Consider the following 69,459-nt stretch of genomic DNA (forward strand, 5'->3'; position numbering starts at 1 on the left):
CCTCCCAAGTCGCTGGGATTATGGGCATGTGACACAGCACCTAGCTTGGGACATATCTTGATTCTGATCTTTCTCTATTACTCTCTATCCATTCACAAGACCTAAACTTATAGTCAAAATACCCATCAAAATGATGTGTCTGGGATTCTCTTCCCAACAATACAGAAGGAAAGATATAGATGGTAGTATCATCAAAAGAAGATTATCCATAGGTTGATAATTGTTAAAGCTAATCAATGGTACATGGAGGTTCATTATATTATTGCAATTTTTTCTCTGTTTAAATCACCCTACTCTGCCTACCTTCACTGCTACCACTCTGATCCAAGCCACCATACGTCCTGCCTGGACTGGCACAGTAGCTTTTTGACTAAACCCCTGATTCCTCTCTCACCCCTGCTTTTAATCTAAAATTTTCCCTTTTCAGCTAGTGTGATGACTCCTGTTGAAATGAAAATCAGACCATGTCTTCCCTCTGTTTAAAACTCTCCAATGGCTCCCCATTTCATTCAGAAGAAAACGGAAGTCTTAATAATAACTTCAAGATCCAATACCATACCGGGCGTGGTGGCACCTACCTGTAATCTCCAGTGACTCTGGAGACTGAGGCAGGAGGATCACAAGTTTGAGGCCAGTCTCAGCAACTGAGCAAGGTCCTCAGTAACTTAGCAAGACCCTGTCTCAAAATTAAAAATAAAAAAGGCCAGGGATGTGGCTCAGTGGTTAAGCACACCTGGTTTCAATCCCGGTACCAAAAAAAAAAAAAAATCCAAAACCATTTGCCTCCCTGCCCTTTACTACTTAACCCTAATCCTCTTTCATCTCCTGCCTTGGCCGATCCATTTCACACACAATGATGTTCTTCAAACCCACCAAGCACATTACCACCACAGGATCTTTGCACTTGCTATTCATTCTGCCATGGAGGATCCTCTTCCCTCCTTTATGTACATGATTTACTCTTCACCTTCTCCATGTCTTTGTTCAACGTTTCCTTTCCAATAAGCCTTCCCTGACCACTTTATGTAGGATGGAACACCTGTTATGGTTCAGATGTGAGGGGTCCCCCAAAAGCTCAAGTGAGACAATGCAAAAAGGTTCGGAGGAGAAACGACTGGGTTTTGAGAGCCTTCACCCAATCAGTGAATCACTCCCTGCTGGAATAACTGAGTGGTAACTGGAGGCATGTGGGGCGTGGCTGGAGGAGCAGGGGTCACTGGGGATGTGCGTTTGAGGGTGTATATTTGTATCTGGAGAGTGGAGTCTCTCTGCTTCCTGATCACCATGTGAGCTGCTTCCCTCCACCACACTCTTCCGCCATGATGTCCTGCCTCACCTGGAGCCCTGAGGAACAGAGCTGGCTGTCTATGGACTGAGACCTCTGAAACCGTGAGCCCCCAAATAAAACTTGCCTTAAAATTGTTCTTGTGGAGCCTTTTAAGTCACAGCAGTGAAAAAGCTGACAGAGACACAGAAAGAGGTGGAGGGCCCATGGACCCCTTTCCCTGCTTTCTTTTCCTGCTCACCATCCGACCCTTTTTAGTTACTGTCATTTTACCCACTCATCCTCTGTCTCCACCACCAGAGCACAAGCCCCCTGCGGGCAGGGACTTCTGTTCCTTCACTACTGCATCCCCAGCACCTGCCTGGCACATAGCAGGTGTTGGAAAATTACCTGTTGAATGAGCAACTGAGCGAGCGGCGCTCCAGGACAGTTCTGACCTCCACACGGAGGCCTCTCTCCCGGCCTCAATCCCACGTCAAGGCACATTTAGTACCTAAGCCCCCAACACATCCAGCTTCTTCACGCTGCTCAACCTTTCCCCACACCGTGGTCTCTGGACCAGATTCTTAGTCTCCAGGAATCATGTCAAACAGGTGTCCGCCAATACCACCTGTGACCCAAAAAGAAATTCTGCCTGCCTGGGTCCCTGCCAGGTTTTCATGCCCCTTTTGTGACTGAGCATACATCCCACTGGACTCTGGAAGTCCCCCCCAACTGCTATGGGAGCCCTTTGGGGCAGGAACTTCAGAGTCTTCTTAGCATAACATCTGGTATCCAACAGTCACTCCATAAATGTTTGGTGAATTAATTAAAATTGTTGCATCAGTTGAGAATCAAGTGTTTCCTTGCTCAGTGTTCTCATGCTTCGTTAGCACAACCTTATGAAGTAGGTATTATTGTTGTTTTGGTTTGGTTTGGTTTGGTTTTGCTACTGGGGATTGAACCCAGGGGTCCTCAACCACTGAGCCACATGCCCAACCCTTTTTATTTTTTATTTTGAGACAGGATCTCACTGAGTTGCTTAGGGCCTCACTAAGTTGTTGAGGCTGGCCTCCAACTTGTGATCCTCCTGCCTCAACCTCCCGAGTTGCTGGGATGATAGGCATGCCCCACTGCAACCAGCAAGGTAGGTATTATTATTAAACCTACCTTAAGTGAGGATCAGAGAGGTTAAGAGTCTGGAAAAGGGCACACTGGAATTCAAAGTCTTCACTTTGATTCCTGAGGTCTCGATTCTTACCCAACCACGAGCAAGACCCTTCTCCTTCCAAGTTTCAGTTTCCTTTTAACAAGTTGGGGCAGTTGGACTGATGATCCCATCCAACCCTAACCTACCAGGAAGGTCAAACTCAAGCCAATTTCAGTTTCTCAACGTCATAAAAGGGAAACTCTAGAAACTGAGAATCGAAACCAACAGCAGGAAAGTTGGCAGGATGCCAGCCTCGTTAAGGTGGCCCCAGACCTGCCAGCCCCAGTCCGGTGTCCCTCAGCACACTGCACCTTCTGCAGCAAGGGGGCTTCCAATAAGAGGAGCCCCCGTCAGCCCATTCGCCCCTGGATTCCTCTCTGCTCTGGTCCTTTATCCTTCAGGTGTCAGAGTCAGCTGAGAAGGAACCCCCTTAAAAAAGGGGTGTGTGTTCTGGAGCTGGGTGGACTTGTGGCTATATATCTGTCCAGCGGTGGTACTCTGGGCAGAGATGGCTCTGGCCCAGGAGCTGTACGGTGTCCCAGCCTCCAGGCTGGACTCCTTCGTGGCCCAGTGGCTGCAGCCCAACCGGGGATGGAAGGAAGAGGTGCTGGAGGCCGTGCGCACTGTGGAGCAGTTCCTGAGGCGGGAGAACCTGCAGGGGCAGCGAGGCCTGGACCAGGAGGTGCGGGTGCTGAAGGTGGTCAAGGTGAGCTGGGCCCCTCCGTCCTCTGGCCAAGGCCAGGAAAGCCCAGCATGAGAGCCCACATTCCTGAGGATACCGGGGACGCCCAGCCTCCTTATTCCTGGCCCACACTGCTGACATGGCAGGACACCCCAGCTAGCTGCCTGTACCCCCCCTGCACCGCTGCCTGAGGAATGAGCCAGTGCACGGGGCTGGGGTTATGGCTCAGGGGTGGAGCGCTTGCCCAGCGCAGGTGAGGCCCTGGGTTCCATCCTCAGCACTACATAGAAATAAATAAACTAAATAAAGGTACTGTGAGAACAAACAAAGAATGAGCGAACACAGGAGGATCACAAGTTCAAAGCCAGCCTCAGCAACTTAGCGAGACCCTGTCTCTAAATTTAAAAAATATTTTAAAAGGGGCTGGGGCTGTGTCTCGGTGGTTAAGAGCCCCCAGGTTCAATCCCTAGTACCAAAAAAAAAAAAAAAAAAAAAAAAATATATATATATATATATATATATATTTGGAGTTACGATGGCCCAATCCCTTAATATTGTGTCATCTCTAATTCTTGCATCCTGTGAAGTAGAGATGATTCTTTTCCCATTTTACAGATGAGCACAATGAAGCCTCAGAGTCTTAAGATGCATAACAACCAGATGCAAGGTCTTTGGATCCTGCTGTGAACAATCTGTAAAATACAGTTTGGGGACCATGGGGGAAATTTTAACATGGCCTGGATTTTAGATAACATGAGGAATCCGTGTTGTGTTGATCTTGTTAGGTGTAATAGTAGTTTTGGGTTATGGGGGAGAGTGTTTTTTTTTTTTTTTTTTTTTTTTTTTTCGGACACAATGCTAAAGTATTTAGGGACCAAGTTTCTTGCTGTCCGTGATTTACTTTAAGATGGTTTAGGTGAAGCAGATGTGGCAAAGGAGTTTGGGTGTGTGGAATTGACCTGGTTGGATAGAACTTGTTTAATTATTTATTTACTTTTTTAGTTGTATTTGGACATAATACCTTTATTTATTTTTGTGTGGTGCTGAGGAATGAACCCAGCGCCTCACACATGCTAGGCAAGCACTCTACCACTGAGCCACAACCCCAGCCACTGGTTGGATAGATCTTTTTGTTTTCTTTCTATTTTCCTACAAGTTTTAATTTTTTAAAAAAAATTTTTTTAGTTGTCAATGGACCTTTAATTTATTTATTTATATGTGGTGCTGAGAATTGAACCCAGTGCCCCTCACATGCCAGGCTCTGCCACTGAGCCATAACCCCAGTCCAAGTTTTAATTTTTGATAATAAAAAGATTTTACAATGGAGATTCAGAGAAGTGAGGTAACTTGCCCAAAGTCACACAGCTAGTGTTGGAGCTGGGATATGAATTTTGACTCCACAGCCAGGGATTCGGTCTCCAAGTCCATCTTCCAGCTCACTCATGCCACCTCCAATACCAGCTGGAATCAAAACCTAAAAGGGCCAGAGCTGTAAATGCTCTGAAGAATCAGTCCCAGCCAAGCTTTCCTTAAAACCCAGAGAGGTTAAAAGATGTCCCGAGGTCACACAGCAAGTCTGTGGCAAAAGCAAGACTAGAATTAGGCCCACTGACTCCTAGTCCAGGACTGCGGTTCTCCCTCTGGAGGCAGCCCAGCCTCCCCCTGGAGGCAGCCCAGCCTTTGCCGGCCCATCCCCAGTTTACAGGGATTTAGAAGTGCAAAACCACGAATTCTGACATCGCATTGTCTTGGGTTTGACCTTTGGCTCTCTTTCCTGACAGCTGCATGAACTTGACTCTCCCTTCTGCTCTCAGACCCTCGTCTTTCTCATGTCTGTTTGGAGCACATTATTATCATTGCCTCTCCTTCACCAAGCTCACGGGACAAGCCAGGCTAGATGATCAGAGCAGGCAGGCTGCTAAAACACAGAAGCGTCTTTGTAACTCTGGCCCAGGCCTTCCGGCCCGGCCCAGGGAGCTCAGGCAGACCCCACCCCCTCCAAATGCTCCGTCCCTGACAACCCTGAGAAAGAAGGGACGGGTTGAGGGAGGTCTGGGGTGAGGAGGGTACTACAAGCAGAATGAGGGTTCTTTTTTTAATATTTTTTTTTAGTTGTCAATGAACCTTTATTTACACGTGGTGCTGAGAATTGAACCCAGATGCCTCACACATGCCAGGCAAGCGCTGTACCACTGAGCCACAACCCCAGCCCGCAGAATGAGTTTTGATGGCAGGAAATGGTATTTACACATGCCTTGATTTTTTTCTTACAGACCATCAGATTTTTCTTATAGACCACACTCCTCCCCTTGAAACCACGAGAAGGTAGAGATACCCAAAGAGCAATGACTAATGAGAAAGAATAGAATTTATTTAGACTCCAAACGTTCCCTTCGTCCCTCTCACTTTTGGAAAATCTGGTGATCTGAGCCTTCGGCATGAGTCAGTGTTTGTCTTTGAATGAATTGGGCTTAAATGACTCCAAAGGAAGCAGGTCATGAAGCCTGTTCTGGATTGTTCTTCCCTCTCTGCCTGGATCTTACCACTGGGACAGACAGAAAGGGCACCTAGCCATGGTCTTCAGGGGCACTGCCCTTCACCACACACAGGATCCACTTCATCCCTCTCACGTGGAGTAGAAATGCCGAGTCTGAAATCCAGTAAAGTGGGGGAAAGATGGCAGGTGTCTCCTCCTCACAGGAGGAGGGTGTGGCTCACAGACTTGGGTCACACAAGAGCCACTGGCTACTTGTGTTCTGACTCATCAGATTTCCTGGCTGACTGGGAGAGACCTAGCAAGTTGATTAACACCCCCCACTACCTCAGTATTCTCATCTGTACATTGGGGAATTATCTTAGTACCCAGCTTCATCTGTGAGTATGAGAATTAAAAAGAATACTATACATAAATTGCTCGCAGACACAAGGCCTGTTCAACTCATAACTGCTGGATTATAATCCACATGCAGTGACTCCATCCAAAGGGAAAGGTAGCCCCCCTGGGGTCTGGGCCTTCACCACCCATTCTTCCTCATGAAGTGAGAAAGAGAGGAGCCAGAGGGGAATGGGGCTTAGTCTATCATCCAGCAGGGCCTGGAGAGCAAGTCTAGAAACTCAGAACATCCAAAAGGCCCCTTCGGAATCATCCCGTCAGAGACTGGGTGCAGTGACACACGCTTGTAATCCCGGGAGACTGAGGCAGGAGGATTGTGAGTTCGAAGCCAGCCCTGGCAACTTAGCGAGGGCCTAAATAACTCGGCAAGACCCTGTCTCTAAACAAAATGTAAAAAAAAAAAAAAAAAAAAAAAAAGGAGGGGGAATAGGGGATGTGGCTCAGTGATTTAAGTGCCCCTGGTTCAATCCCCTGTACCAAAAAATATTTTTTTAAAAAATCATCCAGTCTCCTTCCATTACAGACAGGAAACCAATGTCCAGAGAACAGAAGGAATTAGCTAACTCAACTACACAAACAGGAAGAGAGATACATTGCTGACTTCCTGCAGTGCACCAAGCCCTTGGCACACAGTATTTTATCTAAGCCCCCCAGTTATCCACTGACTCACAGTCCATAATTGCTGAGAGTCCTGAATGATCACACAGCTGAGGCAGGGGCAAGAGTCAAGGTCAAAGTTACTCCATTCCACAGCCAATGGCTCTAATTCAATAGTCAAAACTACTCCCTGCTTTTAAATGCCATGAGTCTATTCAGATACACATTCTCAGTCCTCAAATGCTACAGAATAGACATAGTTCAGGTTGAGAATCCCTTACTAAAAATACTTGGGACCAGAAGTGTTCCAGAGTCCTGAGTATTCTGATTCTGGGATATTTATATGTACAACATGAGATATCTTGCAAGTGGGGCCATGTCTATACATGAAATTCACTTCTATTTCATAAATACCTTACTTACATAGCCCAAATATAATTTTTGGGGGGGTACCGTGAATTGACTCGGGGACACTCAACCACTGAGTCACATCCCCAGCCCTGTTTTGTATTTTTATGTAAAGACAAGGTCTCACTGAGTTGCTTAGCGCCTCACCTTTGCTGAGGCTGGCTTGGAACTAATGATCCTCCTGTCTCAGCCTCCCAAGCTACTGGGATTACAGGCATGCACCACTGTGCCCAGCATAATTTTATACCATATTTTTAGTGCACAAATGTTTTGATTGTGACCTGTCACATGAGGCCAGGTGTGGAATGTCCACTTGTGATGTTATGTCAGCTCTCAGAACGTCTCAGGTTTTGGAGCATTGTGGATTTCTGACTTGGGGACTTGCCATGTTCACCCTGTATTCCTTTGGAGGAGGCATTCCTCTGCAGGGGACAAGACTGAGTCTCAGAAGTAGTACAGTGCAGAGTAGATAAACAGCCTCGGCTCTGAAGTCAGGCTGCAAACTGAGTGACCCCGGGTGAGTGACCCCTCCTCTGGACATCTCAGCTTTCCCGCCTATGAAGTGGGATGTCTGGGCTACCCACTCATCCGTCAGGGTGGTCATGCACTAACTGGGATAATGCGCCGCCTGGCACGCGGCAGGGAGCAGAGGACCTCTGGGTGACAGGGCTCTGTCTTCCGCAGGTGGGCTCCTTTGGGAACGGCACGGTGCTCAGGAGCGAGGCAGACGTGGAGCTGGTGGTGTTCCTGAGCTGTTTCCGCAGCTTCCGGGAAGAGGCCAAGTACCACCAGGCTGTCCTGAGACTGATCTGGGAAAAAGTGTGGCAATGCCAGGACCTGCTGGACCTTGGGCTCAGTGACCTGTGTATGACCCAAGGATCCCCCAATGCTCTCACCTTCACCATCCAGACCAGGGGGACTGCAGTACCCATCAATGTCACCATCGTGCCGGCCTACAGAGCCCTGGGTAAGGCGAGCAGAAGCCTGTGTCTCCCACAGTGGTCCTCTCCCGGGGCCTCCCAACTTCCTCACCTGTCACTCCTGATCCCGTGAAGACCCCTGCAATCCTTCATTCATTAGCCCAGCCCTGTGCTGGGGACTGAGCTGCTGCCCTGAGTCCTACATTAATACTCTGGCTGTCAAGATGCTCAACTTGGGAAACAGAAGCTTAACAAAGAATCACACAGATAAACAGATGATAAATGGTGGTCAGTGCCCAGAGGAGAAGAATGGGGTGCCCTGGGTAACCAGAGAAAGGATGCCCAGCAAGGGTCTTTCTGTAGAAAGGATATTCTGGAAGATCAGAGACCCAATTAGGTAAAGGATCTAAAATAATAACTTTTAGTAAGTAGCACTTACTATGGGTACAGAGGTGTGTCATTTGTTAGGATTGTCCCAGCAGCAGATCCAGCAGCAAGGGCCTAAGGAAGATGATCCAACACAGGGAAGGAAGCAGGGGATTGTGTCAGGGAAGGGAACCGGGCACAGTGGTACATGCCTGTAATTCCAGTGGCTCCGGAAGCTGAGGCAGGAGGATCACAGGTTCAAGGCCAGCCTCAGTCATTTAGCAAGGCCCTAAGCAACTTAGCAAGACCCTATCTCAAAATAAAAAATTTTTAAAAGGCTGGGGATGTGGCTCAGTGGTTAAGCACCCTTGAGTTCAAGCCCAGTACAAAACAAAACAAAACAAAACAAAAAAGACAGGGAAGGGGAGAAATCAACCCGAGGTACGTTACTGAGTAAGTCATCACTCTGAGCTATTGGGTTTTGTGCCTCTGCAGGACTCCAATTAATAATATAAAGCACATCTCGACATTATCCCAACTGGGCTGCCAGGGTGTTGATCTGCAAACTTCTTAGAAGGTATTAGCTGAAGGTTGCTTCCTGGAGCATTAGGTCGATGTCATTTGCTGTTCGTCCTCAGGCAGCGAGAGTCCTAGGTGCTTGGAGTTAAATATGCCAGCTGTGAGCCCAGCTGATGCAAGTTCTCTGTCACTCAGTGACAAAATACCTGAGATAAGCAACCCAAAAGAAGAAAAGGTTTATTTTGGCTCATGGTTTCAGAGGTTCCAGTTTGTGGTCACTTGGCCCTATTGCTTTGAACCTGGGAGGCACAGTACAGCATGGTGGCAGCATGAGGTGGGGGAGGCCTTTCCACAGGTGGTGGCAAGGAAACCTAGCCAGCATCTCTATAGCCCTCCAAGGGCACGCCCCCAACGACCTAACTCCCTCCCATGAGGCCCCACCTCTTAAAGGGCTCACACCTCCCAACAGCCTCAGGCTGGCACCCAAACCTTTGAGCCCATGGGCCTCTGAGAGACATTCAAGATCCAAACCATAGCAGGTTTCATATCATGTGCTGGCTCCTATGAATTGTCATTTGTTAGGACATTTGTTGCCTGGAGATGTTCTTTGAAGATGTCAGAGACACGGATCTGACCTTATCAAGAAAGGAGGTGCCAGGGCTCTGGTTCTCCTCTTTGACTATTGAGAGATTCCAATGAATCACCAGAAAGAGATCTAAAACAGGCGTTCAGGAAAACTGGGAGCATTGGGGACTTCCAAGGAGGACAACAGTCCTGGAGTGGGCTGAGGCACAGATAGCCTGACATTGGCTCTCCAGAGCAGGAATCTCACAAGAAGGATAATCAAACCCTAAACCTTTTGCTGGTGTCTAAGGACATGAGGTCTCAAGTCTCCCTGGAGAGGTGACCCAAATGAATGAGCAGGCTCTCCTCCAGTGACTATTTATCCCTCAGGGGCTTCTTAAGTGAACCTAGCTTTCTCTCCACTCAGGACCTTCTGTTCTCAACTCTCAGCCACCCCCTGAGGTCTACGTGAGTCTGATCAAGGCCTGTGGGTACCCTGGAAGTTTCTCCCCATCCTTCAGTGAGCTGCAGAGATACTTCGTGAAACATCGGCCAACTAAAGTGAAGAGTCTCCTGCGGCTGCTCAAACACTGGTACCAGCAGGTAAGGGGGCTGCCGGGATGGGGTCAGGAGGGAAAGACAGAGAAGGGAGGGAAGGGAAGATCCAGGCTAGATACCACCCCGAAAATGCATCAAGGGGGAAAGGGGAGCAAATGCTGGTCTTTTGAACTGTAAAATGGAGCATAACTTGAGAAGATGGAAAAGGAGGCCAGGAGGAGGAAGAGACAGAAAGAGAAAAATGGGTAGCATGTAGCATTTCAGTAATGAAGTGCTGGTAATGCTCCACTTACTGTCTGGTATTGGCTAATGTCAACTTCATTGTGTCCTTTGGACATTAATCACAGCAAGGTAAGGACTAACAAGAGGAAATACTCCTTTAATTCCACCCAGATCCATCCCCCTCCAATGATCCAGTTCCTGAGTGTCATGGTCATTACTGAGTTGAATCTCACTGTGCACAAGTACAGCCGTGCATTATATTCTTGAAAAGAGAACATTAGCCTTGTCATTATTAGTTCTTGCTTTATTCATCTTTCATTAAGCAGTCTGTTTTTAGGAAGTCATCTGCTTTTGGAATAAGTCTGGTAAAATTCTGACTCAGTCCCTTTGGGTGTCAATATCCATCTTTACCCATGAATTTATTTCCAATTATACCCCATAAGCTTCCCAGAGTGGAGTGGGGAGAAAGACAGTGCCCAAAGATACATTATACTGTAAATGAGTCTACTCTCATTGAAAAGTGGTGTAAATGCTTTTTTCACTTATAAAGACCAAATGAACCAGCAACTTTGGTTTCACAACTTAAATTATGAGTCAAAAGTAAAAACAGCAGAGAATACACCCATTGGCCAGCTCCTAATCTTATAGGACTGTTTTCCAGGAGTTGTATTTACATACACACACACACACACACACTTTTTGAATGGTTCAAATTCATAATAGTATGCAAGACAACAGGTGTGAGGTTCCAAGGAGATATCCGAATTCTCAAGACAGACGAAAGAGAAAGAAAGAAAAGCATAAAATACAATCAAATTCCCATTGACTACTATACCCTAGGGAATAAATTCCTTTCATTTACCTCCAAATAGAGACCACCAAGTGGTCAAAAACTAATATCAGATTCACAGATTATTGTCACCATCAGGGGTAGAGTGGCCCTAACCAAATAGAAACAAGAATCAGAAATAACAACACGGCCAGAGTGGCGGCATGCACCTGCAGTTCCAGCTGTTGGGGAGACTGAGGCAGGAGGATTGCTCGAGCCCATTAATCTGAGACCAGCCTGGGCAACATAGCAAGACCCTGTCCCAAAGAAATTTTCAAAAGAAAAGAAAAAAAAAAAAAAAAACTCAGACAAAAATCATTTATTAAGTAAAAGCTTGCAGCGAACTTACAAGGGAACCAGATTACAGAAAGAAAGGCTTAACCCAATGAAATATATGACGAGATTACCAAGCTTACTAGGTCTCCAGTCAGTCACTATTCGCAATGGAAAAATCATTTTCTCACATGCTTGTCATTGTCTAGAAAGGCTATAAAAGTTAGAGATACCCAAAACATGAAGAAGTTAGCACATCTGCAACAGTTGGACCTTAAGTGTCCCCAGGGTGTGTTATAGGCTTGGTCCCCAGTTTAGTGCGAATAGGAGGAGGAACCTTTAAGAGGTGGGGCCTGGTGGGAGGTCCTCAGGTCATTGGGGGTGTGACCTTGAAGGCAGGAAGGACCCCATCCCCTTCCTCTTCCTCTCATGAGGTGAGTAGATTTGCTTCCACCAAAATGTGCCACCTTACAACAGGCTCCAAGTCAATGGGGCCCATCAGCCATGGACTGGAACCTCCAAGACAGTGAACCAAAGTGAACTTTCCTCTTTATAAATTAGCTATCTCAACTTTCTCTCTTTACAAGTTGATTAGAAAGTTGTTACGAGACAGAAGATGGACTAACCCAGCATACCTGCACATCAGCCCTAGAGAACATAGGTCTTTTCTTTTGGGTAATTTTCCCCCTTTGATAGTCTTCCAAAAACTCTAAAAGACAATGAAGGAGTTTTTTATTGTTGTTGTTGTTGTTGTTTCATTTGTTTTGTTTTTTGTGAGACAGGGTGTTCCATGTTGCCCAGACTGGTCTTGAACTATGCGTTCAAGTGATGCTTCTGCCTCAACCTCCACAGTAGCTGTAAATTATAAGGTTTGCGCTACCATACCTGATGAATGAGGTTCATTTTTCCTAAAGCTTACATCTGAGTGATTACACGCTTTCTGTATTTCGTGAATCATCTAGGTTTTAAGAACATAAAATTTTACTGCTATTGGAGAAAACAAATCTTTTAGAAGAAAATTAATTGTATTGCCATGAGCTTAAATTCCAAAAAAAAAATTATAATTGATTGATCAGGATTTACAACATCGAGCATTAAGTGTGAATTCATGAAAAGTTATAACAAGTTCACTAACTTACAAATAATTTTGAATTTTATTAAAAACAATTTTAGGTCAGGGATAAAGTTGTTTTTTGTTAAGGAGTCAATGACTTATAGGAAGGTTCAAGGTTCCACTTATTTAGGAAACCAGAATGAGACAAAATGACCCTGTGGCTTTTGTATGTTTGTTTGTTTGTTTTGAGGTCAAAGTCTTGTGTTTGTTTACGTTGTTGTTGTTGCTGCCACAGCCGTTTGTGGGACAGGATATGCTATTCATTTATAACGGTCACAAGAAAGATGTCGATTTTGTTTCCACAAATCAACAGCTGAATAGTTGACAAAAATTTTCACTTTCTAGATGAGAGTTTGAAAGCCTTTTTTTTAAGATGGGATCTCACTATGTTACCCAGGTTGACCTCAAACCCATGCTTCTCCCACTTCAGCCTCCCGGGGAACTAAGATTAGCACGACTGAATATTAGAGAGGTTTCTCAGAAGTGGTCAGTGTCAGTTAAAATGTTTTGCAGGTTTTCGTTTTTGTTTTTATTTTTGTTTTTGTCGAGTTACAGAAAAATACAAAACCGAAATTCTAATTTCTGCCACCTACTGGTTGTATGACTGACCAAGTCACCTTCCCTCCCTGGGCCTTGGTCTTCCTTGTGGTGGCAAAATGGCCACCATTGCTCCTGCCTTCATATCCACACCCAAGAAAGGACTTCTTTTGTTTCAATTACTTAATAAAAGAACAATGCTCTAATTGTATCATCCTAGATTACATACCTTTCTCTTGAACCAATCACTTGGCAAGAAGGAAAAGTTGATGTTGATGGGTTTGTGCCAACTTGGGAATTAAGAATGGCATCAACCCCATCCAAACAGTATGGCTACTATACAATGGTATAGGAAATAGCGTCTCCTAAAGAGTCTATCCCAAGGTTCACTACAGGACATTACCTCTCCCAACGCCTGCAGTTAGCTAAGAAGCCCTTTCTTTAAAGGAACCCTTCCCAAAAGCTTAGCACATTGAAACGGATTCAAATGTCGCTCCTGAGTCTGGGATGATGATATCAGGTCCCAGCCAGCTCACTCCTTAGGCCACCCCTTCATGACTCCATGCCAGGAGTTGACGTTTGTTAAGAACAACTGAAGCCCACTGGACTAACCCAGTCCCCTGATTCTAAAATGAGAAAACCAAGGCCCAGGGAGAGAAAGTGACTTGGCGACAGTCACACAGTCAATAAGCAGAAGAACAAGACCTAGAATTTGGGATTTTCCAGCTTCTGGTCCAATGCCATGGTCACACATAATCCCGGGGTGTGTGTGTGTGTTTCTCTCTCTCTCCTCTCTCTCTCCTCCCATCTCTTTAAACAGTATGTGAAAGCCAAGAGCCCCAGAGCCAATCTGCCCCCTCTCTATGCCCTTGAACTACTGGCCATCTACGCCTGGGAAATGGGTACTCAGGAGAATGACAATTTCCGACTGGATGAGGGTCTCACCACTGTGATGGAGCTGCTCCGGGGATATGAGTTCCTCTGTATCTACTGGACCAAGTACTACACACTCCAGAACCCAACCATCCAGGACTTTGTCAGAAAACAGTTCAAAAAAGAGAGGTAGGGGCCCTGCTTGCCCACTAAGTCTCACAGGCGGAGGTGGGGGAGGAAGGGAGGGAGGAAGAAAGAAAGAGAGAAAGAGAGAGAATTGAGGGAAACGTGGTATAGAAGTATAGGCACTGACTTGATTACATACGTAGCAAAACTGCCACAGAAATTGACCCTGAGATTCTAAATGGTACAGTGAGTGTCTCACGTCTGCAGACAATCGGGATCACCGTTAGGGATCATGAACTTTTTCCTTGTTCCCCTTAGTCCTCTGGTCCTCAGAAGACCATTTCAGTGCTTTTTAGAGATGCATTAGAAAACGAGAAGACTCGTGGCGCCTCGCGTTTAAATCTCAGCTGTATCCTTTTCTCATTGCTACGCATCTTAAGTTCCCATGCAGGACTCCCACGGGGGCCACAGAAGATCAGTGTAAAGGGTCCACGGCATACAGGGTATGGGAGATGCTGCAAAAACACTCGTGGCCTTGACCGCTCCCCTAAAAGCTGGCTCAGCTTCCAACTACCAGCACCTGCATCCCTCTGCCTGGGGAAGGGGGGAGGGGGAGGGGGTCCCTCCCCCCAAACCCACTCTGGAAGCCGCCCTCAATTAATGACTGTTGGGAGTCGCTGGGAATTCTGGGTCCCGTCCTCCACAGGGCTCCCTCGTAGGACAAGCCTCTAGCTGCTACAGTGATAATGACCTTGATATCACCCTCCCCCCTCCTGGACTGCCTTCCTTTTCTTGTCTCACTCCCTTGCTTGCTCCTTCATTAATGCTTCCCCAGATCTCCTTCCAAATAAAGCAAATCCTTATCCAGAGATCTGCTTCTGGGGGATCAGGGGATCAGGGGGTTTATGCAAGAATAAAAAAGGGGGTCTCCTTATGGAGAGAGGATTATCTAGAAAATTGCCATTGGAAAATAACTTCAGGACCTTAGGGAGACTAGAGACTATCTCTCTTTCTTTCCTCCTTCTCCCCTGTCACCTCTCCCTCTCTCTCTCTCTCTCTCTCTCTCTCTCCCTCCCTCCCTCCCTCCCTGTCTAGCTTCCCTTCTCCCCTGCTGGCCACTGCTCTTTTTGGCGGTGCTGGGGATCCACCCCAGGGCTTCCTGCATGCTAGGCAAGCTCTCTACCACCGAGTCACCTCTCTGTTCCTCTCCCTATCCTGCTCTGCTCTTCCTCCCAGTTCATGGAGGGCCTTTATCATCCCTGGTCCAAACCCAAGAGGAAACCAGTCCAATCCCTGGATGCAAGCCCTGTGATCACCTGCCACCCTACACTGGGTGTCCCAACCCCATGGGACGGCCTGCACTGCTCCCCTGGGCGTTGAGACAGGACCACTCCAGGGAGCAGGGCAGCAGAGGTGGGTGTTGGGCACAGCAAGCAGGAAGCCCAGAGTGTCCCGTTCACCCAGCGGCCTGCTCTCACGTTCTCTCACACAAAGTCAGGACTTCCAGGACAAAAGCTGGAGTGAGGCTGGGTCTGACTCGTGGGCTTGGCATCCACCGCTCACCATCACCCCAAACAGCCCACTCAGGCCGTCAGACTCCATCCGAGCCGACAGTAGTTGAAATATTCATTCAACATTTATATAAAGGAGAAGCCTGGCAGCAGCTCAGCCTCTCTGTCAAGGCAGTAGAATTAGAATGAGGAAGAACCCTAACTACTAATCGGGAGAACAGGGAGGTGCGTGCCTCAGTTTTCTTGCCTGTAAAATGGGCGTAATAACAGAGTAATAATAGTCCCTACTTGTAGAATTGTTGTACGGATTGAAATAGGTCCAAATACAGAGCGTTTGGCCCTGTGCTTCAATAAAAGTTAATTGTGGGAGGTGGCACTGTTACTATTACCCAAAGTTATTCAGTAGTGGGTGCTAGCCTCAAATTGCTGCAGCCTGCTCTGCCCTTGAAAGGCCCACCTGCCTGAGTGGGCATCTGTCATTGCTCCAGTATGACAGTAAGGCCTCACCCTCTCCATCCCCAAAATTTCTTGCAATTACCCAGAGAACTATCCTGATATGAATTTTTGGAAATCTGATGGTCTCTATTCTCTTGCTCTGCAGTGATTTTTCTAGGCCCTCCTGTGCTGACAGCCCTGGGTTCTGTGCCTACAGAAGCTCGGTGCTTTGAATAGACGGTAGCTAGGAGGCTACTTTCTGACTTGCAGTCTCCAGGCCAGAAGGAGCCTGGGCACCCTGTCCCTGTGTTGCAGGCCTATCATCCTGGATCCGGCAGACCCCACCCACAATGTGGCAGAAGGGTACAGATGGGACATAGTCGCTCAGAAGGCCAGTCAGTGCCTGAAACAGGACTGTTGCTATGACAACAGGGAGACCCCAGTCTCCAGCTGGACCGTGAAGGTAATGGTTCCCCTTGAGACCACCACAGGCCGGAAGCCCAGAAGGGGATGTTGATCCATCCACTTTTGTGCAAATGAAAAACAGCACTTTTGAGGAAGAGGGTGTGAAGCCCACTGATTCTGTAAACCTAGGAAAATTCTTTGAATGTTGGATTTCCTGTCTTTAAATTCTCCTCCTTTTCTTTCTTTCCCCCACAACCTACTGAAAAAATCAGTTCCATGTTCCTGATCATTCTTTACATGAGTTGAGCTTGCCAAGTCAACTCAATCAGCTCCAGCACTGGAGTTGGGAATGTGGGGGAGGAGCAGCATGGGAGGGATACAGATTAAGACATGGTCCCTACCCTCAAAGAACTCACCCTATGCTGTTAGGAAGCAAGTCCATTTAACAAATAGCACAAAACTGCTAGAACATTTACCACAGGAAACCAGATACTCAGAAAAAAGAAAATACTAAGTAATACTGCAATATCAAACCTGCGGTACAGGCAGAGATCATCATAATCTATTTAATTCACACATTATATTTTATAATTTGCAAAGTGCTTATCCAGGGATTGTCTCAGACGATCCTCGTGGGCAATTTTAAAAAATAGGAAGACCAAATGTTATCATTATCATCATTATTAGTATTAATATTATTGCCACTTAACAGATAAGGAAACCGAGGCTGAGAGAGGTTAAGTCAATTAATCAGGGCCACACTGCTAAGAGGTAGCCAAGTCAGGATTCACAGCCAGGACTTTGTGGAGCTCTGGAAACAGAAAATAAATTATTTAAGGTCACCAGAAAAGATTCCTTGAAGGAGCTAGGGCTTAAGGTGAACCCAAAAGACCTCACCTTGTGTCCTTAGATGCTCAGAACAGAGGACACTCCACGAGGAGGGCTGAGATGGGGATGAAGGATGAAGGATGGGATGTTGGAATGAGCAAGGTTATGTGCAGGAACAAGAGATTGACCCGGGAGAGCAGAAGGCAGAAGCAGAATCAGAGGCTGTATAATAAGGTACAGAGAGTAAACCAGGGGTTCACCAACCACACGAGGCGTACAGACAGGCTGAAAATCATATGCCTGAATATAGAAGACATGGTGCACAGATTTTTATCCGGAAAAAATGAGAAGACTTTGTAGTGCTGGACCAAGATTCCTTCACAGAACTGCCGGGCTCCTCTCGCCCTCTGGGACTGATACCCAGTGAATCCTTAGCTCTGCTCAGCCACAATTGTTTCATCTGTGAAACGGGGAGAACCGACCTCATAGGGCTGCTATCAGAAGAAAACGCCTTCTGACTAGGGGAGGCGACCCGCACCGAGCCTGGGAAGTGGCCGGAACTCTAAACGCTGACGACTGCTACTGCTGGTTTCGTTGCTTTTGCAAAGAGAAAGGGAAGGGTTTTTTTTTTTTTTTTTTTTTTTTTTTTGCATGTGGGGAAGTGTGAATGTAACCCCTCTTCCTCTCCCTCTCCTTGCAGAGCGCAAGGGATATCCAGCTGACGGTGGAGCAGTGGGGTCGCTCGGACCTGATGCTCTGGGTGAACCCTTATGAGCCCATAAAGAAGGTTAAAGAGAAGATCCGGCAGAGCCGGGGCTCCTCGGGCCTCCAGCGCCTGTCCTTCCAGGAGCCCGGCGGCGAGCGGCAGCTCCTGCGCAGTCACTGCTCCTGGGCGTATTACGGCATCTTCTCCGACACGCGCGTCTGCCTGCTGGACACCGTCTCCCCCGAGATCCAGGTCTTCGTGAAGAACCCGGATGGCGGGAGCCACGCCTACGCCGCCCACCCCTCCCACTTCGTCCGCAGCCTGAAGGAGCAGATCGAGGACCGGCAGGGGCTGCACCGAGAGCAGCAGCGGCTGGAGTTCCGGGGCCACGTCCTGCAGGACTGGTTTGATCTGGGGTACTACGGCATCCAAGACAGCGACACCCTCGTTCTGTCCGAGAAGAGGGCAGGGGAGCCCCTGTTTCCGCCCTGCTAACTTCACTCTGGGAAGCTTTTCTGCATTTCTGTCATCGAATCCTGACGTCGGTCTACCCACCATTCCTTCCGGGAGGTCCCACATCTTCACCAACTCTGTGAACCGCTCACTAGGGGAAGGGGAGGGGGGCGAGAGACTAAATATACACATGGACAATGGCCAGATCCCATGTGACAATAGAATTCTGACCCACAGCCTCCACAGCAACCAACCCAGAACCCAAGTCAAGACGTAAGTCAATCGCTACCAGTTTCTCTAATTTCCCACCCCACCCAGAACCCACTTCCAATTTAGGACCAACCAGAGAAAACCAAATGAGCTCCCCGAACCAATCACAAAGGTAACCCTGCTTCCAATTGGCACCTACAGCTTATCCACACCGACAAGCTTGATCGTGCCGTGCCTGAAGCCTTCCCCATTTGTCGGGTTCGCTGCAAAGCTTTCCCATTCTGCCTGGCCTGGGTCTCTGTGGAATGCCTGCAATTTGGGAATAAACATCCTTGGTTCTCATTTGGGTGGTCGTTCATTTCCACAGGTGCTGATGCTGTTCTAATGGGTACCGTTTAATCATTCAAATCTCTCAAATTTGAGTCCTCAGGATTGTAGACTGTAGGGAAACTGAGGCAAAAAAGAGGCCAAGTCTGGGAGATTGGAGATAAAGCAGTCCAAAAAAAAAAAATCCCCTCGGGCTGAGGTTGTAGCTCAGTGGCACAGCACTTGCCTAGCACGTGTGAGGCGCTGGGTTCAATCCTCAGCACCATATAAAAATAAATAAAATATATTGTGTCATCTACAACTAAAAGTATTTTTTTAAATCCCCTCAACTCCCGAAACCCACATATAAACAGTCCACAATAATCCAGAGACTTTTTTTTTTTAATCAGCATCTTTATTAAGAAAGGATACCATGTGATCAAGTTTTTGCTAATCAAGCCCTAAAAAGCTTCCTTGTGGCCTCCAGTGGTGACTCTTCAATTACCACAGCATATTAAACCACTTCACCACTGGTTCTCAACCTACTCTGGGCAATTTAGCAATAGTAATCTGTGTATTTTCCCAGTCTGTTTTACCTTTAGGGACAGAAGAGTGTCTTCTTTCAAAGAAGTAACAGGCTAGTCCAGCCCACATCTTTGTATCTTTTTTAAAGCACTGTTACAGCCCCGATTGTACGTGATGGGAAAATTCTTGCCTAAACGAATAAATGAATAGCGCCTGCCTGTAGTCTCAGCCACTTGGGAGGCTAAGGCAGGAGGATCAAGAGTTCAAAGCCAGCCTCAACATTTAGCAAAACCCTAAGTAACTCAGTGAGACCCTGTCTCTAAATAAAATATTTTAAAAAGGACTGGGGATATGGCTCAGTGTTTGAGTACCCTGGGGTTCAATCCCCAGTACCAAAAATAAATAAATAATTAATTGAATAAGTCGGTCTTAGTCCATTCAGGCCACTGTAAGAATATATAATAAACTCAATGGTTTATAAATAACAAACACTTATTTCTCATAGTCCTGAAGGCTGGGAAGTCCAACATCAAGGTGCTGAGAGATTTGTTATCTGGTAAACACCTCTTCCTAGTTCTTAAATGGCAGCTTCTCACTGTGTCTTCACATGGTGGAAGAGGTGTAAAAATAAATTAGAAAAACAATTATTTAATTAATTTTAAATACATAGTGGAAGAGGTGACCAGGAGGTCTCTTTCACGAAGGCTACTTTCTGCCCCCACCCCCCACCATGACCTACTCACCTTCCACAGGCCCCACCTCCTAATACCATTCCCTTGGGGATCAGAATTTTAATACAGGAATTTGGGGAAGAAACAAATATTCCAATTCTAGCAGTCATTTTTTTTTTCTTTCTTAATAGAAAAGCCAAGGCCCTGGAATTTATTTGAATGATGTTTTGACACACTCATCTTCAAAGATCAACAAAGCATTCCAAAAAGACAAAAGTTGTTTTATCTTTTGCCCCGAGTATCTTAGTCTTGGGTTAGTCCTGGGAATGAGCTTTTTTTTTTTTTAAATACTGATTTAAGAATTCCTGTGCTAGAAAACTAGAGATTCCCATCTGTACATCTCACATTTTGCATACAAACCACGGGAAGAGCTGCTCAGAATGCAGACTCTGATCCGTAGGTTTGTGGTGGAGCCCAACTTTTTCTGCATTTCTAACAAGCTGCCAGGTGTTAGGGTGCTGTTGGGCCAGGAACTACTTTCACCAGTAAGGCCCCAGGGTATTAAAAGAAACACCAGACTCGGGTCCCAAATCTTGTAAGAGATTCTGATCAGTTAGTTTTTTGTGAGGACCCCACACACACACCAAAACTCCACAGTTTAACAAGTCCCTAAGGCGTTTCTGATCCCCACGTGACCTTAGAAATTACTGGAATAAATGAATAATGTCTCAATTACACAGGATCAAAACCTGAACATGGTTGGGACATGGTGTGACCCCAGGCAATTCCCTTCCCCCTCCTAGGTCTCGTTTTTCTCGGCAAGAAAAAAAAAAATCCAAGTTCATCCCTTGGATTCTTCATGCGCTCTTTTTTGGAGGACGGCCTCCACCTTCTAGCGTAGTTCATGGCCCTTAGCGTGCCTGAATCTGAGAACTACAATCCCCATAATGCCCTGCGCTTCTCCGCCCCCACGTGGGCCTTGTGGGAGGATCCGCAAGAGAGGCGTTCCCGCAATCCTTTGCGGTAGCCCAAGATGGCCGCGCCCGGTGGCGCCGTGAGCGACTCAGAGAGCAGTAGCAGCAGCGATGCTGAGGAGCTGGCGCGGTGCCGTGAGGCGGCAATGCCGGCCTGGGGCTTGGAGCAGCGTCCGCGGGGAGCAGAGAAACCACGAGCCGGTAGGGGGCTGTGTTCCGGGAGGCTGGCCATGGAGCGTGAGTTCTTCCCTTGGGGCTAGAGAGCGTGGATGGTGAGCAGGGAGTCCCCGGGACTTGACTTCTTCCCGGAGAGCGTGGAGATTCAAGGTGCAGTAGGGAGGGTGGTTCCATTGTCCCAGAGGAAGAAAATGAGACAGTTAAATGTCTGCTGACTGCACTTTCTGCGGCCCATCCTTACTGCTGCACAGCCTCCTCTCTCAGATGACTGGCAGCCCCTCTGCCTTTATTTTCGCGTCCAGTCCAACCTTTCCTCACCTCCAGTACATTCTCCCACCCCTGGTTGCCCACGAGCTCTGTCCAACACGTCTCTCAGACTTTGACGGGCTCTCTAGGGGCCTGGGAATAAATCTAAAATCCCTCAGCATAATCGTGATTAGAATCCAGCGGGTCCTTGTATTTGAAATGGAAAAAATATTGCATCTTTGTTTTCATTTACCGTAACCTGAAATTTAGCAAGTCTCTCCATCATGCATATAAAGCAACAAGTCACAGTTGTTTTGATAATACCTGTTGTTTTGTTACAACATAAATCACCAGATTTTCGTATTGCGTTACAGTCTTTGTCGCTATGTCAAAATATTTTTCTTACATTGGGAAGAGATCATTTAGACTCAACTTTGCTTAAAGTTACAGTGAATTTTAGACCCATTACTAGATCTTATTTAATAAAGAAGATCTGTATTAATAAAGAAGGACATACACTAATATGTTTGGTTGTTTATTATTATGATAGCTAAATTTCAGCAATTGTTGAGGTTTTTCATAATTCTGCATGTTTGCATTTTATGCATCTGACACATTCTGAAAAGGGATCCAGGCTTCACTGTGCTGTTAAAGAAGGCCAAGGTACAAGAAGGTTAAGATCCATACATTTGTTTAAAGACTTATATAAGCCTTTTGGTGACTCATTCCCTGCCTGCTTCTCCCTGGTGTTCCAGCTACAGTCCACTTCCCACAAGTACACACCAGACCACACTCTACCCTCATCTCTGAACATAGAGGACTGTAATTTTCTCTGCAGGTTCCATTTTCAAATCTACTTCTCTGTCTCCCTGTTCATCACTTGCCAGCAGTAAGAACTTGGGCACGGTATTTACATCCTGCTGTACCTGAATTTCCTCTTCTGTACATTGTAGCACCTACCTCATAAGGTCGGGAAGTTACTGAGGTGATGCATCTGTAGTGTTTGGCACATATCAGAGGCCCAATAAATGGCAGCAATGTGTGGTTGATTTATGTACATGAACTGCTTGCCTTTCTTCTAGGTCTAACTCTTGCTCATCCGTTAAGATACTGAGACAAAACCACTTGGGGGAAGCTTTCTCAGTCTTTCAAGTCTCTTACCTGCCTTGTGTGTGCCCCCTTCATTCTTTGTGTGATTCCCTTTGTAAATAGCGCTTTCCTTTCTTCCTGCAACTTACCTCTTTGTCTTTTTTGCCTTTAATTCTGTATCCCTAGCCAGTACGTGCTGCACGAATGCTTATTGAGAGGTTATGTGACATGAACTTCATGAAGGCTGGAACCTGGCCTGTTCTCTCACCACGGTACTCCCAGGACCTTCGCACAGTGCTTGAATGAATGAACTTGCACAAAGGGTACCTCACTGATGAGTGTAGGGGGCCAGGATTACAGCAGACTCCCAGTCTGGTTTCTTCTGTTGCGAACAATGGGTTCCTGTTGGTGGTGTTAAGAGAGAAACACCTGAGGGGCTAGGGCTGGGGCTCAGTGGTAGAGCACTTGTCTAGCATGCGTGAGGCACTGGGTTCGATCCCCAGCACCACATAAAAAAACTAAATAAATAAAATAAAGGTAGTGTGTCCATCTATAACTAAAAATATTTTTAAAAGAGAGAGATAAACACCTGAGAAGTGGTATCCAAGGTATCAGCTTTACAATTCATTGTTTTTGTGACATTATAAATCCCCTGCTAGCCTGGGTGTTGTGGTTCACACCTGTTCCCAGCTACATTAGAGGCTAAGTCAGGAGGATCACAAGTTTGAAGATAGTCTGGCTCAGGGGGAAAAAGAAAGCAGGGTTGGGCTGGCTCTGGAGTAGAGCACCTGACTAGCAAGGCCCTGGTTCTAATTCACAATACAAGGAGGGGGAAAATTCTCTATGAGAGTAAATGTAGCTGCTAATAATAAGTACTTTTCTTGATTGAGCACCTACTGTGTGCCAGGCAAGATGCTGGACATTTAGACAGTTATGGGTGGCATAATAATGCCACCATGATGTGTGCTCTTATCCTACACACCTTGTGTTATCTGGTTTAATCTTTCCAGCAGTTCCACAAACAGGGTATTATTAGCCCCATTTTATTTGGCCAAGGTCATTCACCTTGTAAAAGCGCAGTACCAGTTGTGAATCTAGACCTATGAGACTCTTAAGTCCATGTTCTGAATTGCTTTTATGTCACCCCACCTGACAAGTGTTTTTTGTTCTCACCCTTTGGTCCATGACCATGTGGAAACGTAAGTCACTGTTTTATGAATGCAATCTTCTACAGCTTTTAAGTGCAGTGATGAGGAACTGGTCACCAGACCTCCAAACCACTTAAACTTGGGGGTAACATATACTTTGATTAATTTGTATGACATTTATTTCAAACCAAGGCACAGTCCTAGGAGATAGGATTAGAAAGAAAAAAAATAACAAATGCTGTGGCTTTCAGATGCAAGAAGAAGAGCACGTAAAGTGTCCATAACACTAACTCTAGAAGATGTGTAATCTTATCCCCACAGTAGATGAGGAGAACACGGGCTCAGGGATATAAAGTGTCTTGCCCAGAGTCACACAACTTGTTGGTGGCAGAGCCAGGACTCAACCGAGCTGTCTCCCCCTGGAGGTGGATACCTGCCGTGTCTGTGGCAGGACCTGATTGTTCCTCTACAGTCCATGGCAGGAGACAAGTCTTCCTCATGACTGTGAAGATGTCCAGCTGGGCATCCGTATACCCACCTCTAGGAGCATCAGGCCCTTCTTGCAACTTCACTGTACTCCAGGGCACATCTGCATAGATCACGCTGTGCCAGGACACAGGACATGTGACTCTACCCTGGCATAGGCATAGCAGGGCCCCTGGAGTTGTTCAGTACACTGCGCCTCTACACTGGGCCTGGAGTATCACAGATCCATTCTGTTCAGTTGGCTCCTCAAAGACACAAGCCTATTTTGTCCCGTTATTCGAGCCAGAAACCTCAAAGCTATCTTCCTCTCATCTCTGACACCTGCATCCAGTCCATGGACTCCATCTTCAAACTGAATGTATCAGGAATCCTCAGTCATTGCAGGGGACTCCCTGCATCTGCCCTTGTCCCACTCTGATCTCATTCCACATAGAGGCAACAGAATAGAATTTCTGTATAATTATAAAAATATAAGTCAATTTATGTCCCTCTTCTTGCCAGAATCCTCTAGTGGCTCTTCTTCAAAGCCCACGTCCTCACATTTGCCCACATGGGGTCCTCTGTGATGCTGTCCCCAGGAGTTCTTCATCTCTCCTGTGCCCGTGCTGGTTGGACGGGCCCTTGCCATACTGGCCTCCTTGCTGGTTCTCGTGTGCCGACAGGTTTTTGCCTCAGGGCCTTTCCAGATGCTCTTCCCTCTGCCTGGGAAGCTCTCTTCCAGATATCCACTTAGTTCACTCCCTCACCTCTCTCATATATGTTCCACTATTATCTTAGCAGTGAAGTCTCCCTGCCCACCTTTATACAGTGACTGCCCCCCAGCACAGCCCTCCTCTCTCCTCTGCATTGTTTTGTTTTTTTAATTTACTGACCATTATCCAATTTTATAATTAGTCTTTACATGTAAAGACTAATAACAGACATCTGTCTAGAATATAAGCCACACGAGGATAGTAATAACCTTAAGTTGTTCTACAACTAAAAATGCCTAGTTATTAATAGGCAGTAAGTATTTGGTTGAGTGGATGACGACCAGGTCAGACATTCCCAGTGTTTTGGCTTCAAAAATGTGATCAGTTCAAAGAGCCACCTTCTTCTGTCTTCTCCCACAGCACTTGGCACACAGCAAGGCACATAGTAGGCACTCAACAAATAGTACAAATGCAGCATGGTGGTCGATAGGCTCTCTGGAGCCAGGTGGCCCGGGTCCTCCTCCCAGCTCTGTTGAATTGGCTATTAGATGCTGCCCAAGTTAACTTTGCATTTGCTTGCAGCTCCCCCTTCTGCATGTGGGGATAACAGTAATCTATCTAATGGGGCTTGTAAATCACTTTAAAAAGTACCTGGCACATGCAGATGTTTTTATGTTGCCTCTAATTCCTCAATCTTCATTTTTCCACAGATGCTGCCAATAACAAGTTGCCAGCCTCTCAACTGAGCCTCAGGTACTGTGCATTGAGAAGTTTCCTTTGCTCATCAACAGATACTGTATGTGTGTGCCAGCTGCTAGGTTAGATGCCAGTCCAGCTGTCGGAGTGAAATAGACACGTGTCGTCTGCCTTTGTTGGGGGTCTTCTGGGCCAGCCGGAGGCGAAGTTCTTTTGTGTGTGTTGCAGGCATAAAGTGGATGAGCATGAACAAGATGGCAACGAGCTTCAGACCACCCCCGAGTTCCGAGCCCACGTAGCCAAGAAGCTGGGAGCCCTGCTGGACAGGTGAGCCACCGTGCACGCTGACACCAGCCGCTGTGACACAGGCTGGCCGGAAGCTCATGGTGTCTGAGCAGGTACACGGCATTGCCCCTCCGTGCGTTCAGCAGCAGCACGTCGCGTAGGTTGGGCTGAGGTTCTTATTCCCAGGCGAGGAAACAGCTTTCAGCAAGGACATGTGTTTGCTGGAAGTAATAGGGAGTAAAGGACAGAGACGGGCCTCAGACCATCTGTGTCCGACTCCAAGGTTGAAGTGTTCTTTACCCCTGCCTTACCCTGCCCTCGTGAGAATAAGAGAGGAACCCTGAGAAGCAGGAGCTCATTCTTACCACAAGAGGACAAGGAAGGACACAATCATATTTCTTGGGTGTTCTCTGTGTGCCAGGCACTGAGCCAGTTCTCTGTCTTACATTCCCATTCCTAGTACGCTTCCTGATATGCTGGTGCAAGGACACTTGGACAATTGGGACTGAAGGATTCAAGCAGAGAATCCTGCGTTCCATTTCCCATACTGTCTCTTGTGTGTTCTAACACCACTCTTTCTTTATGGTAATCAAGCAGGAGCAAGATTTTTTTTTTTTTTTTTTTTTCCTATCAGGAATTGCACCCAGGGCCCCTTAAGCATTGAGCCACTCCCAGCCCTTCTGTCCTTTTTTCATGTTTTATTTAGAGACAGGACCTTGCTGAGTTGCTTAGGTCTTGCTAAGTTGCTAAGGCTGGCTTTGAACTTGCAATCTTCCCGCCTCAGCATCCTACCCTGCTGGGATTAAATGTGTGCACCAGGAACAAGATTCTTAACATCTGCGTCAAGCATTTTCCTCAATTCAGAACACCATTATCTACTGCAGTTTAGACTCTTAATATACTCCCTAAATCTATTGTTTATTAAATGAATGATATTCCTTACATCCAACATTTTAGCCTGAGCTTTTAAAATGGAGTACTTTGAAAAAGGTCAAAGGGTACATTGGAAGGTATAGAGAACCTCAATATCTCAAAATATTATTCTGCCAGATATATTTTAGTATGGAAAAATCAACCATTCAACTTCATTTTATTCAAATAAACATACTTGTTTAGAAAGGGGGAAAAAAGGAAAAGAAAAGATAGTCTTTAAAGAATCAGGTTGGCATTCTCAAAGCGAGTGCCACAAGTGCTGCCGTTTTAGTCCTCCCTGGCTACTATAACAAAATACCACAAACAGGGTGGCTTATAGACAGAAATGTCTTCCTCACGTTTTGGATACTGGGAAGTCCAAGATCCAGGTACTGGCAGACTCAGTGTCCAGCAAGGCCCTCTTCTTAGTTCACAGATGGCCCCTTCTCATCCTCTCACATGGTGGAAGGGACAAGTGTTCTCCCTCTCAAGCCTCTTTTACAAAGGCATGAATCCCATTCGTGAGTGCCCCAGCCCAATGGCCGAAGCACCTCCTGAGTGCCATCACCTTGGAGATCAGGATTTCAACATAGGAATTGATTTTAGGGGCACACCAAAATTCAGACGTTAGGCCTGGCCCACAGTACAGCTCTAGAGACAGGGATCCAGCAGCAGGGAAATTTGAGGTGCGCTGCCGTCTGTACGCGTCCACGTGCCCTTGGAGAACAGGTGCGCTAGTGTGTTCAAGGCGCTGGGAGCTCCTGTGGCGGGCAGGCCTGTGCCAGCTGCTGAGCCCAGTGTTTCCAAACTCATTGGCCACAGTGCCTTGGCTTCGTAGTAGATCCGTGCACACGCAGTGGAACGCATGGCAGGACAGGCTGCTCTCTATCCATCTGATTGACAGCCCTGGCGGATTTTGAAAGGGAGAGGAGCGTTTGGGGCCATTGTCCTTCAATTTGAAGTAAATATGAAAAGTGACAGATGGGCCTTCCCAAAGTGTCGAACAACTATTCCTGTGAGGCTGAACATCTGGCCAGAGCCCGCAGCCTGAGCCCCCACGACATTAGTGCCAGGCCCCCCTCCAGGGTGTGGTGAGGGGCTTTAGGAAGGCTGGGTACATCTCACCCTGAAGGCGCAGTTTGTCTTCATAACCGGTTGGCTCCTGGGTGACCAAGGCCTGCTTGGCTTTGCATTGAGCCAACACAGATGCTTCCCCAGGTGGAAATCAGCAGAATGCTGGTCACCATGGCCAGGTATTCCCTGTGCTGCTTTCTGGTTCTTTCCAAAGGGACTTAAATGATAACCGGGTAGGTCACTTGACATTTTCTACAGGATCGCTCTTTGTTGTAGGGGCTGCTCTTCATGTCACAGGATGTCTAACAGCATCCCTGGCCGAGGAGGTGCTAATGACACCTGCCCCACAGCCATGACAACCAGCTGTGTTTCCAGGCATTGCCAATGCACCCGGCGACCTGTCTGAGCCACTCTCAGGCAGGGACCAGGGCCTGGTCGGCATCATCTCCACTCCCTCTCCCAAAACTCTTCCTGGCAGGGCTCTGGGGGTGCCTGTGACATGCAGAGGGGAGTCGGGCAACGCTGAGTGCTGCGGGCCTGCCTCGGGGTGAGAGCGTGGCTCCTGCAGGGCAGTGATTCTCCAGCCGTCAGCAGGGACCCACCTCCTGCCTCTAGAGAGTGGCGATGATTTCCGAGAGGTCCTAGGAAGCCCTTGCTTATCCTCATGACAGTCTTCACCACCACGCTACCCTGTCCTGAGCACCTGTGGTCGCCAGACTGCGCCAAGGGCTCGATGTCCATTTTCTCATCCAGTCCTTTTCCTAACAGGCAGGGACTGTTGTCATCCCAGTTCACAGATGCGTAACAGACTGAGAGGAGTGCAGTCATGTGACAGGCAGGGTCACAACCAGTAACTAACAAAGCCAGCGCTCAAAACCCAGGGCTCCTCTGGGCGCAGTGGGTGTGGCTGTAATCCCACTCGGAAGGCTGAGGCAGGAGCATGACAAGTTCGAGGCCAGCCTGTGCAATTTAGCAAGACAAGTCTCAAAATAAGAAGAGCTGGTGTAGAACACCCCTGGGTTCAGTTCCCAGCATCACAAAAACGAAAAAGCACAGAGGGCTCTGAGGTTTGAATAACATCCGTCAGTGGGTCGTATCAATTTCAGTTTCCTGGCTATAATGCTGTACTCTAGTTATGCATGGAATTTGGAATCTCTGTATTATTTTTTGCAGCTCCATATTATTTCGTGTCAATCTATAATTAATTACCTCAAACTCTTTAAAAATGAAGGCAAAAGCCAGGTATAGTGGCACACGCCTGTAATCCCAGAGGCTTGGGAAGAGGATCACAAGTTCAAAGCCAGCATCAGAAATTTAGCAAGGCCCTAAACAACCTAGTGAGACCCTGTTGCTAAATAATTTTTTTTTAAAAAGATTGGAAAAGAGGCTGGGGTTGTGGCTCAGTGATTGAGTGCCCCTGAGTTCAATCTCTGGTACCAAAAAAAGGGCGGGGGGGAATGAGCAGGGCTGCCCTGTCCTAGAAGCTGACCTCTGAACCACTCCTCTAGACTGGTCGTATTTCCCTTTTCGTGCTACCTGCTGGGAAGCTCAAAGCAAAGTGTTCGGCCTTTCTCCAACAAGTGTATAAGAAGGGCTTCCTCCTCACACTCCCAGCTCTTTCTGTTCCTTCTGGCATTTTTTTCTCTGCCCTTCTTGAAATTGCATTCTTTATTTTTTTGAACTGTATCTTTAAAAGTTCTCCACTTTCTGGAATACAGTAGGGTTCAAACAAAAGAAACCTTGCAGTTTGAGTCAGAAGGGGCTGTTCAGTGGGGCATGGCTGTGGGCATCGTCAGCCTTCTCACGGGGCCGTGTGATCTCCACTCTTGCACTCGATCAAGATCATGTGCCTTGTCACCTCCACTTAAAAATAATCTTTTTTTAAATTTAAAAACCAAAATTATTTTTATCATTACTCAAAATCACATCCTAAATTAGCCATCTCCTCTCCCCTTAGCTCCATCACCATCTCAGAAGTAGTGAAGGAGCCAAGGACAGCTAAGGAGCACAAGGTGGCCTCGGAGGATGACGGTGAGTGGTCCTTGCCAGTGGCAGCTGTTGTTTATTGAACACCTGCTTGTGACCTGGAGCTGGCGGGACAGTTTGGGTTTATTATCTCCTTTCACCCACTCATGCCCTGCCCTGAGGCGGGAATCATGACCGTACCCCGTGCACAGACCAGGGAACCGAGGCTCTGAGACACAGATGGCTTGTCTGCACTAACCTTATCTGCCTGACCCTGCGCAGGCGCACTTTCCCCAAGCCTCTCTGGCCCCTGCCCAGCTCTGTGAGCTCGTGGGAGGCCGCCTAGGTACCTAGGAGGCTCGACTACTGACTTCCAGAAGCTCTGCAGGCTCATGGCCCCAACCTGGCAGCTGCTGTCCCTGCAGGCACAGGCGCCCTGGCTCCATCAGGCATGGACCAGGCCGCTCTCAGATGAGGCCTCGGCTTGCAGTCGCATGACAGTGACTCCCAGGCATTCATCTCTGGACCAGGAGCTCCTTGAGGGCAGAGGCCGTCAGCCTCAGCACCCGGGAGAGGGGAGGTTGGCACCCAGCAGTGCTGACTTTGCCCCTGTGAATCTTAGGCTTCCGCCTTTTCTTCACATCCATCCCTGGAGGCCCTGAGGAGGAGGCTTCTCCCCCACCCCACCGAAAGCGCCAGCCCTCCAGCTCCAGGTGAGAGCCCGTGTCCTCTCCTCACAGCGCCTCCTTTTTCTGCCTCCTGTCTTGGCCATTCCCCTGGAATAATGAAGCAGACTCCAGACCAAAGGAAGGGGCCTGTCAAGTAACTGGAGAATCACACCCAGGAGGGGGCTTGCTTTGGGGTTCTTTGGGGGTGGCTCTGGATCTTTACTGTTTTATAAGCACTTGATTTGGGCCAGATTCCTGATTTTCTTTTAGTTGCCTCCTGAGACGTCCCTGTGAGGTCTGGATTCTAAGACCCCATTTTGTAGATGAAGATACTAAGGGTCAGAGAGGTTAAGTCACTTAATGAGGCCACAGGGCTGGTAAGCAGAGAAGCTAGTATTAGAACCCAGGTCTGCCCCACTCCCAAGCCTGAGCTTTCAAACTGAGACTGTCCATCTGAGACTCTGACCAAGGGAGGGCGGCGAAAGGTGACTTTGGGACCTGCCCTGACCCCAGCTGACCCGCACTGCCCTCCCCTTGCAGCAGTGAGGACAGTGACGAGGAGTGGCAGCGATGCCAGGAGGCAGCCGTGTCAGCCTCTGACGTTCTCCAAGAGTCAGCCATCCACGTTCCCATCACGGTGGAGAAAGAGGCCAAGAAAAGGAAAAGGAAGCCGAGAAAGAAAGCCGACCAGGGGGCAGGCGCTGGTTCAGCCACAGCCACCAGCCCCGCCCGCGGGACCGCAGTCCAGACGCAGGAAAAGACACAGGCCAACGGGGACCAAGTATCACCGGGGACCAAAAAGAAAAAAAGGAAGAAAAAGGCAAAGAAAACCAGCGAGGCATCGCCATTTCCAGCAGCAAAGAGTGAGGCCCCCATGCCTGCAAACTGACCCAGTCTGTGGGCACCGCACCCCCAGGGTCGGAGGACGAGGCACCCACGGGCGGCACGACGCCGAGTTAAAGCATTTGACTGGCAAAGCCAGACTCCGCCCACAAGACCTGACAATGCCAGGGCTTGCCCAAGAGTCTGGGCAGAGACGTGGCTGCAGGGTGAGAAGCCTCAGCAAGGCCTGCCCCTGTTTCCACTGAGGGTGGGGGTGGCCCTGTGCTTCTGGAGCGTTCTCTGGCCTCAGGGAGTCGTCCGCCTCTTCAAGACTAGAGGTCCAGTGGTAAGTTTCCACCTCTCTGAGATGGGCAGGATCTCTCTCCCTCCCCCACTTCTTCAGCTTGGTGTGGGAAAGTCTTTAGAAAATGAGGGATGGGGCCCCCAAGATGCCAAGTCCCAGGGAACCTTTGGTCCTCCCTCTACCCCACATCAGTTTTCCAGAACATTGGGAAAAGAGGAAGATTCCACCCCGCTGCCCAGTCTCCAGAATTTTCTTTCTCCATATTTGTGAATTTATCAAACACAATGATGTCTCTGAGCCAACTACCTTATAAAAAAACAAATCGTCAGTGGGCTGGGGATGTGCATCCCAGCACCTGTGACCCTAGTTTCATGCAGTGGGGGTGTTCTGCAAGGAGTAGACGCTCAAGATCAAGGTGGAATTCTGGCTTCGTCATCTTGTGAGCACGCGTGCTGCAACCTATCTCCACGCCTAGGCCCCCAGCCTGCCTAGGCCCCCAGCCTGCCTCGGCCTTGGGTGACTCATTGACAAGCAAGAGGTTTCCACATGTTTCTTAGTGACTTTACTAAAAGTTAAATAAATGTACAGGCTCCCCCACAGCTGGCTACGAGCCGCAGAGGTGCTGGCTCTCCCCAGGCCCCTGGCTCAGTCCCAGGTAGAGGTGGCCACCAAGGCCCAGGTTCTCCACCACAGGCCCAGGAGGTAAGGTCACACGCGCCCTGGGCTGACACATCTGCTCTGCCCCTCCCCATGCTGCTCAGGACCTCAGACTCCTCAGGGTGGCTGCCAACTGCCTAGACCCCAGTTCGCAGCCGGCTGGGCTCCTAAGTATCAGTCCATCCACGCAGGTGGCCCCTCATCTTGCCACGCTTCTCCCTCTGGACCTCCGCTCTGCCCGCTGCTCAGGCCTTGCTGCCTTCTGAGGTTGGTAACCACCCACCTCCAAAAAGAGAAGGGTCTGCAGGGCCCCAGGGCCAGAGGAGCTGCTGCCCTGGGACCTGGACTTGACACAGCTGGTCACAGGAGCAAGGACGGCCTCTTCGCCCCAAAGTGGTCTGTCTGGTAGTGGCAGGATACTAGCTGGCTTCAGAAGGCCTGAGGTCAGGAACACATGTCCAGGAAAATGAGGGGTCCTGGAGGCCGTGGAGAGGGGGTGGCTCTGGACAAGGGAGGCAGGAGAGCCCTGCGTGCCTTCCCCGTTAGCTTGAGCTGCCCAGGGCCTGGGCACGGAGCCCCAGGCCTGGGAGAAAGCAGCCACTGGGACGTGCCTGGTGCGTGGGGATGGGTGCGTACAGGTGGACTTGTGGCTTACTTGCTGGAAGGAGCTGCGCAGGGCCAAGTAGCCCATGGATGCAGAGGTGACCATGCGGCCATGCTGATCTAGGGCCTCGCAGGGCTCAGTGAGTCACAGCCGCCAGGCTTGTGCTGAGAGAAGCGTGCCTCCAGGGCTGTCCTCAGGCCCGAGCTGGGGCACCAGGGTCAAAGGCTGCCCTTTTCTCTTCCAAATATCAGCAGGTAGTCCAGCAGCTCAGGTAGTCCCTCCAGGATCCTCCAGGAACAAGCTCTGCTTCCCAGTGCTCCACAGTCCCCTCTTGGGCAAGTGACACCCTCCTCAGTTGAGGCACCTTTCGGGGGCTGCAGAGTGGGAACGAGTCGGGTTTTCCAGGAAAGGCCCCTGTCCTGTGGGGCAGCAGCTGGGCAGGCTCAGAAGCCCTCCAGGTGGTGGCAACTGCTGCCTTGTCACCCCCAGGCAGGCAGTGCAGGCTCCAGGGCCCAGCCCCTGGTAGGTTGCCAGCGTTACTGGGAGGAGGAGGCCATCTGCGTGGAGATGAAGGTCTCGATGACGCCGTGGTTGGATGGCAGCAGGTGGCTGTGGCCATTGGCGGAGTCGGAGCTCTGGTACAGCACCAGGCTGCTGGAGGACACTGCAGGGGCAAAGCAGGCTGCTGGCTGCTGGCCACACCCCCTCGGGCCCACTACCTGCCCCTCCCTAAGGGCAGGAGAGGCAGGGCCTCACCTGAATCAGCAGGTTCCAGGAACCCCAAAGGCAGGCCTCTACCTGAGGCCACCCAAAACGTGGTTCCCACACTAGTGGGAACACTACAGAAGTCCAGACAAGGTGACATGGTAGTTGTATGTCAGCTCAGCTAAGCTGAATCAAATACTAATTTTGTTTCTGGGAAGGTATTTTGTGGATGTGGTTAACATCTACAGTCACTTGGCTGTAAGTAAAGGAGGTTCCCCTTGATAGTGTGGGTCGGCCTCAGCTAATCAGTCGAAAACCTGAAGAGCAAAAGCCGAAGTTTCCCAGAGAAGGAATTGCTGTGCCTCAAGACTGCAGATTTGGCTCCTGTCCAGGTGGCCAGCCCGCAGACAGGCTCCCAGATACATGAGCCAGTTCCTTAAAGTAAACCTCCCTGTGTGGAGTGCACTTCCTACTGGGCCTGTGTCTTGGGAGAACCCTGACGAATGGATGGGGGTAAGAGAATGGGCTTTGGGGTTGGACCTGGGTTCATGTCCTGGCTCTGCCACCCAGTAGATGAGACAGGTCCGTCACCTCGAGTGTCCACTTCCTCATCTGTAAAATGAGGATAAGGCACATGCCTCATGGGGTAGAGCCGGAGCTGGAACGTGGAGGGTCCGTGGTCATGCCGCAGCCCTGGGGGCTGGGGGACCTGGGCCTCCCTAGGGTTGGCAGTTGCCTGAACTCAGAGGTCCCGGTGGCCACCCCAGGCCTCGGCGCCCAGCAGCCCAACTCCTAGGCCTGCTCTTAGCCCCGGTTGCACACTGGGGACCTCCAGGGTCGCCAGGGCACGGCCAGGAGAGGGTGGAGTGAGTGGCCAGAGGGCTCACACCACTGGGGTGTAGGAACGTGAGTCCTTCCAATCCCCCAAAAGAAGCCAGAGAGCAGATTCCTCTGTGAAAGCTCCAGATATTTAAATGTTGCCCATTGATTCAAAGAACATTAAAAGCTGAGCCCAACTCCACACGTCTGAGTGGCTTCTGCTCCACAGCAAGCCCAGCTCAGGCTCACGCCCTCTACTGCCTTTCGGAGCCATCTCGGACTTAACTGAGTCCATCCTAGCCAGGGTGTGGGGACGCTTCCCTGTGGCTGTGCCCACACTTGGTGCCCTCAGTACAGAGGCCAGGTTTGGGACTCGCCCCACCTGCCTCTGCCCAGCACACACCGCCCCATCCCGCCCAACTCGGGGACAGCGAGCAGGGGGCCAGACAAGCGCCACTCACCTGTGGGGCTGGCGCTGAGCCTGTGGGCAGGCTGCAGGTGCTGGATGCTGGCAGGGTCCTGGCTGGGGATGTGGATGGTGGTGGCCGGAGAGGCCGGTGCATGAAGCCCAGACTCACTGGAGGCGTCGGTGTCCGAGGCAAAGACCTGGGGGACCAGAGCAGTCCCCTGAGCCCTGGTGCATGGAGCAAGAGGCTCGGGGACGGAGCCAGGAGGGGGCCGGACAGGCCAGGCCTTACCTGCTTGGTGGGTGTGAGGCTGGCAAGGGCGCTCAGGTTGGTGGTGTCGGTGATGAGCATGGTCTGCGGGAGCAGGCCTGTGTGGGTGTACTGGGCCACCTCGGGCTTGTGGCTGTAGAGAGCTGGCGGGGACAGGGGGAGCAAGAGGGTGGACGTGGCTCCCTGGAGCTCCCCTGGAGGCCTCAACAGTGCTCTGGGGGGTCACAAGGCTGCTGAATGGCCTGGCTCTAGATAGAAGGTTGGACCTCCCTCAGGGACCTGCTCAGCCGGAATTGATGGAGCGGAACCTGGGGAGGCCAGGGGCCAATTCCTGGAGACCATGGGCTTGAAAAGGAATGGACAGTGCAGGTGCAGTTGGACTCAGCACAAGCACCACAGTACTAAGCTCAGGTGCTGTTGCATGAGCGCAGGCCTCAGAAGAGAAGGCAGGTGGCCCCCGTCCAGGTGAGCAGGGCAGAGGACAGTCATGCCTCCATCTCCAGGACACCTCTCCAATGCGTTAGCCAGTGTTTCCCGTCAGCACCCCCAGGAGGCACACACACTCCTCAGTGCCGCCGACAAAGCCCAGCGTCACACAGAGGCACACTTTGGACACAGACGTGCTCAGGTCTACGACCCTTATTCCAACCACAAGTTCCAGAGGTTTCCATAGGTTGGCCCCAGGGTTCAATTGGTGGTAAACCCCGACCCCACACACACAAAACCCAGCGACAAGCCACGTGAATCTCTAACCTGCTTCATGAAACTGCTGCGGAAACAAACCCCTTGGGTGGCAGAGCAGCCACAACCCCGTGGGCACAGTGTGTGACACATGGCACTTCCACCCAGCTATCCTTCTGAAATCGGAAACAGTGAACTCTGAAGTACCCCTCAGAGCAGGGCTGCGGCCTGGGCCCCCACGAGGGGACACTACGAACACTCAGACGCACACTGCAGCACGCGTCCCCGCGCTGGGCGCACACAGCGGTGCGCGTTCACACACGGAGACGCACTGTGACCCACAGACACCGTCACAGACGGCACCTGCCAAGCCGCCTCTGTCCCCTGCTCCCAGCCCAGGGCAAGAGCTCTCACCGTGAGGACCCTGCAGTTGGGCCATGGTGGCCATGAAGGGACTCTGGGCCACATGGCTCTGCACAGGCGACATGAGAGGCTGCTGGTAGGAAGGATGCAGTGGCTGCGAAAACTGGACCGGCTGCAGGGTGGTCAGGCTGCTGCCCATGCTGTTGATGACGGGCACACTCTGTGCCTGGGTGGAGGCCAGGCCTGGGGCGGGAAGGCGGGGTCAGCTGGGCCACGCCCAGGTCCCCTAGACTCAGCCGGCCCCCCTGGAGGCACCATCCCCCTTCCCAGCGCCCCCATCAGCAGAGGGCGGGGCCGTCAGCAGGCAGCCCGCACTGGGACCGCTGCAAACTCACGACCCTGGCGAGTCCCCCCTTCTCTGAGCCTCTAGCTGCCTTCAGCTGGTGGGGAGGAGGGCGATGACCCCTCCACAGGCTGTCAGACTGGGTGCCCCGGAACCCTGGTGTTCCACAGCAGAGCAGTGCCCTGGCTCAGCTCCCTCTCTCTTTTAGGTGGATTTGCATAATAATTTCAGCAAATAAAGGCTTTCTGGGCTTTTTTAAAAAGTAGGCCCATCCACCCCCTTACCCGGCTCTGTTTCCCCTCTTCCCGTCTGAGGCACTATGTCATCTAGTATTATGCTTATTGCCTCCCACACTGGGCTCTCTGAGATTTGGGTCGATTGGTTCATTTGTGCACTCAGAAAATGCATGTTCTGCCAGGTGCAGTGGGGCACGCCTGTCATCCCAGCGGCTCAGGAGGCTGAGGCAGGAGGATCTCGAGTTCAAAGCCAGCCTCTGCAACTTAGCAAGACACTTAGCAACTCAGTGAGACCCTGTCTCTAAATAAAATATAAAAAGGGCTGGGGATGCAGCTCAGTGGTTAAGCGCCCCGCCCCCCCGGGGTTCAATCCCTGGTAACAAAAAGAAAAAGAAAAGGAAATGCACGTTGTATGTACGAACAAATGAATGAGTCCTTAGACTCTGTGGGAGCCTTGCAGACACCCCACCCAGGTGCCTCACCCTCCCTGTCAGCTTACCAATGACCAGGGTGGAGGCTCCTGTGTTGGTGAAGGTGGAGCCCAGGGAGGCAGGCTCACCAGGCCCGATGGTCATGACCCCAGGCAGCGAGGCCATGATGAGGTTCTGGGGCTGCTGGTTGAGGCCTGGAGACGTCTGCTCCAAGCTGTGCAGCGCTGTCAGCGTGCTGACAGGCGGCAAGGGGCCCCCAGTTGCTGAGACCTGCCGAGGGGCGTCAAGCTGAGTCAGGATGGGGCCCCAGAGAGCCTCCCAGAGACCACCCCAGGGTCTCCCAGCCAGAGGAAAGTAGGGTCGCAAGGTTGCCCCCTCAGGTCGGGGACACTCACCAGCTTGGCCTCGGTGCTCAGCAGGCTGTGGCTGGGCTCCAGGCCTGTGGGGGACACTTGGTGCAAAGGCGTGGACACTGTCACTAAAGGAGCACCACTGCTCGAGGGCGCCTCTGCTGCCTCGCTGGTTGCGGGCTGTCCGTAGCGCACGCCTGGAGTGGGGGACAGTGCGCAGGCTCAGCACCCCTCGAGGTCCCCTCCTGCCTCACAGACCACATCACTCCGTTGGTTGGCTCAGGTCAGTCGGCCACTTTCCATCCGCAGCAGCAAACTGCTGAGCACCCACCTTGGGCCAGGCCCTGGACTGCCTGCTTCCAGCCTCATGTCCCCTGCTGCCCGGTGCTATCCGTGACACACAGTAGGTGCTCAATAAAAGACAATGGAACTGAGCTGAATTGGAGCTACAGGAACCGAATTGAATGGAATGAACTGGAATTGGTTGAATTAAACTGTATCTAGATAAACTGAACCAAAATGAGCTGAGCTTGATTAAGTTGAGCTGAATGAAGCCAAATTGAATTGGAGTACGCTGACTAGAGCGAGCTTTACAGTCAGGACTGCACGTCTGTGGGTTCTGTATTCTTGAATTCAACCAACTGCTGATCAAAAATATTTGAAAAAAAATTGTCTGTATAGTGGACACATACGGACGTTTTTCACAGTACAACAGCTATTGACAGAGCATTTATGTTGTCTGAGATATTTCAAATAATCTAGGGCTGGGGCTGTAGCTCAGTGGCAGAGCGCTTGCCTAGCACATGTGAGGCACTGGGTTCAATCCTCAGCACCACATGTAAATAAGTAAAATAAAGGTCCACTGACGACTAAAAAAATATTTTTTAAAATAAATAATCTAGAGATTTTAAGAATACAGAGGATTGAACTGGTCAAACACAAATACTACCCAATTTATATAAGGAATCTGAACATCTTTGGATTTTGGTATCTCCAGGGGGTGCTGGGACCCACCTCTTGCAGATACCAAGGGATGACGATAAAATTAAGTGAACTGCCTTGAATTTCATTCAGTTGAACTGAATGGACTGAGCGGGAATCGGCTGAACGAAGCCAACCCAAAATGAGCTGCATTGTGGTTTAATGACCGAACACAATCCAAGTGAGTTGAAGTGAACCGAGTTGAGTGACAGATCGGAAGTGCAGGCGGTACACTGAGCAACCCCAGTCAGGCTGGACCGATCGAAAGGGCAGAGCTGAGTGCAGAAGACGGAGCCCGGGCAGTGAGTGGACGCGGGTGGATGGAAGGGAATGGCAGAGTCCACGGAGCACGTGCGGGGAGGAGAATGGGCTTGTAAGTGGAACCATGAGATGCTCAGAGGTTTGGGTGGCTCCTGTTGCCGGGCAGTCCTCCCCAACCCTCCCGCCTGCCCTCTTGGCCCCGCTACCTGCTGTCCCCATCCACCCACACCGCACTCACCGTGGACCTTACTGGGGGAGAGGGCAGGTGGGGGCAGGCCAGGGGAGCTGTGGGCAGGCAGCGCAGGTCCTGGGCCTGGCCCCGGTGGCGGCCCGCTGTACGTGTCCATGGCCAGCTTGTGCCGAAAGGCTTCTTCTTTGCGCCGGTTGGCGAACCAGTTGTAGACACGCACCTCGGTGACGAGGTTGGAGCCCAGCCCCTGTGCCTGCGATGGTGACACGCCCCTCTGGATGCACTCCGCCCTGCAGAAATGGGCACCCATGAGCCTCCAGGCCCGGCTCAGAGGAGCCCTCTCCTGGGGAAGGTCCTGAGACCTCAGGTTGAGCTCTACCTGAGGGTTGGGGGTTGGCAGATCAGGATTCTAATACCAGTTCTGCTGTGTGACCTTAGGCAAGTGGCTTAGCCTCTCTGACCTCAGTCATCATAGAAGCCGAACAGCCATAGGGTCGTGCAGAGGATGGAATGAGGTGAATAGCCACCCAAAGGGTTGCTTGTAGGAATAGAACGAGGTTCAAGACGCTGAGCAGCTGTTGAGGTCTCTCCACTCCTTGGGCTAAGCCACACTCATGGACATGAGCTCTCAAGGACTGGGGAGCCTTCCTCAGGATCCAGTCACCTTGCCCCTCCCCAGCCTTGCCCCAGCACCCCCCAGCCATTCCACCTATTGCATTCCTCCACCAGGGTCTCTCGCTCCTCCTTGCTGGGGTTCTTCTGCCTCTCGTAGGCCTGGAACAGGATCTGCTGGGACGCTGGGCCCCACTTGAAACGGTTCCTCCGCCCCTTCTTGGTTGGCAGCTCATCACCTGTGGGCTCCTCGATCAGCCCACCCTGCCCTGCATGGGTGAACTCTGGAGGCACAGAGACACATGAGCAGGGCACTGCCACTCCTGCCTACCCACTTCAGCTCACCTCACTGTACCCCAATTTTCTCATACCCCAGGGGGGTTACAGCTAGCGCTCAGCTCATCCCATCTAATCATCTAATCTAATAATGACAAACATCGCACTCACTACTTTCTTAATCTGCGTCCAAGGCAGACATCACTAATCAACCCCTGCACACTTTTTGTCTGAGCCAAGATATCATCTCCCAGTCCTTCTCAGGACAAGGCGCTGGGTAAGCCTTAGTATTTGTTCAGATTTGGCACATTTTACTAGCCTCATTTTACAGGTGAAGAGGTGAGGTTTAGGGAGGTTATCTATTTTTCCTAGGTCACACAAGAGAGCAGAAACTTGCACCCAGTCTCCTGAATAGATTCAGACCTACTGTCAACTCTCCAGACCTGGAAATTAAGCTTACAATGCAAGTGTTGGCCAGGAAAAAAGAGACCCAGTCAGTCCTCATCACCTGGTCCCACTTTACAGGAAGGTGGTCGGTCGGAGTATTTCTGAAGTGGGGCACCTGGAATCCCAGCTACTTGGAAGGCCTGGCAAGCCTCACCTTCTCCTTCTCAGTCCACCTAGAGGGAGGTAGGTGACCTCGCTTCAGCCAAAAAGCATGCCACATGCCCCTGCCCACTGTGATTGGTCCACAGACGTTCCTTCAATAAATAGTGCTGGATGGTCAATTACATGGGGGAGAAAATGCATCCTGGGCACTAGAAGAATAAAGGCTGAAGCAACTTGTAAAGACAAAGTGAATCCCAGCTGGGGACGAAATTCACTGGTAAAGTGCTTGCCTGTCATGCATGGGCCCTGGGTTGGATCCCCAGGTCCACAAAAGAATAAGAATCCTGACTTTCTATCTCACACTATATGTAAAAATCAATCCCATCTAGATTGGGATTCCAAATGTAAAAAGTAAAAGTAAATTATCACGATAAAATACAGGAGAATCTCTTCATGACCTTGAGTTAGACAAAGACTTCATAAACAGGACCCAAAAAGCGCTAACTATAAATGTCAAAATTAGGAACTTTTGCTCATCAAATCACATCCAATTTAGAGTATAAGGCAAACCACAGGGCAGGAGAGTATACTTATAGCACTTTTTTTAGATGTTGATAGACCTTTATTTTATTCATTTATTTATATGTGAGCTGAGGATGGAACCCAGGGCCTCACACATGATAAGCAAGCGCCCTACCACTGAGTCACCACCCCAGCCCTACAGTACTTATTTTTTAAAGGCCTTAAAATCAGAGTTTTTTTAAAACTCTTAAAAATCCATCAGAAAAAAAAGCAGACAATCCAAGAGGGAAAAAAAAAAAAAAAAGAGTAACCTCTCTGAGCAGGTGGTTTTGTTTTTTGTTTTTGTACCTGAGATTAAACCCAGGGTGCTTAACCACGGAGCCACATCCCCAGCCCTTTTTAGCTTTTATTTTGAGACAGTCTCACTAAGTTGCTTAGGGCCTCACTAAGTTGCTGAGGCTGATCTTGAACTTGGGATCCTCCTGCCTCAGCCTCCTGAGTTGCTGAGATTACAGGGATGCTACCAGCTATGTTGGTATCTATCAAAGATTTTAAAATACCTACTCTGTGACTATCAAAGATTTTAAAGTACCTACTCTGTGACCCAGTATTCCACTTCTAGGAATTTTTACCACGGACTCACGAGTGAGCCTGAATTTATATAAATAAAGAATGTTCTTTGCAGCCGGTGGTTGCAATAGCAGATTGGAAAGTCCCTCAGTAGGTGGCCAAATAAATAACAGCCAGTAGCCAAAAGAAGGGGATCAGGCCAGGTGTGGTGGCCCATCCCTGTAATCCCAGCAGCTTAGGAGGTGGAGGCAGGAGGATCAAGAGTTCAAAGCCAGTCTCAGCAACTTAGCAAGATCCTACCTCTAGATAAAAAATATAGAAAGGACTAGGGATGTGGTTCAGTGGTTAAGCACCCCTGGGTCCAATCCCTGGTACCCACACACACAAAAAAATGAGATCAATCTCTCAATGCTGATATGAAAAGATAAACAGGATTAATTTACTGCTGAGAGAAAAAAAGCAAGGTGCCCAAACTGTGTGTAATCTGTTCCCATTAACTGGAAAAAAATCTAAAGTTAGTGTATACATAAAATATCTCTGAAAGGATACACAAGAGCCTGGGAACTAGAAGAATAAAGGCTGAAGCAGCCAGTGGCTGCTTTAGGGGAAGGACACTACTTGCTATCATTTTTTTTAGCCAAATATATATTGCCTTTTTTAAGACATGGAAAATTAATAAAAGAAAGGTTAAAAAAAACTTACATATAAATGGAAGCTCAAAAGTCTGCAAATGCACTCAGGATTTGGTGGGTAGGAAGCCATGATAGGGAGACTCACCATTCCCAGAGTAACTGTGCACCCAGGTCTTCCCAGGTTCACAGTGAAGTGTACACCTTGCCTCTGAGCCTTTGCTTGTGCCATTCCTCTACTTGAAACACCCTTCCCTGCATCTCCGTAGGTTAAAATCTGACTCACACTTAAGACCTCATCTAAAGGTCATGCTTTCAGTGTGAACCTTCCTGATCCCTGGGCCACTTTGAGGTAGAATAGATTACTCCCCCCTCCACAGTCAACTCACTACTCTGAAATACTTTACTACTCTAGCTGGGCCTGGCACAATGTAAGTGCTCAATAAATACTAGGTCTCATCGTTGTTTTGTGGCCACTTCCTTATGATACGTGCCTCACTGTCTCATAACGATCTTTCTCCAGTGAGCAGGGAGTTCACGGAAGGCAGGGGTCCAGTCCCTTCCCCTTGGGCCACCCGGGACCAGCCCTGTGCGCCTCCCCCAGAGTGCCTTGAGCAAAATGGGTGATAAATGTTGGTTTACCCGGCTGGCTTCCTCTGTCTACCTGCCTGCGTCATGGGGCGGTGAAGCTGCCAGCCCTGCCCTAAGTGGGGTCGAGCCCTGCCCGAGCCGGGTCGTACTTACGCTGCGCCACCTCTCGCTGCTTGCGGACGTACCAGGTGTACAGGGCCGCGCGCTTCTGCGTCTTCATCGGGGTGCCCTTGTTGAGGTGCTGGGACAGGTGGGACTGGTTGAGGCCCGTGGTGTCCACTACCTCCCGCTGCGGGATGTTGTGCTGCTGCAGGTAGGACTTGACCATCTTCGCCACGCGCCACGGGTCCTCCCTGGGAGAGAGCAAGACGGGGTCGGCTCTGCGGGCCCCGCCAACCTGCGGGAGAGGCTGGGGTCCTGGGGACGGCGCCCTCGTCGGCCCGGGAGTCCGGGTTGTGGAGGAAGGTGGATAGGGAGCCCAGGGGCTGCACCCGGGCAGGACAGGGAGGTGCCTGGGGACACGGATGTAGGCATGATCAGACTCCCGCCGGATTCGCCCCTCGTCTTCATTCTCTCCGGGAATTTTTTTTTGGGGGGTGGGGGGGATGGGAGAGCACTAGGAATTGAACCCTGGGGCAATTAACCACTGAGCCACATCCCCAGCCCTTTTTTATATATTTTGTTTAGACAGAGGATTTCTCTGAGTTGCTTAGGGCCTTGCTAAGTTGCGGAGGCTGGCTTTGAACTTGTGATCCTCCTGCCTCAGCCTCCTGAGCCGCTGGGATTACAGGCGTGGACCTGGCCTGCCCTGGAATGTTAAATGTGTCTGATCCAAACTGGAAACACCTGCAGGGCAGGAACTGTCCTCTCAGCACCCCACATGGACCTGACTTAAAGTATAGCATTCAGATGGGAACATGGGAATGAGGGATGGATGGATGGATGGATGGGTGGACAGACAAACAGGTGGAAGGAAGATGGGAAGGAAGGGCAGGTGGGAGGGCTGATGAGATGATGAAGGGAAGGATGGATGCCTGGGCAGAAGGACAGAGGATCAATGGGTAGACAGAGGATACCTATGGGGGACACAAAGCAGAAATGTGGATCCTTCCAGATTACAGCCACTGAGGTTCAGAGAGCTCATTTTACTTTTATCTCTTGTCCAAGGTCACAAGGCTGGCCTGGAGGGTCCTATCCTAACTAAAGGGATTTAGTTTTAAGTCAGCCCATCAGGCAAAACCCACAGGGTCAAAATGCCTGCAACCTGCGCTAAGCGCTTGGCAGCATCTCCACCATCTTTCCGCGGCACCAGCAAGAGCCCCAGGTGAAGGGTTTGCAGGCTGGCGTTCAGAATCCTCATTGCAAAACTGTTTTCAGACTCAGTAGCACACACCTGAATCCCAGTGACTCAGGAGGCTAAGGCAGGAGGATCACAAGTTTGAAGCCAGCCTCCAAAACTTAACAAGACCCTGTCTCACAAAAGAGGGGAGGGTCTTGGGATGCAGCTCACTGATAGCACACTGCTGCATTCAATACCCAGTACCACCAATGACAACGACTGTGTGTTTGCTGGGTACAGATCCAGCGGGAGGATCACAAGTTTGAGTCCAGCCTGCGGAACTTCACAAGACCCTGTCTCAAAACAAAAAAATAAAAAGGGCTGGGGATGTAGCTCAGTGCTACCACATGTTTGCCTAGCACGTGCGAGGCCCAGGGTTGGATCCCCAGCACCAAAACCAAAATAAAACTGTGAGCTCTGGAATCCCACTCTGGACGGAAATGCTCCAGAAGAGTGACTCAAGGGCCCGAGGTCACCTGTGATCCCCGTCCCTATTCTCTGCTCACTGAGTCTCCCTGTGAGGAAAGGAAGGATCAGATGCCCACACCATATAAATTCTCGTCTCCTGCTCCTCCTCAAGCCCTGACCCCTCACAAACATGTAAAAGCAGCTCGGTACATCAATGCCGGAACAGGCGGAACCGAGATTCGAACCCAGGTCTGCGTGATTCCAAAGCTTCTGTTCTCCACTCCCCGCTTGACTCAGCGATCTGCTTCTAGAATTTGAGGCTTCCATTAAACAGTGGACAAATGGCATGTGACCAATGGCACTTGTAGAGGGCAACTTTGGCTGCATTGCTCTCCACAGCAAAAGAGCAGAAGCACCCAAAAAATCCAGCAAGAAGCCACTGCGTCCTTACCGCCCCCGCGGAAGCCCCCTGCAGATTCCCTGCGAGCAGCTGCCCAGAGCAGGTTCTCTGGGACATCTGCTGTGCTTTATTTGTGTAAAATTAATTATTTTCCACTTGTGCAAAATTTAAAGAGAGGTGAAAGAGGCTTTCTACTTGTTTGTTTGTGCACATGTGAAATACCAGAAAGACAAGCCAGGCATTGGAGATGCAGGTGGCCCTCACAGGGCCAGGGGGTGCTGGGGACAGGATGAGAGGAGGGGTTGTCTCTGTAGCTCTTCGGTACTTTTTAAAGCATTTAAGAAATTCCAATTTTGCATCCCATACTATACATGCAGTCCCTCAGTATCCTTCGGGGGTCACTGCCAGGACCCCCCTGGACACAGAAGTTCCCGGATACTCTAGTCTCTTATATAAAGTGCCATGGTATTTGCATAAAACCTGCACACATTCCCCTGTGCCTTCTGAATCATCTCCAGATTCCTTACGATTCCTCATACAAGGTAAGTGCTGTGTAACTAATTATTTCACTGTATTATTTAGGGAATCAAGATACGAAAATTCTCGGTGTTCTGTACAGACACTATTTACTTTTTGAGTATTTTCAGTCCACAGTTGGTTGAATCTGCAGCCTAGGCGCCCACAAATTCGGAACCTGCAGATTCTGGGCACCACTGTGTATATACTATATAAATGGAACTGCAAACGGAAATCAAACCCCCAGGTTCTGAACCCACCTCCACTGTCTTCTCTCCCTCCCAGAAGCCTCCATGGCCTGGCCCCCAGGAGGCAAGGCCCTGTCCTCTGGGGAGGGCTCTTTGTCAGCCTGGACCCTCTGACTTCCTCCTTCTTATCAGCAATTCTCTGACAGGCAGGGAGGAAATGAAGGTGGGACAGAGGAGTCTAAATTGGTACAGCAAAGTCCCATGTGTGTAAAAATGATAGTGATGAGAATTAATGTTCCTTGAGTGTTTGCCATGAGCCCGGTGGCACTACTGCGGGCTGGTCATCTAACCCTCACCATAACCAGGAAGCAGGCATGACTGGGATGCCCACTTCACAGGTGAGAAAACAGAGGCTCGGGCAGGCCAAGCTGCTTATCTAAGGTGGCCTAAGGGGACCGGCCCACCTCCTCCTGGCTCCTCTGTCCTGCTGCCATCAGGGGCTCCTCCCCGCTCCCCCTTCCCTGGGTGCCAGTCAGAGCTAGGAGAGAAGGGCGGTACAAAGTCCAGCCTTGTGCTTCGTGGCAAACATGTTTATCTGATGGCCTCTCCCTCCCCCTCCCGGCCTCCCTCCCGTCCCTCTCCTCCAGAGAGAATGGGGTCAGTCTTCCTCTCAGAGCCTCTCTCAGATTGGAGCTCTCTGTAGCTGTCCCTCTGACTCCACGTGTCTCTCTCTGCCTCCCGCCACCCCTCGCCGGTACACCAGGTCAAATAAAATAAAGTCAGCCACTTTCCACAAACACAGACCCGATGCTTATGCACAGAGGACAGGTACTTGGATGGGAAAAATAAGAAGCAAAAGCATTAAATTAAGTTAATAGGAACTTTTTTTTTTTTTTTCTTGGTACCAGGGATTGAACTCAGGGGTGATTTACCAGTGAGTCACATCCTTTGCCCTTTTTTTGACATTTTATTTAGACACAGGGTCCCACTGAGTTGCTTAGGGCCTCGGTAAATTGCCGAGGCTGGCTTTGAACTCTTGATCCTCCTGCCTCAGGCTCAGAGCCACTGGGATTACAGGTGTGTGCTGGCAGAACTTTCCATTTTTAAACAATTCCTGGAACTGGGGTTGTGGCTCAGTGGTAGAGCACACACCTAGCACGTGTGAGGCACTGGGTTCGATTCTCAGCACCACATAAAAAAATAAATCAATAAAACAGAGGTATAAGGGGGGGGGAATCCTAGTAGAGTTAGACAACAAACACACATAAAAAAAAATTGAATTTAAAATGCCAGTCTGGCTAGGCATCATGCCCAGTAACTTGAGAGGCTGAGGTAGGAGGATTTGCAAGTTTGAGGCCAGCCTCGCGATTTAACGAAAGCATGTCTCAAAATTAAAAGAAGCTGGGCACGGTGGCACACGCCTATAATCCCAGCAACTCAGGAGGCTGAGGCAGGAGGATTGTGAGTTCAAAGCTAGCCTCAGCAATGGCGAGGCACTAAGCAATTCAGTGAGACCCTGTCTCTAAATAAAATGCAAAAACAAAAAAAAGAGTGTTTGGGATGTGGCTCCGTGGTTGAGTGCCCCGGAGTTCAATCTCCGGTACCCCACAAAAAAACTAAAAGAAAAAAATGTTAAGAGAATGTGAATGTAGCTCACAGGTAAAGCGTCCCTGGGTTCAAACCTCTGCACCAAAAAATAAAAATAAAATACAAAATAAAATAGTCAGTCTGCAGAAAAGAGCTAAGAGGGCCTCCCTTTCCCTTTTCTGGGAGAAGTCAGCTATACTACTTTTTTCTAGAACCTACTGAATCAGTCTCTGTCTCTCTCTTTCCTTCTCTTACACTCACACACCCCCTTCGTCTCCAAGGACCGACCCTTCCCAGGGCAGCTTCCCCACCTCAGAGCTAAGAGACCAAGGTCCCAGGAGAGGGGAGGGGGCTCAATGTACACAGACAGGCACGCAGCTGCAAGGGCTCTGCGTGAGTGGACAGGAGGACGCAGGCCCAATCCCGGCCTTGGTACTTGGAACTGTTACCGTGGGTGAGTCCTCTGCCTCTCTGAGCTTTAAGTGGTTCATCTGTAAAATGGGACCTCCTGAAAATGGTAGGGCCAGCTACCAGTCACCGCGTGTGACAGATTGCGGTTCTACAGGCATCAGGCCGTTCGCTCCCGTGTGTAAATGTTATTTTCATCTCCGCTTTGCAGAGAAAACAGACTCAGAAATTGAAACCAGCCTCCTGAGCTGGAAAGGGAGAGAACCAGGATAAGAGCCCAGGGAGGCTGGCCTCAGTGGAGGATGCCAGGTCCTTTGTCCTCCCTGAGCCTCTGTCTTCCGAGCTCTCGGTGCCCTGGCACTGGGAGGAACACAGAGCTTCGGCTTTGGGGTTTGAGCTGTTCAGGGGCAGGGAGGGTCTGCAAGGATGCGCAGGAAGGAACCCGGGACCTCCCTTAGCTAGGTGCTCTTAGGGCCTCAGGGACTCCTGGTCACTTGTTCATGCAAGTCTCAGGTCAGCCACAGGGCTGCCCACCGGGAGGAGTGAGTGGTGAATACGACCTTACAGGTTTTGCAGGTTAAAGAATTCCCTGTTTTCATGGCAAGTGATAGAAAACAAATATGATAATAATAACTAAGTGAAAAAGGACAGGACAAAGTAAGTGACAGTGATGAAAGAGAGTGATGGGGGTGGGGCCCACCTATGAATGGGACAACCAGGGAGCTGAAAGCAGAGAAGATCAGGAAAAGGGGTTCTGAGCAGTAGAGACAGCATGTGCATCTGAGCAGTAGGGACAGCATGTGCAAAGGCCCTGAGGTTGGAATCATCTTGTGCATTGAGGTGCACCACAGCATAAGGAGAGCAAGAGGAGAGAGGGAGAGGTCAGGGAAGAGGTCAGGGAAATTGATCAGCTGGCAGCAGGGTGCAACCCAGGAATTCAGATTTTTTTTCATTTTCTACACAAGGAAACTAAAGTAGAAGGGAAGAGACTTGCCCAAGATCACACAGTGGATTAAGAGTGAAATCAAGGGAAGAACTCAGCTTCCTGCCTCAAACATGGGGCACCCCCCAGGAGGTCTGGGGTCCAGGACCCACCCTGCCTCTTCCCAGATACCCTCTTCTACCCAGAGATACCCAGAAAAATAGTTCCAGCTGCAAGTCCTGCCTCCGCCCTGTCTCCCCAGCCTCAGCCTCCTCACTGCCCAGGCCTTCATGGGGGGGGGGGGGCAACCCTCTCCACAGGGCCCTCTCCCCTGCCCTGAGGCTGAAGGCCCCCCTTTTATCCCTGGGGCATTTTTAGATCCCTTTTGTTACCTGAACAATAAGTAACCCAGGTAGTTAGTTATAAACTCTGCAGGAACGAGGAGCTGGTTGATAATTTATAGCAACATCTCAAATTTAAATGGAAAGTAAATAGCATGCTGTTAGCATTAAAGAAAACCCAATCGGGGAAGGAGGGAGGCACTCCAGCCTCCTCCCAGCTCGGGGTGCCTGGCTCTCCCCTGCCCCTCCGCCCAGCTGGCCCGCGCCCCTCTCCCCTCCGGGCTCCGCTGCTCTCCCGGCCTCTCCGGCCTTGCTCTCCATTTCCCACCAGCACCCTCTCTTTCCCTGCCTGCTTCCCCTCCTTCCCTCAGCTTCCAGGTCTCTGCTGGTCCCCAAGGAGCACTTTGACCTCTGCTCCCCCCTCGAGTGCTGAGGAACAAGCTGCCCCCACCCCACCATCCCGCCATGGGGGCTGCTGATCCAGAGGCCCCACGCGGCCAGGTAAGAAAGACCCTTGGCGCCCCTGGCCCCCATCACCCCAAAGCCCCAGTCCCACCTGGGACCCTGAGCAGATGGGGCCCAGCCCCACCCTGTCCAGGGTGCCCTCGCCCTGGGTCTGGCCGTGCCTGGCTCTTTGCCCCTCCCCTGCAGAGCGGCAGCCCTTTGCCCTCCTCTTCCTGCCAAGTCAGGGGGCCTGACTGCTCCCCTGCCCCCTGCCTGGGGCCCCGGAGGCTCCCTGAGCCTCTGGGAAGGTCCAGCCACCAGCCTTCCCCCACCCCAAGCAGGGATCAGCACCTTGGACAGAAAAGATGGTCCCCCGCGGGCGCTGGAGAGCTCTCCTTCAAAACCCCCGGCTGCCCCAGCTCAGCGGCTTCTGGCCAGAGCTCCCTCCCGCCCCATGCCTCAGTCTCCCCTCTGCGACGAGCAGCATCAGCCACAGCTCCCTCCCAGGGCTCTGCCCCGCATCAGAGGAAACCACGCACATGAAACCTCAAGAGCAAAGGCTCCAGCGGCCGGGAACTGTCAGGATGGAGCCTGTGGAGCTCTGGGGGAGGTGGTCCCTGCAGCCCCCGGGTCCCTCTTCCCGACCCGGTGCCCCTATTCTCCCCTTCTCCACCCCCGCCCCGGGTGGGAGGTCGGTTGACTCCGGCCTCCCCAGGCTGCGATTCCCTACAAGTTAATGATCACAGGCCTTATCAAAGCCTTTTGCCGTTTATAAATTTATAAAACAAGAGAAATAATAAAGCGTGTGGGTAATTAGTAACCAGGTCAGCTCTGCTGAGGAGAGGGGAGGCAGCAGGCAGGACCCACCCAGCTCTCCAGGAGTGGGGAGGAGGCCAGCAGTGGGGGTACCGCACAGTACTGGGGGCCTCTACCTGCCGGCCCTGGGGATCTGTGGCGGTGCAGGAAAGGTAAGCGCTCCCACCCTGAGGTCCCATCTGCCTCAGGGAAGAAGGACCTGGGCCTTCCCGCCCAAAGCTTGAATCCCTGGGAGCCAGGGAAGCCCCCCAAGCCAGGGTCTCAGGCCTGCCTGCCCAGCGTGCTTCTGGCCCCCCAGACCTACCATCTGAGCACTTGGTGGGGACGTCAGGGTCTGGGTACAAACGGCCGTGTGGCCAAGGACTGCCACCACCCTCTGGCTCTCCAGGCACTTGGGGTGGTGGACTCCTGGTTTCCCCCATCCCAGAGCTTCCCCAGGGCATGTCCCCCGCTTCCCGCGGACATGGCTGATTCTCCTGAGGGGCAGGCGGGGGCTTGAGGCTCCGGCCTCCTAGCAAGGCCCCTGCGAGCTCTCCTGGCCCCGGTCCCCTTCCCAACAACTAGGCCGAAGGCCGCAGCTCAGGAGGACTCTTGGACTTGGCCGAGGGGCTGGTCAGAGCTGAGGCGGCCCCGTGGGCTCCTTCCTGGGCGCTGGGGACAGGGAGGGTTCCTTACTGCAGAAGGGTCTCCACCACGGCCTTCTGGTGGGCCGCCTCCTCGGGGCTGAGGTTCTCCAGCTCTTTGAGGATGGGTGGCGTGAAGTCTTCCCCATCGTCGTCCGTGTCGTCCTCGGAGCCCCGCGTCTCCCCCAGCCCATTGGGCAGCTCGGCCAGCTCCCCTCGGCCAGCGCCGCAGGACTCCCCCTTGTCCAGGGGCCCGTCTCCAGCCAGCAGGTAGGGCCCCGGCTCGCCCAGGGCCTGGATCAGCGCCTCTTTGCTCAGGCCCGACTCGAGCAGCGCCGCCAGGAGCTCGGTCTGCAGCTGGCTCAGTTTAGAAACCATGGCTGCGCTGCCAGTGGGCCACGCGGCCCGGGGCCACCGCGCCGCCACCGCCCCCACCGCGCCGCGGGCCGTCCACTTGCCGGCCGGCTGGCAGGCACACGCCAGGTTCCTCGCACCACCGCCCCCCCAAACCCACTAGCCAAGCCCTGTGGCACCCCCAACCCCCAACCCTGGCCCCAGCGGCCAGTGAATCAGGGCCCCTGCCTGCTGTTTACATTGGAGCTGGGGAAATTCTCCAAGGTTCATATTTATCCGTGTGCTTAGCGCAGGGACTGAACTTTGGACTTCAGCCCTGCAAAGTGCAGGCCTCACGGCAGCGCAGAGGCCCGGGAGCGTGGCCTCCAGTGGCAGTGGGCGGAGGGGAGGGTGGGGGCGCCCAGGTGGGGACCCCGGGCAGCGGTATGGAGGGCGCCGCGAGCCAGGGGGGCCATCCAGGAGCCGCATTGGGTCCCACCCCCCAGGGCTCCCAGGAAGTCAAGCTAAGGCAGAGGAACATAAAAAGCCGTTGCTTCGGGAAATAGAAGCAACAGGAAGTTCTAGGCCACTGGGACAGCTGTCAAGGGCGGAGCTAGGTCCTATTCATTTGGAGACCCTCTCACACTATGCCAGGCCTGTGCGCCCGGGGATGGTGCTGGATCACACTGTAACCCGTACCTTTACTTCACTGTGAGTAGGTACAGGGATTGTCTCCATTTTATAGAGGAGGAAATCTAGGCTCTGAGAGGTTAAGCAACTTGGCCAAAGTCACACAGCCAGCAAGGAACCCGACTTGTGAGATGGGACTAGGTTGAGAAGATCAAGGTAGTTGCCTCAGGCACAAATTTTCAGGGGGCCCAAAAAAACCTTAGTAATCGAGATAAATAAAAAAGTTTTGTGCAATATATGTAAAAAATTAAAATCAAGGCAAAACCCCTAAAGAATGAGAAGCACATGTCCATACAAAAATTCTCAGGCTGTGGGGCTGGGGCAGGAGCTCAGTGGTAGAGCATTTGTCTGGCATGCATGAGGCCTGGATCAGATTCCCAGCCCCCCTCCACCCCCCAAAATAAAGTTTATAGATGTTCCCAGTGGGGTTTATTTATTTATTTATTTATTTATTTATTTATTTTTAGTACCAGAGATTGAACTCTGGGACACTAAGCCCCAGCCCCAGCCCTATTTCATATTTTGTTTAGAGACAGGGTCTCACTGAGTTGCTTAGCACCTTGCTGTTACTAAGGCCGGCCTTGAACTCATGCTCCTCCTGCCTCAGGCTCCCGAGCAGCTGGAATTACAAGCATGCGCCACCGTACCGGAGACTCCCACTGGCATTATTCATAGTAGCCAAAAAGTGGGGGGAAGTATGAATATCCATCAAAATATGAATTAAAGTGCAGCAGATGCAATAGTACATTATTCTGTCGTGGTAAAGAATGACATTCTAATACAAGCTACTGCAGGTAGGGACCTTACAAACATGCTAAGTGAAGAAGCTGGCCACATCAGGCCACGTTCATTTACATGAAACGTCCAGAATGGGCAAATCCATGGAGAGAGAACGTGGATCAGTGGTTCCAGGGTCTGGGACTGGGTTCACTAGAAGAGGGAGTAGCTGCTTTGTCTGCAGGAGACACCGAGCCCCTGGAAACTCTAGAGTAGGCAGGGTGCTGAGGGGCTCCCTGCTAAGCTGGGTCGTTTCCAGAGGTATCTTTCAGGGTTCTGGGGAGCCAGGGTGAAGCTTGGCAATGGAAGGAGGGAAAGGGAATCATGGCCAGAAAGCCCTCCCTGTGGGACAGGACAGCGAGAAGAGAAGGGGCTGGTTGGCAAGGGACGCGTCTCCACGTCCCCATGTCCCCACGTCTCCACGTCCCCATGTCTCCGGCCCTGCGTCAGCTGGATCCCCTTCCCACCCCTGGTGCTCCTTGTCCCTCCCCCTGAATCACTTCCTTTTACCCAGGATTTATTACCTTCCAACATCCTCAACAACTGCCATCCAATACAGCAAGTGACCCCAGCGACATGCCTTTACTGCGATCTCCAAACATGGCTAACGCCTCTTTTTGAAATGCTCATACTTTGGACATACCAGGCTGAACTTTTTAATTTAAAAAATTGCCAAGTGCAGTAGCACATGCCTATAATCCCAGCTACTCAGGAGTCTGAGGCAGGAGGATCATGAGTTCAAAGCCAGCCTCAGCAGAAACAAGGCACTAAGCAACTCAGTGAGACCCTGTCTCTAAATAAAATACAAAATAGGGCTGGGGATGTGGCTCTGTGGCCCAGTGCCTCTGGGCCCCCCAAAAGAAAAGTTACTTCACCTGTTTCTTTTACTTTTTTAATTGTGCTACTGGAAACTTTTAAATTGAATATATATTCTGGAGGGTAAAGCTCAATGGGAGAGCACTTGCCTATTATGTACAAAGCCCTGGGTTTCATCCCCAGCACTGCCAAAAATAAATGAGTAAGCAAATAAATAAAATTACATGTTATATTTCCACTGGGTAGTGCTGCCCTACATTTACCTATGTATCATGTTGATTTTGTGTGATATGTATTTCCTCTGCTAGAATGTAAGTCCCATGAGGGCAGGGCTTTCTGGTCTCTCTTGTTCACTTCTGTATTCCCAAGGCCTAGTATATTACCTTGGACACACACAGTAGCTGCCCAACAAATACCCATTAAATGAATGAATAGCTAAATTTCAGTGCAGCTGTGTCCTGTAGTTTTTTGTTTGCGTATCTGTGTGTGTATGTGGGGGCAGGGGGGGCCTCGAATCCAGTGTGCTATGGTTTGATTATTTCCCTCAAAATTCACATGCTGAAAATTTAATCCCCAGTGTGACAGTGTTGAGCGGTGAGGCCTAATAAGAAGCAGGTAGGGGCTGGGGTTGTGGCTCAGTGGTAGAGGGCTTGCCTAGCATGTGTGAGGCCCTGGGTTCAATTCTCAGCACCACATATAAATAAATGAATAAAATAAAGGTCCATCAACAACTAATATATGTATAATTTGTTTTAAAAAAGCAGCAAGTAGATCCTGAGTGAGTTAGCTGTGGAGAGAGTGGGTCTGTCACAAAAGCTAATTTGCCTTCTCTTGCCCGCAGCCCCTTGCCCTTCTTCCTTCTGCCATGGGATTACACAGCCGGAGGCCCTCTCCCTCAGATGCTGCACACTGGGCTCTAGTCCTCTAGCGAATTCTCAGAACAACTACGAATTGGAACCCGTTATTATTCCCATCCTGCTGGGGCAGAAATGGAAGCTCAGGGGGTTAAACAGCAGTTAACTCAGTCCTTCCGAGCTGAGGTCTCAGTCCCCCTGAGCCAGGTGGTCCAGCTCCCCAGGACAAGCTGGCATCACCCCTTGGTGGCGTGGGACCCCCTTCCCTCCAGTTCTTCTCCACCCAGAGCAAGCTGCTTTGGAATCAGGCAGCTTGCTGCTGAGGCAGAACTGCCAAGTCCAGGCTGATGACAAGGAAGACGCTGTGTCCTGTCCCTGCATGGCCTCATGCCTAGAGGCTGCTTGCTGCCTGCCCCTGTGCCCTTGGGGACTTGTCACCTACGACAGGAAGCCAGAGGAGGCAAGAAGGGGAGGGCCTGGATCCTTCCTGGAAGTTTGAACTCTAACTGCTGGGTCCTCTGCAGCCAGGTAGCTGAGCCAGGACTGGGAGGGAAGGTGGATTTGGTTGGGGAGAGACTGGCAGAGGGTGGGAAAGCCTCCATGGAGGCCAAAGGTCGAGGCCCAGGACTCTCCTCTAGCCCCCCATACACACAGAGGGGATTCCCTCAGTTGAACCAGGAGGGATGTCAGGAAGGTCAGCCTGCTTTTTGGTAGATACAGATGCCTGACAAACAGAAAGGTCTGGTGTCAGCCCTCAAAATCCTCTCTTGGGGTTGAGGGTGTGGCTCAGTGGTAGAGCACTTGCCTAGCAGGCCTGAGGCCAGTTCAATCCTAGCACAGGAAGAAAAAAACAAAAAAACAAACTCATTACTGGTTATTCTAACATATGTATTGAGTTGTTGTCAACCATAGTCAGCCTACTATGCTCCAGAACTAGAAGTTATTCTTCCTGTCCAAGTGCACCCTGGCACTGACCAATCATCCTTTCCACCCTCTCCCCCAGTCTCTGCTGACCACTCTTCTACTCTCTGATTCCATGATATCAACTTTTTTTTTTTTTTAAGGGGGCGGGTGCCAGGAGTGGAACTCAGGGGCACTTAACCACTGAGCCACATCCCCAGCCTTATTTTGTATTTTATTTAGAGACAGGGTCTCACTTTGCTTAGTGCCTCAACCCTCCTGCCTCAGCCTCCTAAGCCACTGGATTACAAGCATGTGGCACTGATATCCCAGTGATATCAACTTTTTGAGCTTCCACATACACGTGAGAGCATGTGGTATTTGTCTTTCTGTGCCTGGCTTATTTCATTCAACATAACATCCTCCAGCTGGGCAGCTTGCATATCTTGAGAAGCACCCAGGATTGGCTTTGAATTTCACTGTATCCACCCCCAGCTGGGTGGCCTCCTCAGGCAAATGAGTGAGTCTTTCTTTTTCTTTTCTTTTCTTTCTTTTTTTCCTTTTTTTTTTTTTGTACTGAGGACTGAACCCAGGGCACTTAACCACTAAGTCACATCTATCTCCAGCCCTTTTTATATTTTATATAGAGACAGGGTCTTGCTGAGTTGCTTAGGGCCTTGCTAAATTGCTGAGGCTGGCCTCAAACTTGCGATCCTCCTGCCTCAGCCTCCTAAGTGCCAGGGATTACAGGCATGCACCACCATGACCAGCTGAGTTAGTCTTTCTTGACCCATCTATAAAACAGAAGTATGGATCTCATAAGGTTTTGGACACACTTTCCATAAACATGATGCAGTGACCCGCCCACCTCCCTTGGTTCCACTCAGTGTCTCAGGATTTTTTTCGAGGCATTCCTAACCATTTCTCCCCATAGTAAGTAGTCAGATCAAACGGCTTCTGTTTATGACCTAACAACATAGCATCAGCTTGAAAAAATAACACATATAACGTGAAAAATAACATTCGTTTCCTGCCATACACCTGTAATATGGATTAATGGAATGCAGGAGTCGGGCTGCATTCCATTTTGCACAACTGCTCAAACTTTGGAATTCTACTGGACTCTATCACCTTCGTTTTCTCCTCCGCAGCAATTTTTTCAAGGCATTTGCTCTTAATCACAAGAAGGGCCATAAATCAGCCTCAGGACGTCCTGACATCCTGGAATTTTGCCTCTTTTAACTTTCACACCTCCAGCTGGTAGTTCACCAAGTAGCCGACAGATGTCGCTGTGTTTCCTTCCAAAATTTCTCTCCTCGGTTCTCACCCCAAATTCAGGGAGCCAGACTGGCCATCGAAAGCTTTTCAGGTTGGGTGGGAGCTTTTATTTTGTTTTTTAAAGCAGTTGTAGATGAACCGGATGCCTTTACTTTATTTATACGTGGTGCTGAGGATAGAACCCACTGCCTCACACACGCTAGGCAAGCGCCCTACCACTGAGCTATAGCCCGAGCCCCAGCCCCAGCCCCAGCCCCTGGGTGGGAGCTTTTGGTTTGTTTATTTATTTGCTTCTTTGATGTTGAGAAAGGCAGCATGATACTCCTCCCATTCCTGATGAGCTCTGGAGACAAAAGACCTGAGTTTCAAACTCAGCTCCACCACTTATGAGCTCTGTGACTATTGACAGGGGCCTGAACTCCCTGTATCTCTCTTTGTTTGTTTTTGCCAGGAATCGAACCCAGAGGTGTTTAACCACTGAGTGACATCCCCAGACCCTTTTATATTTTATTTACAGACAGAGTCCAGCTAAGTGTCTGAGGGCCTGGTTAAGTTGCTAAGGCTGGCTTTCAACTTTCTTTCTTTTTTCTTCTTCTATTTTTTTTTTTTTGTTTGTTATTTTTTTTAGTTGTCAATGGATCTTTATTTTATTTATTTATTTATATGCAGTGCTGAGAATCAAACCCAGTTTGTCACACATGCAAGGCAAGTGCTCTACCACTGAGGTACAACCCCAGCCCTGGCCTTGACCTTTCCATCCTCCTGCCTCAGCCTCCCCAGCCGTTGGGGTTACAGGTGTGCACCACCGCACCCAGCTCCACGCCTGCTTTTTATTGTAATAAAGGCGTGGTAACGATGCCTCCTTATAGGGTTTTATGAGGGTTAAACATGGTGTAAACACTTGGCACTGGCCCTTCTGTTCCAGACGTGTTGGCCTCCCCAGCGGCGTAGACCATGACGATGATGATGTCCAAGGTCCTGCTCAGGCCCTTCCTCCAGGAAGCCTGCCCTGACTACCCCACTCACGGGGACCATTCTAACCAATCTCAGAATTCCTGAGTTCTCACTTTCTGGGTCCCAAATATTTTGGCCTTGAATTATACCATCCCCAAACCCAGTCCATCTCTTCCTCACGTTAGATACTCACGTTTCCCATCCTGGGACGATCAAGTCGCGAGCTCCAGAGTTCCCTTCCATTTCTTCTACCTTTCACCCCACCCCATCTTATGGTAGTAGAATTCTAGAAAGTCCATGGCTGCTGTCTTTCAAGCATGCCCCACCCTCACCCCATTTCCTCTGGCCGTTGTCCCAGCTCCTCACCCCCCAGCCCTTTGCAAAGGCACCCTAGGGCTCCCCTGACCTGCAGTCCACCTCCCAGCATCCATCTTACTGCCACCTCCTCTCCTATTTAAACACCAGTCTGTCCCATTAGACTGGAGCTCCGTGGGGACAGAGACCACACTGGAATCATACTCCATGTCCAAACACCCGTCCATTGCCTGGCATGCAGCAGCTGTTAGTTCAATAAATACCGCCATCTACGTAGACGTTCTTCTCCTCTCAACTCGCTTTTTTCAAATTAAACAAATGTGTTTTAAAAGAAAAAAAAAGTTACAAGAAAGAAAAAATATTCCTTGCCATAAAGAGAGAGCCGTCACTGAATGAAGCTTCTCCCTTGGTCTGGTTTCATGCCAAGACTCTTAGCCTGTCCTCTTTTTGTTAAAAGGAAATTAGCCACTGTCAGAGGAGCGTTAAAGATAGTCTAGGATCTAGCTGAGACTTTCTTCTTGATGTGATCCCTTTAAAAGGAACTATAAAGAGAATATTCTCAGTATGTGACCAAACGGGTATATATATCACCCAAAATCATCCTGAGTACAGTCATTTGGGGAATGCAGCAGGACAAAATAAATTTTGATTCCCCTGCTGGGGGTGTAGCTCAGTGGTAGAGTGCTTGTCGATCATGTGCAAGACCCTGGATTCCATCCGTAGCACTGGGAAAAAAGAAAAAAAAAAAAAAAAAAAAAAGACATGTAAAAGATTTTATTTGCCAGGTGTGATGGTACGTGCCTGTAATGTCCGCTCCTTGGGAGGCTGAGGAAGGAGGTTAGCTTGAGCCCAGGAGTTGGAGGCCAACTTGGGTGTTATGGCTTGGATATGGAACACTCCCAAAGGTTCATGTTTGAAAACTTGATCTCCAGTGCAGCCACGCTCAGAGGCAGGGATTGTGGGAAGTGATTGAATCTTGAGGGCTCTAAGCTCATCCGTGGATTGATCCATTGATGGGTTCATGATTGGAAGGCATTATTGGAGGCGGAGGAACCTTTAGGAGGTAGAGCCTACTTGCAGGAAGTAGGTCACTGAGGACATGCCCTGCGAGAACGTATCTTGTCCCAACCGCTGGAGCCCTCTCTTTCTCCCTCCTCTCTCCTCGCCTCTCTTCTCTCTCTCATTTCTGGCTGCCAACAGGGGAGCAATTCTTTCTCCACGAACCTGCTGCCATGATGTTCTGCCTCACCTCAAGCCCAGAATCAACAGAGCCAAGTGACCAATGAACTGAAACCATGATCCAAAATAAACCTTTCCTCCTTGAAGTTGCTTTTCTCAGGGATTTTGTCACAGCAACAGAAAACTGACTAACACACTGGCAACAGCAAGCCCTTACCTCCCAAAATGATAATTTTTTAAATTCCTTAGCCTGCTTAAAAGCCCTTCTCAACTTTGGGAGTGGGTACCAGGAATCGAATTAGGGGGCACTTGACCACTGAGCCACCTTCCCAGCCCTATTTTGTATTTTATTTAGAGACAGGGTCTCACTGAATTGCTTAGTGCCTCGCTATTGCAGAGGCTGGCTTGGAACTCATGATCCTCCTGCCTCAGCCTTCCGAGCAGCTGGGATGACAGGCAGGTACAACTATTGCACCCCGCAAAGTCCTCTACAGTTTGAATCTTTCCAGTCTCATCTTTCACAGCCCCTGTGTGTCCCGGACACCCACACTATTTGCCATCTCCAGAACACACCCTGAACTTTATTACAGCTGTGCCTTTGTACAAACTGTGTCTTCACCTGAAACCTCCCTCTGTTGGCCTGTTACCACATTCGAGATCCTCCTGGTCAGAATCTCCAACTGATACCTTCTACTTAAAACAACACTAGTGGATCTTCCCTCCTCACTAGAATATAGCTGGTCGCATCAGAATATCCTGAATTCAAAGTCCTGAATCTTAGAAATACAGATTCATGGGCCCACATTAAAAGGTTTTAATTTAGTAGGTCTGGGATGAATCTCTTATGCCAACTCCTTGCATCAAAGAGCGGAGAACTGAATATTGTCCTGAAGATATGTTTGTAGTTCAATGTTTGAGAAAGATGTGAAAGGACATACTCCAAACCGTCAACATCAGTTACCTTTGGCGCGGAGGTCTGCATAAACAAAAACAAAAACAAAACAAAAAAACAACAGCAGGGTAGAAGAAAATAATTAAAGAAAATAGGCCTCAATAAAACACTTCATGCATAGTGAAGTGATTTGGTTCATGTCTCAGTATGAACCAGAGCACGCCATACAGATGGTCTCCAAAAGTTGTTCTCTCTAGGTGGTGAGATTTCAGGTCATTTTTACCCTCTTGCTTATTCTTTGTGGTAGTATTTTAATCACTTGATATGAACATTTATTATTTATGTCAGAAAAAAGTAATATTATTTTTATTTGGGTGTTACCTCCACTTCCCTTCCCCTCAACAGAGAGCCCACAGTTCTGTTCCCTGTGAGAGTGTTTGGCTCTGGATCTTCAAGTCACCTGGCCACGAATGACAAGAACAAACGTCCAGCTCTCCCTGGATGTGCAGGGCTTCACAGATACCGACTCCTACACACCTAGACCTCCAAACACTGCATGCACCCCAGAAATATTTGCCGAGTGTACCTTTGACAGTTTCTGGATGCCTTTCTCATAATTGCCAATTCAACTAGAGTGTTAGCTCTGGGAAGGTGGGGACGACCTTGACCTTCCTTTTCCTCTTCTTGTCTCTGCCCAGCTCTGAGCTGGATACATAATCACCCTCCAGGGAAAAACAAAGACCAGACAGGACAAACACCTGCAGAAGGAAGAGAAGGTCCAGGGGTCGTTGCCATTCTCCTCTTAGGCAGCAGAGGGCGCTCTACTTCCACGCTGCGAAAACTGCCTTAGCCTAGGAATTCCCAGTGGCGGTGGGGTTTCAAAATTCACATTCCACGGTCAGGTCTCCTTCTTCCTCAATCAGACTCCCCAGTCAAAATGCCAGAGGGTCTATTGTTTGCATAAACAACACAAGCACCTTCCTCAGGATCAAACAAGTTATGGAACTCCAGCTGAGAGCCCCCTGGGCGTCTCAGATTCGCTCTTGCCCCCCGGGGCGCTTGCAAGTGAAGAGGACAATCTGGTTCCAACAAGACAAGCCCCGCAGCTCTGTGAGAGAAATGCAAATCAGTGAGAAAATAGATAGATTAGCTGGGACTCCCATGGCTAGTTGAAGGCACTGTCCCCAGAATAAACTATGGCCAGTGCGACCTTAGTTGTGTGACCTTGAGCCAGTCCCATAGCCACTCTGAGCCTCAGTTTCCTCATCGAGAAGTGAGGATGGTGTGGCCCGAATTCACCAGGCGGTTGTTGCGTTTCTATCAATTGCAGCCCCAAGCGTCTTGCCGGGCTGTGGATGGAAATGGCCAGGACCACGATGAAGTAGAAACCTGGCAAGAGGACGGCCGCCGCAGGGAAAGCCCTCCCTCCCTTGGCCGCAGGGACTGGGAGAGAGGACCCGGCTGCTCCTCAGACGGGCCTCTGCCCTCCAGTGCGCTGTGGCTGAACCACCCTCGGCTCTTCCTGCAGCTCCTCCTTCGCATCTTTCCCCACGCTCTGGTCAGGAGGTCTGCGTCCCCCCAGAGAGTTACACCCTGATGATGTGAGGTGGGCGGGGGTCTTTGGGAGACTCACAGGAGCTTGTTCCATCCTTCTGCCAGGGAGGGTGTCTCCAGGAGACGCTCTCTTGAGCTCCAGAACCATGAGAAAGCCATGTTTGGTGTGCAAAACCACCCAACTTGTGGCATTTTGTTATAACGGCCAGAAGAGACTAAGATAGCTGCTACGGTTTGGGTCTTAAGTGACCCCCAAAACTCCATGAGCGAAAGTGACTCCCCAGCGTGGTGCTGTTGGAAGGTGGAGGGACCTTTATGAGGCCGCGCTTAGCGGGAGGTCTTCAGATCGCTGGGGAAGTGCCTTTGATGCCTGGGGGTGGGACTCCAGCCCTTTCCTCTTCCTCCCTTCAGTTTCCTGCCAGGAGGTGCTTGGGTTTGCTCCACCATGGCTGCCACCAAGATAGACTGCCTCTGGCCCAAGGCAATGGGGCCAGCCAACAGTGGACTGAGACCTCCAAAACTGGAGCCAAGTCAACCTTTTCTCTTGACAAGTTGATTGTCCCAGGTATTTGTCATAGTGACAGAAAGCTGACTGACACACATCCTAACTTCTCAGCTTAAATGTCACCTTCACACAGTGCCCTATGTGACACATCTGAGCAGGACCCCCCTGATCTTCCCTGGCTCTGCACTGTGTTGCTCCTTTGTGGTGCTTTTTAGCATTTGTAATTCCACATGTTTCTCCTTTGTCAACTAGAACTCTGTAAAGTCTCTGTTTGGTTCATGACCCAATTAAGGCCTTGCACACATTGGGTACTCATTAAACATGGAAAGAATGAATCCGTGAATGACTTCTCTCTCCATCATCTCTGAAGAACCTCTGATCACTTAGAGGAGCAGGAAACCCCTGCCTTCAAGGTTGTCATTCAGCTCAGTTCTAAAAATGATAATGTATCAATTACATATTAAGTTGAGCTATATATAACAGAAAACTCAAAGTGACAGGGGCATAAACATATAAGGGTTTGTTCCTTCCAGAACTAGGTCGTCTAAGACTAATGTGAGGGCTCCATGATGTCACCAATGTTTTTACCTTTCTGCTGTACCATCTTTTATAGGAAGCATCTGTACTCAAGTTTACCTCATGGTCCATTATGGCTGCTGAAGCTCCAGCCATTATACCCAAATTCTAAGCAGCAGGAAGAGGTAGAAAGTCAAAAACAGTGATCAAAGCTGAGATTCCTAGGAGTTTCATACAACATGGAATAAAATGTAATCACATGACCTCACCTAGGTGCAAGAGAGACTGGGAAATTCTTTATTCCATGCAACAAGATCGGGGTTGTGCCACTAAGGGAATAAAAATGGAAATGTATACTAAATACATAACTGGTTACAAATGATACTAGCATCTCCGTTTATCGAGCACTTACTATGCCAAACAGTTTTAAAATGGAGCCTGCCTCAACAAGATTGCCCTCTGGCCCTTCTGTAGCCAGGGAAACTCACACACGCACACGCACACAGGCATGCCCACTGATGTGAGGAGTCTTTGTAATGTGACCCCGGGTGGGGAGGGTGGGATGTTGTCTTAGCATGATAAGGTCAGGATTTGTGAAATGAAATCACAGCCCTGTAACTGGGAGAAATATGAACTCCCCATGCAGAAGATAGAGGGGGGTGTTTTCAGAAGGAAATTAATCTTTGTGGCTTGAGACATGTTTGATTTTATATCTACTGAGAGAAAACCAGCCATGGTCTGGCATGAAGCTCCCTTCTGCCCCCAGCCAACCCCGAAAGAGCCCGAGACCACTCCCCCACGCTATCCCCCAGAGGAATGAACAAGCCCTGAGGCCAAAGTCCCCTGTCCCTCTCTGTGGGTCAGCAGAAATTCAGAGAAAAAAGGCATTTGAGAACAGACTCCAGGAACCATATACTTTGTTATTTACATAAAAGAGTTCTGGGACTTAATCATTTTTGGAGAGATAGCTGGTGTTTCATGGAAAGCAGGCAATGCCCCAAGCTTTGGGGTTCTGAGGATCGCCATCTACCCTGGGAGGCTGGCTCCTGAATACAGAATGGCCAGTCTAGGCAGAGACCTGTGCGCCAAAGCGTGTCACAGAAATACTGGTCTTGCTGGACTTCAAGGTCCCCACAGGCTTGAACAAAAGGTATGACAGAGTGATCTGCATAGACCAAAGGCCAGAGAGCGCCCCTCCAACGTTTTTGCCTGTTTGGGGATCTCACAGCCTTTGTACAAGGTTAGATATAGTAAGCCCCAAGTTTAAATGCCACCCCACCTGAACACATCAAAGTCTTGGGTCAGAAATAATTTAGGGGCTGGGGAGATAGTTCAGTTGGTAGAGTGCTTGCTTTGTAAGCACAAGGCCCTGGGTTCGATCCTCAACAACCCCCCACACACACAAAAAAAAGAAATAATTTAATTTCTGAACAAAATCTTATTCCTAGCACTCGAGGGAGAAATTCAGACCTGTCCCAAATTGCAAGAAAACGAGGAAGGCTGGCCATGGCAGCACGTACCTATAATCCCAGTGACTCGGGAGGCTGAGTCAGGAGGATTGGGAGTTGGAGACCAGCCTCAGCAACTTATCAAGACCCTGTCTCAAAATAAAAAGGGCTGAGAATGTAGTTCAGTGGTGGAATGCCTCTGAGTTCACTCCCAGGACACCCCACCCCACACCCCAAAAAAAGAGAAGGAAAGAAAAAAAGGAGGGTATTCTATAGGCAAATACCTCTAGTTATAGGCAAATAACTAGAGCCTTCTGTAAAAAAATTGCCAAACTCAAAGTTAAGGGCACAGTGTCCTACAGACTGTCATGCCAGTCCAAAGAAGGGACACGTAGAGGCAAGTCTGGGAAGGGGCTTTCCAAGGAAGCAACACCCTGCTGATCCCAGGCACCTAGCCTCCAAAACAATGATGTATGTGCTGCAGCAGAATTAGTCAGCTTGGGGACATGGCAATGGATGGGTACCCCAGCCCTGATGGTCCCTCACTGGCAGTCCCCAAACTGATCGTGAGACATTTTTGTCTGTGTGTGTGTGCGTGCCAGAAATTGAACTCACGGTTGCTTAACCACTGACGCACATCCCCGGCCCTTTTGATTTTATTTTTTTAAATTTTGAGACTGGGTCTCACTAAGTGGCTTAGGGCCTTGCTAAGTGACTGAGGTTGGCCTCGAACAGGCGATCCTCCCGCCTCAGTCTCCCGAGTCACTGGGATTAAAGGCTTGCACCTCTGCTTCCAGAGGCAGTGAGATACTTCTGCACGTGTGGAGATCTCTGCCTCTGGGACCTTCCCCTTAGTCTGTTCAGGTGCGGGGAGGTCAGCTGTAACCAGCGGACACAATCTTCTTTGAAGTTCATTAAGTTCCTTTACGCCACATTTGTAAGTGAAAGAAGCACACAGAGGCACAGTCACCGGAGAAGTCCGGTTTTTAAATGCACACACTTATATAGAGCCAGGAAGAGGCTGATTGGGTGGGGCATGAAACGGGGTGAGAGTTGATTGGGTGAGCCTTGTTGCTGGGGGGCGGGGTGATGGCTGATTGGGAGAGCCTTATTGCTGGGGGGCGGGGCGATGGCTGATTGGGAGAGCCTTGTTGCTGGGGTTTGGGGTGATAGTTGATTGGGTGAGCCTTGTTGCTAGGAGTCTGGGCGGGGTGTCAAGCACCAATTGGGTGCAAGCGCTGGCAGGAAGAAGTTATGAGGAGTAAAATCAGGAAGAGAAGCTCGGCCAGCGCCATGTTGGCACCTAAGTGGGGGGTGACCTTATAGTAAGTCCTTGCACAGTGACAGCTGGTTCTCCACCAAAAGCAGTGGAGAGCACAACCCTCTCCTGCTCCTGCCCGGGGTCACTGGGAGTTGAAGGAGGGGAGCGGGGCAAGGCATGTCCCCAGCTGCTCAGCTGCTGTAAGAATGAGAGAAGACACCACAGAGCAAGGACACTTCTGGGTGTCCACACATGAGGTCCTGCAGCCACGATGGAAATACACAGGTCACTCCCTGCCTCTAAATAAAAGCTAAATGAAAAGGCCTTGGGATGTAGCTCTGTGGGACAGCACCCTGGAGTCCGTCCCAGTACCGGGGGAAAATGCAGGTCATCAATGATCAGTGTCCCCTTCCTTGTCCTTTGTAGCTTCTCTACTGCAGAGTGCAGGAGGAGAAAGCGAAGAAGCGTCTCCTAATGGTCAGCTTGGCTCTGGTGACCAGCTCTGGTTGGCAGAAAGTTAGCTGCAGTGACTGAGGGAGCCCTGGATGATCTGTCCTATCACATCACTAATTCCACTCTGAGAGGACTTGGCTGCCTCCAGTCCCCCTCCCTGGTGGCTGGAAAGCTTATTAAGAGATTCCCCAAGCCAGACGCACTGGCGCACACCTGGATTCTCAGTGGCTCAGGAGGCTGAGGCAGGAGGATCACTCGGTTGAGGCCAGCCTCAGCAACTTAGTGAGACCCCATCTCAAAATAAAATAAAAAGGGCTGGGGGGTGTAGCTCTGTGGTGAAGTGTTCCTGGGTTCAATCCCCAGTACTGGGAATGAAAAAAAAAAAAAAAAAAAACTTCTTGAAACGACTAAAACAAAGTTAAATTGGCAAAGAATGGGAGGTCTAGCAGCAATCAGAGTTCTCAATCTTCTCCCCGTAAACCTTCTCCCACAGCCTTCCCCAGGTGAGCTGAGGACAATTGTCCTCTGAGTTTCTGGGACAAAACTCCTTGGCTCTATTCTTGACTCCTCATTTACCTCATATCACACAGCCAATATAAAAGTTTCCCTAGAATCAAATACAGAAAAAAATCCCAAGGCTGTGTGGGCTTGATGACATAGATCCTTACCAGCCACATTCTCTCCTCCTCTCTCACAGCTCCATAGAATCAGCTTCACTGAGGTCCTTTCCCCCTCATGGTCACAAAGTGGCTGCCATCACTCACAGAGGCCTCCTGGGGGCAGGAGGAACTACACAGCTCCAACAGCCCGGAGCAAGCCTCTCCTGGCATCTCATGGGTCCACCAGCTCAGGCCCAACTCTGAATCAGTCACCGGCAAAGGGAATGGAATGACCCTGGTTAACGTAGGCTGATTGCAGCCTCAGCCCCACCTGGGAACTTGTTGGCAGTGCACAGCCTTCAGCCTCACCTCGAAGCGTCCCCATCAGAAACTCTAGGCGTGCCTCCAGCTGATCCTGATACACGCTCCAACTGAACAGCCACGTGTAGACTAAGGCCTTCTTTGGCCCAAGCAGGAAGGTGACTTGGAGGCAGGTGGTGGTGTGAGGATGGAGGTGGGAAGAAGGCCCCCTCAGCGGGCGCCACAGCTCCCTCTGTGGATGACACATCACAGGGACACAAATGACCCCACGCCGTCTCCGAAATGGCTGGGGACAGTCAGGGACATCTCCTCCCCTACCACCCCCAGAGGAAAGGGATCAATGCAATGGCCAGACAAGAAAGCGTCATGTCGGACATCCTGTGCGTCTGGATCTCATGTCTGTAAAAGAGGCGCTCTCACATTCCTCCTCGAGCCGTGAGATACAGGACCAAGAGACGTCGCAGCTGGTGGCTCTCGATGGTCAGCAGTCTGTCCTCCCTTCTCGGCTGCAAGACCAAATCCCTCCTCCAGTTGCTGACCATGGTGGGGCAGTGGGGGCAACTGGCAGCAGAAAAGAGCATTTTGTGTAGAGAATTTTAAAACAATCCAAAAAAAAAATCATAAAAGCAACTAAATGCTAGTCTATCTTTTTTTTGTGTGTATATATACATATATATACACACCGGGGGTTGAACTCAGGGGCATTTCACCTCTGAGCCACATCCCCAGCCCATTTTTTTGTATTTTATTTAGAAACTGGATCTCACTAAGTTGCTCAGAGCCTCGCTAAGTTGCTGAGGCTGGCTTTGAACTCACAATCCTCCTGCCTCTGCCTCAGCCTCCCAAGCTTCTGGAGAGTCTGCTTTTTTCTTATCACCGTGCAATCGTGGTTCTAAGCTGTGTGGGTGAGAAAGTTCTCTTCCTGAAATTGGTCTGGGGTCTAAACATTTGGGATAGTTGTTATTGAGTTTTAATAACCTTCTTTATAGAAAATTCTAGAAATTGCAAACTGTATTGATAAAAAGCCAAGTAGTAGTTACTTGGGAATGGGGGTATGGTAAAATAACAGAAAGAAGGGTTTACCCAGGACCATGAGAAAACATTAGCGATTATAGGTAGATGGTCCGCATCACTTAACAATAGGATACAGTCTGAGAAATACATTAGGCAATTTCAAAAAAATGCAGATGTCATAGAGCATACTTATACAAGCTGAGGTGGCTACAGGGTCACTGGGTGATATCCCACAGGACCCCCATCCTATCTGTGGTCCATTATTTTTTATTTTTTTATTTTTGGGGGGTGGGTACTGGGGATTGAATCCAGGGACACTCAACCACTGAGCCACATCCTCAGCCCTATTTTGCATTTTATCTAAAGACAGAGTCCCACTGAGTTGCTTAGCACCTCACTATTGCTGAGGCTGGCTTTGAACTCCCGATCCTCCTGTCTCAGCCTCCCCAGCCACTGGGATGACAGGCGTGTGCCACCGGGACCAGCTTGTGGTCCATTATTGACTGAGACATTGTTCTGGGGCTCATGTTTGATGATGCTGATATTTTCACAGTTGTATACTTATGTCAAAACTTATCAAATTGTACCCTTTGGATATGTACAGTTTATGGTATGTCAATTACACCTCAACAAAGCTCTTTTTAAAAGCGTGCTCACTGTCGGGACTGGAGACGCAGCTCTGCAGTAAAGTCCTTGCTTAGAACGTCTGAGGCCCTGGGTTCCATCGCCAGCAAGACACACACACATACACACACACACACACACAAAAATAAATATACTCATTCTGGCGTTTTTTTGAGAGACTGAGAAAAGATTTTAATTACATTTTTCTGCCAAATAAGTCACCAGGCAGCAGCTAGGCAACAAGAAGTCTTGGTTATCTTTGGCTTACATGTCTCCCGCATACAGCCTGATGCCTGACTCAATAAATAATCGTGATGAGATGATTAATGCGGCATTACAAATAACCATCTGACTGGCACAGAGAACTCTGTTTAGATCAGAAGTTGCCAACTCAGAAGGCTTTTAGGAGCGGGGCAGGAGGGTGAAGCAAGACAGGCCATGACAATATGTAACAGCAGAGACTGTGGCCAAAGAACTTAGGGACAGTCAAAATGCATGCACACATTCTCAGTGCTAAAGGACAGACATTAGTAGACTAAATCGAGTGAATCTCCCGGGCCCACTTCATTAGCCCCATAAACAGACACTGCATGTTAAGTTGGTTTGTGCAACTTAGTGATAGGCTAGCAATGGCTGGCCTTTCACAGAAGGTTTTTCTCAGCCAGGCGCAGTGGTGCTCGACTGTAATCCCAGCCAATCGGAGGCTGAGGCAGGAGGATCGCAAGTTTGAGGCCAGACTCGGCAACTTAGCAAGACTGTCTCCAAATAAAAATAAATAAATAAAAAGGGCTGGGGGTTGGCTGGAGTTGTGGCTCAGTGGTACAGCACTTGCCTAGCATGTGTGAAGCACTGGGTTTCTCAGCACTGTATATAAATAAATGAATAAAATAAAGGTCCATCAACACCTAAAAAAATAATTTTTTTTTTTTTAAAAAAGGGCTGGGTGGTTGAGGTCGTGGCTCAGTGGTAGAATGCTTGCCTGGCAGGTGTGAAGCACTGGGTTCGATTCTCAGCACCATATCAAAATAAATAAATAAAAATCAAAGGTATTGTGTCCATCTATAACTAAAAACTTAAAAATAAATAAATAAAAATAAAAGGGGTGGGGGTGTGGCTCAGTAGGTTCAGTCTCCTGTACCACCAAGCAAACAAACAAAAACCCAAAATGCTTTTCTCTGATGCTCCCAACCACCCTGTGTTCCAGAGAGGATGCTTCCATTTCTCAGAGGAGAACGCTGAGACTCTGGGATATCATCCAGACTCCAACCCCAAGCCAGGGAATCCAGGACCCCAGCTTACCCCTCATCTGGCCTGAGTGTGTGTTTGCTTGTTTTTCTTACATCCAGTCACTTCCAGATTGTATGGACTTTGTTACCCCCCTGGAGCGAATCGATGAGGAAACCGATCATTCCTCCTTCACCCCAGGAGCTGGCGAAGTTTGGGGAAGCTGTGGTCTAGGAACAAAAGCTGGGGACACACCTCTCCCACCCGCCTGCCCCCTTTTCCAGTTGACAAGGGAGTTCATTTGGGTCCAGGGATCCTGGGATTAGAACGCGGGTCCCTTCTCTTCAAGAGAGCCGGGAGAGAAGAACTT

General features: G+C 49.9%; 3 protein-coding genes across 9 annotated transcripts; 2 read left to right on the top strand and 1 right to left on the bottom strand.

Annotated features, from left to right (window-relative positions):
- The first annotated feature begins 2,873 nt into the window (after positions 1-2,873).
- On the top strand, positions 2,874-18,846 carry OASL (2'-5'-oligoadenylate synthetase like). Its single transcript, XM_079151372.1, has 6 exons — positions 2,874-3,180; positions 7,739-8,021; positions 9,851-10,026; positions 13,777-14,018; positions 16,217-16,364; positions 17,835-18,846. Exons 1-6 carry the CDS (start codon positions 2,983-2,985, stop codon positions 18,333-18,335), a joined length of 1,548 nt encoding a protein of 515 aa, XP_079007498.1. The 5' UTR covers positions 2,874-2,982; the 3' UTR covers positions 18,336-18,846.
- A 2,160-nt stretch (positions 18,847-21,006) lies between these two features.
- Positions 21,007-31,525, top strand: LOC306668217 (protein CUSTOS). 4 transcript variants are annotated; one of them, XM_079151437.1, is made up of 6 exons: positions 21,007-21,180; positions 25,528-25,570; positions 25,742-25,840; positions 29,742-29,815; positions 30,372-30,462; positions 30,958-31,525. In XM_079151437.1, the coding sequence occupies exons 1-6, from the start codon at positions 21,039-21,041 to the stop codon at positions 31,304-31,306; spliced, it is 798 nt and encodes a 265-aa protein (XP_079007563.1). In that variant the 5' UTR covers positions 21,007-21,038; the 3' UTR covers positions 31,307-31,525. The 4 variants fall into 4 exon arrangements, with proteins under 4 accessions (XP_079007563.1, XP_079007564.1, XP_079007561.1 ...); XM_079151438.1 differs by having other exon boundaries at positions 30,961-31,525; XM_079151435.1 differs by having other exon boundaries at positions 21,008-21,216.
- Positions 31,526-31,627: 102 nt separating this feature from the next.
- Positions 31,628-51,338, bottom strand: HNF1A (HNF1 homeobox A). Of its 4 annotated transcripts, none has more exons than XM_079151336.1 (11): positions 50,635-51,338; positions 42,744-42,943; positions 39,551-39,737; positions 38,890-39,131; positions 37,455-37,606; positions 37,128-37,329; positions 36,101-36,292; positions 35,027-35,148; positions 34,790-34,955; positions 34,050-34,121; positions 31,628-33,468 (listed from the first exon to the last, which is right to left on the bottom strand). In XM_079151336.1, exons 1-11 carry the CDS (start codon positions 50,958-50,960, stop codon positions 33,341-33,343), a joined length of 1,989 nt encoding a protein of 662 aa, XP_079007462.1. In that variant the 5' UTR covers positions 50,961-51,338; the 3' UTR covers positions 31,628-33,340. The 4 variants fall into 4 exon arrangements, with proteins under 4 accessions (XP_079007462.1, XP_079007463.1, XP_079007464.1 ...); XM_079151337.1 differs by having other exon boundaries at positions 34,790-34,934; positions 50,635-51,336; XM_079151338.1 differs by lacking the exon at positions 34,050-34,121 and having other exon boundaries at positions 50,635-51,337.
- Positions 51,339-69,459: the final 18,121 nt, after the last annotated feature.

Source organism: Sciurus vulgaris (assembly GCF_902686455.1).
Source record: "Sciurus vulgaris genome assembly, chromosome: 8".
Lineage (NCBI taxonomy): Eukaryota > Metazoa > Chordata > Mammalia > Rodentia > Sciuridae > Sciurus > Sciurus vulgaris.

Coding starts and splice junctions, on each gene's coding strand:
- OASL (XM_079151372.1), top strand. CDS start 2,983: ATGGCTCTGGCCCAGGAGCTGTACGGTGTCCCAGCCTCCAGGCTGGAC. Junction 3,181..7,738: donor GGGTGCTGAAGGTGGTCAAG/GTGAGCTGGGCC, acceptor TGTCTTCCGCAG/GTGGGCTCCTTTGGGAACGG. Junction 10,027..13,776: donor TCAAACACTGGTACCAGCAG/GTAAGGGGGCTG, acceptor CTCTTTAAACAG/TATGTGAAAGCCAAGAGCCC.
- LOC306668217 (XM_079151435.1), top strand. CDS start 21,039: ATGGCCGCGCCCGGTGGCGCCGTGAGCGACTCAGAGAGCAGTAGCAGC. Junction 29,816..30,371: donor GGTGGCCTCGGAGGATGACG/GTGAGTGGTCCT, acceptor TGTGAATCTTAG/GCTTCCGCCTTTTCTTCACA. Junction 30,463..30,957: donor CGCCAGCCCTCCAGCTCCAG/GTGAGAGCCCGT, acceptor CTCCCCTTGCAG/CAGTGAGGACAGTGACGAGG.
- HNF1A (XM_079151336.1), bottom strand. CDS start 50,960: ATGGTTTCTAAACTGAGCCAGCTGCAGACCGAGCTCCTGGCGGCGCTG. Junction 42,944..50,634: donor GTGGTGGAGACCCTTCTGCA/GTAAGGAACCCT, acceptor GCTCTCTCCCAG/GGAGGACCCGTGGCGCGTGG. Junction 37,330..37,454: donor TGAGCACCGAGGCCAAGCTG/GTGAGTGTCCCC, acceptor GCCCCTCGGCAG/GTCTCAGCAACTGGGGGCCC.